The 71,492-nt window shown below is 41.2% G+C and overlaps 5 protein-coding genes and 1 pseudogene across 18 annotated transcripts in view; 3 read left to right on the forward strand and 3 right to left on the reverse strand.

Moving 5' to 3' along the window:
- Positions 1-6,540: 6,540 nt before the first annotated feature.
- LOC111967340 (casein kinase I) lies at positions 6,541-29,519 on the reverse strand. Of its 13 annotated transcripts, none has more exons than XR_011480297.1 (12): positions 28,794-29,519; positions 28,255-28,361; positions 20,001-20,127; positions 19,685-19,783; positions 17,338-17,421; positions 14,796-14,935; positions 13,775-13,862; positions 12,756-12,830; positions 12,120-12,226; positions 11,645-11,757; positions 10,934-11,011; positions 6,541-7,099 (listed from the first exon to the last, which is right to left on the reverse strand). XR_011480297.1 is itself a non-coding variant. In XM_070444721.1 (11 exons), exons 1-11 carry the CDS (start codon positions 28,914-28,916, stop codon positions 7,092-7,094), a joined length of 1,098 nt encoding a protein of 365 aa, XP_070300822.1. In that variant the 5' UTR covers positions 28,917-29,519; the 3' UTR covers positions 6,541-7,091. The 13 variants fall into 13 exon arrangements, 5 of the variants coding, with proteins under 5 accessions (XP_070300822.1, XP_023848052.1, XP_070300823.1 ...); XR_011480295.1 differs by having other exon boundaries at positions 6,591-7,099; positions 11,609-11,757; positions 13,784-13,862; XR_011480293.1 differs by having other exon boundaries at positions 6,591-7,099; positions 10,934-11,032; positions 11,609-11,757; positions 13,784-13,862.
- A 15,514-nt stretch (positions 29,520-45,033) lies between these two features.
- LOC111967341 (serine protease inhibitor Kazal-type 1) lies at positions 45,034-49,271 on the forward strand. The gene is made up of 4 exons (XM_023992290.2): positions 45,034-45,158; positions 45,991-46,031; positions 46,148-46,257; positions 48,985-49,271. Exons 1-4 carry the CDS (start codon positions 45,050-45,052, stop codon positions 49,034-49,036), a joined length of 312 nt encoding a protein of 103 aa, XP_023848058.1. The 5' UTR covers positions 45,034-45,049; the 3' UTR covers positions 49,037-49,271.
- A 650-nt stretch (positions 49,272-49,921) lies between these two features.
- LOC111967342 (nucleotide exchange factor SIL1) lies at positions 49,922-55,585 on the reverse strand. The gene is made up of 9 exons (XM_023992291.2): positions 55,310-55,585; positions 55,035-55,173; positions 54,337-54,445; positions 54,079-54,196; positions 53,739-53,921; positions 51,664-51,785; positions 51,450-51,546; positions 51,075-51,239; positions 49,922-50,984 (listed from the first exon to the last, which is right to left on the reverse strand). The coding sequence occupies exons 1-9, from the start codon at positions 55,412-55,414 to the stop codon at positions 50,622-50,624; spliced, it is 1,401 nt and encodes a 466-aa protein (XP_023848059.1). The 5' UTR covers positions 55,415-55,585; the 3' UTR covers positions 49,922-50,621.
- Positions 55,586-58,065: 2,480 nt separating this feature from the next.
- Positions 58,066-63,311, reverse strand: LOC111967343 (protein Spindly-like; annotated as a pseudogene).
- Positions 63,312-66,095: 2,784 nt separating this feature from the next.
- LOC111967345 (heterogeneous nuclear ribonucleoprotein A0) lies at positions 66,096-69,189 on the forward strand. Of its 2 annotated transcripts, none has more exons than XM_023992293.2 (2): positions 66,096-68,510; positions 68,836-69,189. In XM_023992293.2, the coding sequence occupies exon 1, from the start codon at positions 66,166-66,168 to the stop codon at positions 67,096-67,098; it is 933 nt and encodes a 310-aa protein (XP_023848061.1). In that variant the 5' UTR covers positions 66,096-66,165; the 3' UTR covers positions 67,099-68,510; positions 68,836-69,189. The 2 variants fall into 2 exon arrangements, with proteins under 2 accessions (XP_023848061.1, XP_070300824.1); XM_070444723.1 differs by having other exon boundaries at positions 66,096-67,274.
- A 1,116-nt stretch (positions 69,190-70,305) lies between these two features.
- LOC111967346 (heterogeneous nuclear ribonucleoprotein A0) overlaps positions 70,306-71,492 on the forward strand; it is a 1,545-nt gene continuing 358 nt past the window's right edge. Inside the window, exon 1 of the mRNA XM_023992294.2 lies at positions 70,306-71,492. This exon is cut by the window's right edge and continues 358 nt beyond it. Within this exon, the coding sequence (XP_023848062.1) occupies positions 70,385-71,287 (903 nt within the window). The 5' untranslated portion in view covers positions 70,306-70,384 and the 3' untranslated portion in view covers positions 71,288-71,492.

The following is a 71,492-nucleotide window of genomic DNA, read 5'->3' on the forward strand; positions in this document are numbered from 1 at the left end:
CCTCCAATCAGCCGCTGAGATACAATGCGGACTTGATAAAACCGGACACACTCTTTTCACGCCACTTCGATACAAAGTGATTTTCGTGGCAGGTTAGGAGAGCATTTTCGCTAACCCTTTTCCCAACATTAACCTCAATCTCCTAACCTTCTACGTTAATTATCCTAACCTGTTGTGTTTTCCTAACCTGCTACCAAAAAGTCACTTCGGTATGGAAGTGGCGTGAAAAGAGTGTTAGCCTTGTTAAAAGGTTACATTTTGTCCTAAAGACATCCCCCTCCCATGTGGAATGCTGAAATCATGTTCTGAAATATGCACTGCAGACACAAATCCTTGGTGATCTGTTCCATATTATGTCTTCACTGTTCATGTATTTGCAGAAGATGATGATGTACAAGATGTGGCTAAACAACATTACAAAGACAAATAAATGACTAGGATTAGGATAACAACATAGTTATCTTCAATTAAAATGTCTGTGAAATTAGATGTGTGGTGGTGCTGCTACTCAATTTTAATCTGGCAAGAGAGAGCTGAGCAGCAGAGCTTTTAACAATCCTTCAGCCCTTCCCCCACACCACACCAGCAGCCTAGGCTCAGTCTACTGTACAATAGCAACCAGGTCATGTCAATAGGGGATAAGTTGAGCCAAAGGGATAAGTTGAGCCACCCTTGTTTCTAAGAAACCATACACAAAATGAATCAATTGAACAAGGAAGGCTCTAAAAATTKTCAAAGACTCCAGCCACCCAAGTCATAGACTGTTCTCTATGGTACCGCACACAAGCGGCACCGATGTACCAAGTCTGGAACCAACAGGACCCTGAACAGCTTCTACCCCCAAGCCATAAGCCATATTTATTCCTTGTGTTATTATTTTTCTATTATTTCAAGAAATGTCTCTCTGCATTGTTGTGAGGGGCCTGTAAGTAAGCATTAACACTCAGTGAAGGCTCATCAGAGGACGAAGAGGAGGACCATCCTCAGTGAATTTCAAAATATAAAAAATTGGGAAACATTAAAAAAGTTATCATTTTTAGATAAAACTTTCTAAATATATTMATGTCACCAAATAATTGATTAAAACACTGTTTTGTAATGAAGGTCTACAGTAGCCTCCACGGCACTCTGTAGGGTAGCACCATGGTGTAGCCGGAGGACAGCTAATTTCTGTCCTCCTCTGGGTACATTGACTTCAATACAAAACCTAGGAGGCTAGTGGTTCTCACCCCCTTCCATAGACTTACACAGTAATTATGGCAACTTCTGGAGGACGTCCTACAACCTATCAGAGCTCTTGCAGCATGAACTGACATGTTGTCCACCCAATCAAAGGATCAGAGAATGAATCTAGTACTGAAAGTTTAAACTACAGCTAGCTAGCATTGCAGGGCATAAAATGTGGTGAGTAGTTGACTCAAAGAGATAGAAAAACAACAGTTGTACAGTATTGAACAAATTAATTTCTTTAAAAATTAAGGAGAAGCAAGAGAGAGAGAGAGAGAAGCTACATTTTGTATTTCTTTCACTTTCACTTACTTAGCTGGCGAATGCAGCTAGCTAGTTTAGCCTACTCAAACACCCAGCTCAAATAGATATATGCTATGTTACCTAGCTGGCTATGGCTATCCAACACTGGAACTCTTCCAAGTCAAGGTAAGCTTTTGGTTTTATTAATTTATTGCCACCGGGACCTGCCGGTATAACTGCTAAACTGCTTGCTAATTGTACACTGTACTGCATGATTGTAGCGGGTTTACTAACGCGTTAGTTCTAGTAGATGTTGTTGACTTGGCATTAGCTAATATGGTAACAATGACGTAGGCTGTGTGTAGCAGTTATGATATGAAGGTTTGGCTTGGAAAGTTTTTTTCGCCTGGTAACTGACAGCTGATTTGTTGTGCACTGAAGTCCACAAGCGAAGGGAAGAGATGAGAGGAGGAGAAGGTGTAGATGCGAGAAGGAATTATGCAACGATCCGGTTGTTATGAAAGTGAACTGTGTTTGCGTGTGATCACGGGTGTATTCATTCCGCCAATTCTGTTGAAAAATATTTCTTAAACAGAACGAAACTGGGATCAACATACCTGAATTTGTCCCATAGAAACTATCGTTTGGAACTGTTGGACTAATGATTACATCCTAGATCAGCTAGATGCAGGCAATATTGTGCAAGGCGGTATTGAAAGTGTCAATGTCTGTCACCTTGATTACTCAAATGTTTCTCAACCTGTTGTAAACTTTCATTCATAGGTTAGTTTGTAGCAACCTCATGATGGGTATAGTAACGTTTGAGTACCTATCGATGTTACATTGAACAGGGTGAACGGAATATTGAATGACAGTCATCCAATATGCTGTAATAGAAATAAGGCCATGCTCGTAAAAAAAATGTGCGTCCTCCCTCATCATTAACACCATTATATGATTATTTCCAGGGATACACATCATCCTGAAATATATGTAGATACAGTTAAAGTCGGAAGTTTACATACACTTAGGTTGGAGTCATTAAAACTCCTTTTTCAACCACTCCACAAATTTATTTTCCAACAATTGTTTACAGACAGATTATTTCACTTATAAGTCACTGTATCACAATTCCAGTGGGTCAGAAGTTTACATACACTAAGTTGACTGTGCCTTTAAACAGCTTGGAAAATTCCAGAAAATKATGTCATGGCTTTAGAAGCTTCTGATAGGCTAATTGACATAATTTGAGAGTCAATTGGAGGTGTACCTGTGGATGTATTTCAAGGCCTACCTTCAAACTCTTTGCTTGACATCATGGGTAATCAAAAGAAATCAGCCAAGACCTCAGAAAAAAAAATGCAAATGGGTCTTCCAAATGGATAATGACCCCAAGCATACTTCCAAAGTTGTGACAAAATGGCTTAAGGACAGCAAAGTCAAGGTATTGGAGTGGCCATCACAAAGCCCTGACCTCAAACCTATAGAAAATTTGTGGGCAGAACTGAAAAAGTGTGTGCGAACAAGGAGGCCTACAAACCTGACTCAGTTACACCAGCTCTGTCAGGAGGAATGGGCCAACATTCACCCAACTTATTGTGGGAAGCTTGTGGAAGGCTATCTGAAATGTTTGACCCAAGTTAAACAATTTAAAGGCAATGCTACCAAATACTAATTGAGTGTATGTAAACTTCTGACCCACTGGGAATGTGATGAAAGAAATAAAAGCTGAAATAAATCACTCAATACTATCATTCTGACATTTCACATTCTTAAAATAAAATGGTGATCCTAACTGACCTAAGACAGGGAATTTTTACTAGGATTAAAAGTCAGGAATTGTGAAAACTGAGTTTAAATGTATTGGGCTAAGGTGTATGTAAACTTACGACTTCAACTGTTTTGTTAGAAATAATATTATATTTCACTTGACAGAGTGATGCTGAATGTAAAAAAGGACACAACTTATCCCACTCTTCCCTACAGCTTTTGTGTTTGATTGATTTCAAAAGTAGTTATTTGCATTTTAGCTAACCCTAACTCTTTTCCTAACCTTAACCTAATTCTCCTAACCTGCTATGTTAATTCTCCTAACCTGCTGCGTCTGTATCCCTTCTAGACAAAACCCAGCAACCAGGCTTCACCACCTCATACAATGGACCCTTCCCTCTCTAGCACCTCCCAGCATTATACAACAGTTCTCTAATTCCACTTTCTAGTGCCCACATGCAGCTGAAATTCTTTGTTTTGTGGGTAGTGCCTGCCTGGTTTTTAGAGGGAGCAAAGGTATAACGGAGGACAAGGCCAGAGAGAGAGAGCTATGGTTTAGTTAGTATGGCATAGGTATTACATTACACCGCAGTAGCAGCTCTAGCAGGCAGTCATGTCTATAAGGGATACAGATTTTTTTTATTTTAGAAAACCTTAACCTAATTCTCCTAGTCTGCTACGAAWATACAATTTTAACATAAACTGTATCCCATCTAGACAAAACCCTATCAGGGAGAGGGAAAGGGGGGAGCCAGATCAGCATGTGATACCTACCAAACACTCGATCTGCTTATATCACGTCGAGGCCATTCCTCTGCTTCGGAGCCTTTTATGAAGAGGCGGCACTRGGGTAGTTATTTAAACCCTCTATTACTGAGATGGTGAATTAATCTTGATCCTGAATGGGATTGGTTAATTAGCTTAAAAAATAAAAAACCTCTTATGAATACTCCCCGTTTTCAAAATACTATCCTTTCCAAGACACTGGGGTGCTGCTGTGGGTCAATAATGGTTAAATTGAACAGTTTGAAATGGCGGACGACATGTTACCTTTAAAACGTTAACAATGACAAATTGTGAGATTCAAGTTTGACCTACTCTTTTTATTTACCTAGCTCACATACTAGCCTTATTTTTTTACTCTCTCCAGACAGGGTCATCCCTTTGGCCCCTTTTGTCAGGCCAGAGGGCTGTCTGGGGCCTCTCTTTCTCTGCAAACAGCTGCTTTCCGCATGTGTTGACCTCACAATGGATAAAATGACAAACAGGCCTCATTCACCCTGCCGCAACCCTTGTGCTGTTGTGTCTTCCTAGCCTGGAGAATGACGTCTCACAGACCTCTTTCTCTCTTGGTCTAAAAACCCTCCCATCCCCCACTCCATCCAGCATTTCTCTAAGCAGTCTGGTGTCTAGTGTGTCATGGTWGACAAATCCTTGGCCACACAAGGCCCCTTCTAGGACTCTCAGACTTGCCAAAGGCAGTTAGGTATTTGCACAAAACCAGAAAACACACTGGGGGATATATTGCCAGTGTGCTACTGAGGGATACAGCATCTTAGTGCACTTCACTTTTGCTACATTTCCTACCAGCTTTGGAAGTGGCCATGCAGGATTGACAATGCACTATGACTACAATGACAGATCTTACAGAACAATGCAAACACCCCAATAATGTTAGGGGGAGGTTTAGTCTAATACAGATGTCMATTTTTACTTGAAATACTCCCATTTCCATGATGTGGGGGGGAGGGAAATACCTTCTGTTGCATAGCACTTTGCTCCTAAACCTATTGTGTAGTTCTCGCATTTCTTCTCAGTTGTCCCACTAACCCTTGACACTTACTCCCATTGTCCCACAAGTGCATAATGAGGCATATGAGTCTCATACAGAAGACTTACTGCTAGGCCAGATTCTTCTTTGCTTTGGGCAGTTTTATTTAGAGTTGATGAGGTGTAGATAATTAAACGATTTTCCACGACAGCCATTTGAAGCCATTTTAATATTTACAGATATAAATCCTGGAAGATTTTTTTCAAAACACCACCACAAGCACCTACAACTACCCACCAACCCAACAACATCATTTACCAGGAACTGCTTTTTCTAGATTACAGCAATACCTTTTTAGACCATTTCCACAAATGTGTCCCTTTGTCTAGAGCAATCTGAGTCTGATATCTTTGAACAAAAGTCTTTCCTTATCTATCCCCAATCCTGCCGATGTCTCCAGTTTCCAAATGCTTACAATACTAAGGTTGTGTGGTAGTCAACAGGTAAATGTGTAAAGACAAGCAAATGGAAAGCAAAAAATGCTTATTTTTTCTTCTTCAACAGCCATTATCATCCAGGCATAAGGCAGAAGTCCGTGTGTTCTTCAAATTACAGACTGGGACAGWGGTGCTGACAAGTCATTTGAATTTATTCTGACATGCTAAAAGGGAATAAATTACACTTTTATAGAACGTCCAGCTGTAAAATAGCTAATGCTGGGTCAGGGGGTATAATGTGTGGGGGACGGGACAAACAGCCCCTGGTGTGCATCTGTTGTGACTACAGGCTGACTGAAATCCAAATGGTTCTTGCCTTACAAGACTCAAAGTATATAAAAAAAGAAACCCTCCAACACTTTCTTCGCAATAAAAAAAAAATGAAAATTAGGAAACGGTTGCTACTCTAAGCAGCAGCAATATGTAGTTGCAGAGAGAAAGACCCAGAGTATTTTACAACAGGATCTGCTTCCCCTTAGAAAGTAACAAAAACACCCTTTCCCCAAAGGTATCAATTCAATACAGGGAAAGACAACTATAAAACTGAAAAAAAACGTTCTGATAAAAAAGTGTGTATATATATATATAAATTATAACAGGAAGGGCGGGTGGAGTGAGCACGTTTGTCTGTCTCAAAAACGGAACATTGAGGCCATCCATAATAGCAATCACATGAAACAAAAACATTTTCAAAATAAATTCATTGATGTATAATTTTTTCTGAGCAATTTACAAACAGGTTTAGTCAAGTGGTGCCTAATTTATAATGAATATGCTTTTGTGGAGTTCATATTTTTTATTCGTTGTTTGAGACTTCAGAAGTACAATATTAATACAGCGTTCTAAAGAGAAACCTAGTGTTTTCATCTTCACATTAGAAGCTCTTCTAGCACATATCTGCAGGCAGAATCTTAATTACCTTTTTTATGAAAACAAAATAAATCCAATGTTTGCTTAGTAAATACCCAGGATTCATTCATAACAAAGGAAACAGTTTCAGATTACATCTTTCATTTTGCTTGAGGATGAGGGAAAAAAGTTGAATAAGGAAGAGAAAATGGTTGTTTCAAATGTTCAATCTGACTGACGTGTGTCTGGGTCATCATGCCACACTCGGTGACAGAGGGAATGGGGGCAAAGCTGCTCTGACAGGCAGCCATGAGGTGAGGGAGGCACCCAAACAGCAGCTCTCAGAGGGAGAAAGTATCAAGGGGAAAGTATTGGCAGGTGCACAAACATCCGCAGTGAGCCAACCATTTCTTAGTTTTCCGTTTTGAAGAAACAAAAAATCTTCAGGGGCAGGACAATAGAGAAGGCTACAGCTTCGGAAAATTCCATACCAAGCCTGCTTTCGGTGTGGATATAGTATATACATAACAATATATAGATATATGCAGAGCATGTTATCTATATAGAGCGATTACATATATAGTATATGGAAGGAAAGTTCTTTTAACAGGAAAAAAGGGTTGCCCACAATGCCTGGCAGGTTCTGGTGAATTTGATCCTGGATGCCGGGGTGTGATTGGAAGGCAAATCCTGCTACGGCCACTCTGCTCTGCTTCCTTTCATTGTCTTACTGCTCAGAAGCCTGCAAGACAAACGAAGAGACAGAGAGAGGCCATAGGTTACACATCAAAGTAGAACAGGTTATCAAACAGGGTTGAGTGACTGCTATAAACAAGGCCAACTAAGTCACTGCAGTTTTCCATCCCTGTAACATAAAAAGTGCCCAGTCACCAGTCCCACTCTGCAGCAAAGCTGGGACCTGCTGCTGCAGAGTGCCTGAGATGGGGGAATCAAACATTTATGGAGCCTTTACTCTGAGCCTCCTGTAATGAAAATATTAACCACCGCTTCAGCTTAAAAGGTTCACAACTAGCACAGGAGACAACAGCAGCTGTGTAGTGTACCGGGGAGTGGGTATAGATGTTCACAACTAGCACAGGAGAACACAGCAGCTGTGTAGTGTACCGGGGAGTGGGTATAGATGTTCACAACTAGCACAGGAGACAACAGCAGCTGTGTAGTGTACCAGGGAGTGGGTATAGATGTTCACAACTAGCACAGGAGACAACAGCAGCTGTGTAGTGTACCAGGGAGTGGGTATATATTTCACAACTAGCAACAGGAGACAACAGCAGCTGTGTAGTGTACCAGGGAGTGGGTATATATGTTCACAACTAGCACAGGAGACAACAGCAGCTGTGTAGTGTACCAGGGAGTGGGTATAGATGTTCACAACTAGCACGGGAGACAACAGCAGCTGTGTAGTGTACCAGGGAGTGGGTACAGACAGAAAGACACTAGTGGAACGGTCATGAAGGAAACAATGCAGCTTATCAATAAACCTATTTGAAAGGGCAACGTTACACAGAGATCAAACAAAAACACCTTTAAAAAGACAAATAGGGATGTGGCCTGCTAATGTGAGCCACACTTCCTTCATACTTGTCTGCAGTGGAAGGTAACCTTTACAGACAGCCATTAACCAAAGACATGCAGCAATTGGCCTTTAGAGAGGCGTCAATCCACAGGACAGAAACATGGGCACAACAATCCTAAAAGATGTGAGGATTCCTTCATCTTTCTTATGGGCTCCTACAATCTTGTCTTCCTCAAGCAAGCCTTCACACATTGATGATGCATGCCGAGCCTCATCCAGTGGGTTTAAATGAGTGCAGTGCAAGTCGGGACATGATCTCAACAGATCTGAGTGATTTGAGAAGCATTTTTGACAAGCTCTCACGAGCCACCTTCCGCTACAGCTGTACCCTCCAATGTGGTTTGACTCAAAGGAAAGGTAGTTTTGCTGCAGGGATGACATGGGAGGGTGTCTACAGAGAGTCAGAGGATTAATGCACCATGCAAATAAGCAAAAGTAATGGGTCTTAATTACACATGAAATGGTCTGCAGCTTTCGCTCAATGTGAATCGTTGGTTCAATTCAAAACCTAACACGGATCTGCGGATGTTCCTGGCGTTTTAAGTGTCTGGAGRGGCCACCTGATGCAAAAGACAAGTCTCACTCTCAGGGGTGAAAGGGCAGCGCAATCCTCCATATGCAAACCATTAACAGATCAAACCTCTTCTAATATAGCAAATAGCCTTTAGGAGACGTCACAGCAACATGGCAATGATATTTAGGCCTTACAGACACTAAAGACCAAGCGATCATCAAAATGTTTTGAGAGTATAGCTGGGTTAACGGAGTTTGCTTTGAGCGTTGGCTACTTGTGTTTGCCTGATTATGTCAACGTGGCTTGCTCTAAACAAATATCATATAATACAAGGCCATTGGGCAAAACATGAGGGCTGAAATGCAAACTCACATTAACAACGTTTCCATTGTTACAAGGCTAAGTGTGGCCAAGTCAAACTGGTATCCAAGAAACCAGCAAGTTCTTTCAAGCTTCAATAAGCCAGAGCTCGGCTATTTAAATTTCTGGCTGTGGGTACTCAGCACCTTCACTGGCAGTGTTATCTTAAATGGACAGCTAGCAGGAGAGAACACTAACCACCAGACCAAGAAATAACATGTCCTTTTCTATACATCTTCAAAACAAAAACACGGGGGGGGGAAATCTGGGGGTCCATTTACAAAGGTAATTTTTTGATCAGTTCCAGAGGAAAAACTTCGATCTCTCCACCCCTGCATGAAAGGCACATAAAGCAGAGCTCAACTGTGCTGCAGGCTACTGTGTGCATGGAGTCCACATACTAAAACAGACACCGTGTACACAATGGATTAGACCAATACCACGTCATCAGCAAAATCATATTTATAACTAGCCCCTCCTCACAGCACTTGTTCAGTGCCATCATGTGGGATGTTCCTTGAAAGAGGGGGGAGAGGGGCATAGAGAGTCCTCGTGCTTTGATTTCCTATTCATATTTAATGGATTTCAAAGCTCTTCTTGGCAGTGAAGACACAGCACTGGTATAAGTCGGGCCAACAGAGGGGCCAAAAATGATTTGCCTGACGTCACCGAGAGAAAACATCTAATCCAACAAAAAACTGTAACCCGCAGTAAATATAAGTCACAGGAAGCCCTGTTCGAAACACGGTTTAACCAACAATACGTCACACAAACAAAATGGTAGAGGAGCATAAAATGTAATGTGCTAATAAGTCAGAGGGGCTGGCGTGCTGGGGAAGAGCAGGACCGATACACTGAGCCCTCTCAGGGGTGCCATCCAGGTCACGTCACCCATTTACATGGGCATTCTTCCTCCCCAATCAACCTGCATTCAAACCAAAAACATTTTGGTCTAATAAATACTTAATCCGATTGTGTACTGAGAATTTAATTCAGCCCTGCCTAAGATTTTGGAAGCAGGCACATATGGACTAATACACGTGGGAGGGAGGGCTTCATTTGAGTCCTCCATGCACTGAGGGCACAAACACATGGTGTGTGTGGAGCAGTGAGTTCTGGGCCAATGTGACAGCCATGGTTTAAAGGGCAACTGCACTTCCTGATTTGGCCTCATTTTAGATTTGGTTCATTAAGAAATGCTAGCGGCCATAACTGAATTCAAACGTGAGTTAGTTTCATGTGGGTGTTCGCAGGTGAGAAGAGTTTGCCAATTTATTTAGCCAATTAGATTCAGCCTGTTGGTGTGCGACCATGGCAAATTTGGTTAAACTTTGGATAGCCCATCTCTGGGGATAGTTAGGGACAGTCAATAAATTATACAATGCAAAATGGGACAATATTTTTTATGTTGCACATCTTTTAGTTCTCATTAAATGCTTTCAATAATTGTATATGAATTTCTGCAATTTAGTTGGTTTAAAGTTTTTAAGTCATTGAAATTTGGAGTTCATCAACTTAAAAAAAATATTATCCCATTAACATTGTGTAATTTACTGATGGTCCTTAACTAACCCCATCGGGATATCGAATGTCATATTAAATTAACCATGTGCATTATGATCGGGTCGTGTGCAGCTGCGCTCTGAATTGATGATTACTTGGGTGCTGGCAGCTGTGGGTAGGATTAAAATAAACCCAACCCACGGAAAATGTTAAGGTACCCTTCATTATTTAACATACAATTATTTCCTATCATCTCTCAAATCTCAATTTTGGACAAGACTAAGACCAAAATTATCCTATTTACACTTTGTAGTGAATTTTGACACTATAATCAATGTTTGACTCATATCGATGCCACATACGCCATTTTGAAAACGATAAGTTGCATCTTAGGCGAAGTCGCTGTTTAATATGGGGTGGGGACAAATAAAACACCACCACTATGGTGGTTTTAAGTAAAAGGGTGCGAGGCATTAACTTGGTGTAAGCGTTCCTTTTACTACCAATACAGGTCAAGTGGAAGGCTGCTCTGCAATTTCATGCCAGAGATTACACACCTAAATGGGCTATTGCCTAATCCCTGTGGAAATCCTAGTCATCACCTGATGAAAACYGCTTCAGGTTTTTTGAAAAATTGGGTTGACTCTTCTGCCATCAACCCTGGGCACCCGGGATACCCTCTACGAGAGGGAGGGGAGAGACTGGAATTAAAAGAGGTCATTCAAGAGTCACATCACATGAGCACTAAAATTCACATGAACACAGGCAGCCATTTATTACCATGAACAATGGTCTCATACATGTGTGTGCAGTGTGTGGTTAGAATCTCACTCCCACTGTATCTGAGAGCATTACAATAAAGATTAACAAGTGTTAGATCCAGGAACAATGATTGCGAGAAATCAAGAGTCAATCGTACATAATTTAGAGAAGGGGTTAATTCAAGAGGGAAATCAATTTTAACATCCACAGAAGATAATAAAGCCACAACCCTTTGTCCCAGAGAAGAATAAAAGACATTGGGGTACAAAGTTAGTAGTCAAATTTCCCAAGGACGTCTTTGCATCTGCAAGACAGACCAATTGAATTTCTCTTTATCTTTCAGGGGCCTCCTCGAACTAACACTGTTGTGTTGTTTGTGGTCTCAATAATCCGCTGGGAGAGAATGTTCCAAATCCAGTTTTTTTTTTCAAGCACTTTGAAGGGGGAACGAAAATAAAAGCAATTGGCGTCTCCATTTTTGCACTTGAAACGTCGCTTGGCTTTTTGCTACTAACCTTTCATGTTACTCTTGGGTTTGTCAGTTTGCTTGCCTGAGGGAGTTTGTGCCGGTTGCCCCTGTCCCCCTGAGGACGCAGCCTGCTGGGCTGCTTTCTGCTTCAGCATCGTCCAGTCAAACGTGTAGTCGTACTGGTGGTTCAAAGTCCTGGACAAACAGACACTTTCAGACATGCAGTCACACTGAGCTCACCTATATTCATCAACTTTTTACTGCTGCCAAAGGACAACTTGTTTTCAGCCTAAACATACATAAAAGCAGAAAGAGACTACATGAAAAACACAGGCCTAAAGAGGTTGCTCCTTTCACTGTTGTTTCATAAAGTACACTTCACTATTAACGTCTAGTACACCTTAAGGACTCCATATGCTTTACATGCAATGCAACCAAGTAATTTTTTCTGCCTCGTGGGTCTTGACAGTGAGAGAAACATGTGATTTGGTGCACGCGCATTTCAGCTCCCTTGGGGACAGAGAGGTTCATGTTAAAGGTTGAGAAATGACAAGCACCTGAAGAGAATGCGGAACAGCTGACGCAGGTACATGTAGTCAGGCGCCTCCTCGAACCGCAGCCCACGACAGTAGTTCAGGTACATGGCGAACTCTGCTGGGAAACCCTGGAAACAACCACAGGAAAGTAGGAAGGTTATCTATCGATCCATGCCCAACTGTCTGGCTTACGGTCATGTATACATTATTTACCATGACAGTCAGTGCCTAATAAACTACTCAGATGCGTTCTGGTAAGGCAAGTTACCGAAAGAAAAGAGCGGGCATGTTGCCCAAGTTAGTCCACAGCCTAATGCAAGGCATCAGGTTTAGCAGCACACTCTCTCAGCCAGCTACTTAAGTCTTTTAATGAGCAATGGCCATCATGCTTTCAGGTCCAAGGTGATGGATGCATAACAGCCACTATTTAAAGACTGGATTAGATTAGCGACACCAGCCAACATCTCTACTCTCATACGCTACGAGACAGCCTTTAGAACTCCTTCAAACAGGCTCGTACTTCACTGGCTGATGTGACTACTCAAGGACTTCCATAGTAAGCATCTACCTTTCTGACCCGGAGACCCCAAATAAAAATAGGACCAACTCAGTCCGCGGGTGGGCGTGCCAGGTTGATTCTTCTATGGTTTCACTCACCTTACACAACACCTCGACTGGAGTGGACATCTTCTTCTCGCTAATCTTCTCGTACTTCTGTTTCTTTGTGGCAGCCTGTGGAACATGTGGGCGAGAAATGAAAATGTTGTGCACCACAGTTTAACACTACCCTTTGCAATTTCTCATCACACACAAGTTTGTCACTGCCGGTGAGGTCAGTGGTCCATACAGAATGTAATGTATTAGTTTGGCCTGATGTGACTTACAGCACTGTGAAAGAGCCACCTAAAGGAAATATTCAGGAAAATGTTGGGACATTTGAGGAAGTTTTGTATTTTTCTCAGTAATACAAATGTGTACATAGTGTTTTGTGACCTAGCCTATCTTGATAGGCCGGGCAACTGGGGCTGTATGTATATGAAGAATGGCTTGGTTCTGTAGGTATGTACCTAACACCTTGCTGAGGACTTGAGTTTCTATCACTGTAGGCTGCCGTTCCATGTAATTACATTAACACACAGCACAGATCTCTCGTGTTCCCTATTTAACCCTTGTAGCGTCAGAAAAGGGGAAGGTGCATTATGCTGCAAATGCAAGTCTTGGTGACTTTACAAAAGCATAAAACTGAGTACACTCGAGGCACCCCATATCTCTGGAGGATTTATTAATTTTAAAAAAGGTATCTAGCTAAACCTTAGGGAAGTAGCTGACCTCAACACTACAACTTGAATGGAAAGTTAGGGGTCATCTACAAGACTAGCTAACATCCTGCATTGTACAAGGCATATTATGTAATGTTAAACAATTTAATTCCTGAAGTTGTCAGAGAATACAACTATAAAATAAAACATGCAAATGTGAATAAGTCATAAAAATTGTAAATAATCTGAAATCAAGTTATGGAGACAGCTGACAATCAGTTTATTTTATTGGGGGGGGGGGAATCTAGTAGCAGAATCATGGAGGAAAAGCTGTGGCGAGTGAGCAAGTTGGTTTCAATGTGAGTAGGTGAAATATGAACCACTTATATAGTGGACTGGGAGCCCTAGAGTACCTGCCTGGCCTACCTTTAGACCCTGCCAGGGCAGGCTGGTTCTGTTGAAGTACATCAGGACGTAGCCTAGCGACTCCATGTCATCTCGGCGACTGGAAACAAACAAGCAGAGACATTTGGCATTCAGCACGTAAAAAAGGTAACATCACAGTTGGTTCAAGAGCAACACATTTGACATTAATCTCAAGGCCCTTTGTAATTGTAATGGCTAAGCTGTACACTAACTTTCAGACCAGTGACATAGCATTTAACTGGTAAAGTGCAAGCAGGCACTGTCATTGAATAATTCACTTGAATTAGAGGGTGGGATGTCTATCCTGTTACGGTGTTTCAACAGAAGGCAATCCTTTCCCACATATTTTGTTTTTGGAGCACGGGTCAGTAGAGAAGCCACATACGGTGTTTTTTTATATCCCAACTGAATGCTTCAAATGACATGAAAACCAGCATTCATAAAAAGCCTGTTTAGACGGGAACAAAAGGATTTCTAGCCACGTTGAATTCTATCTTATTACGAAAGTCAATGCTCACAATGTATCAAAGGTTAAGAAAATTACTGCATGCTTACGTTGCTGTAATATGCAATACAAATAAAAACATGTAGTCTTGGACTTCCATGCCTACTGTACAGCTCAATGCAGAGTTTTGGTATATAAGGGAAGCATGACTGGCTAAATCACACAGCCCTGTTTGTCAAAATTAGGATTCTGGGTCAGCCAAGCTTGTTGGAGGCTAGATTCTAACGCGACCAATGAGTGCAGCTTGGTCATCATGAGGGCAAGTCCTTAGAGAGCCAGCTTGCAGCCCCAGCAGGAACACACAGTCTGAACATCAAAAGCTCCTTCATGCCACTCAAAAATGATCCCAATAAAGTGCAGAAAAGACACATTAACCTATATATTAAGCCCTAGGAATCCTATCACTCCGGCTGAAAGCGTGCAAACAATAAGGAGTGAGAAGAGAATATCCAGCGAAGGCTGAAATAGATTCCAGATGACTGTAGTTACTGGGTGGTGATCTCTTACCTCTGCTCGATGCCCAGGTGCGCGTTGATGCTGGCATAGCGTGCTGTGCCGGTGAGATTCTTGTCTTCTCGGTAGGGTATGTGCTGTCGTGTCCTGTTGTCCCGGTATTTTTTGGCCAGACCAAAGTCGATGAGGAACAACTGAAAGGATGGGGGAAAGAAAAAACATTGACATTTTAGAAATATCCTGATTCACAGGGAACGATTGGCAAAATGGAGGCTGCCACTGTGCGAGATCATGGGTCTATTCTTCCAATTTCCTGCTCTGCTCCGTGTACCATTTTACTAGCGAGGCAGCCATCCTCAAGGCCCCTGCTTATTATCTATGAAAACTGTGCTGGCAGGATCAGGGAACACCCAGGGGTCAGAGTCAGATGGAATCTCTGCAGCAAACTCACGAAGGTTTTCATTCACTAATAGCTCGCCTGCTAACAGCTCTCCATGGTTGTTGAATTCCCCGGCCATCAGTCTTGTCTCAGATCGGAATGATCTCATTTGTTGACTGCCTGCCATACTTCTCCACTCTACTGCCCACACACAACTGCAGGTCGCAGTCCCTGAGAGAGTGCCTCACCCAACAGAAGTTTTTCACTGAGGCAGCAGTGACCGACTGGCGGATCCACTCAGCCGTGCCTATGCTTGCTTGGCTCAGCTGGGGATTCAAACCTTATTTCCTCCCGTCTACGCCTATCGGAACGTTCTATTGTGACGCTTTGATCTGAAAAGTCAGGTCGGGAGGAAAGGCAGGTTCACACGCAACCATCCACTTGCCGTAAACTAAGGGAGTAACACTCCATTTTCCTCAGTATTCATTAACTTGCAACTTTGTCCTCTACCTTGATATACCTTCAGCTGGTGTTCAATAGCAACAACATTGCAGGCAGAATGAAATATTTCAGAGTCTATAAATACACAACGTAGCAAGGCCAGTGGCCACCCTAAATAGCATTTTCCAGTGTTCACAGAACAAAAGCAGGGGCTGGAGGAGCTTTCATTAAACCTGCAGAGCTGAAATATAAAATCAAGGAAGTGTTAGGTTGAAGTAAGCTGCTATCTGGTAAGACATTTGAACATTCACTGACTTCACCTAGGTCTAAATCCTTAAGAACTACATAAATGGTAAGTATGAGTTTTTTTTAATTTTTATGTGAAAATAAGCCAACCATTACAGCACTTGCATGAGCAATGCGTACAGTCGAAGGATTGCTGAAACTTAGCTTCATCATTTGAACCATCAGTAGAAATGTAACCTATTTGAGAATGTGGTCCAAATACACAATCAATCCAATGTGTGGAGGACAATTTCACAAAAAAAGACCTGTTCTGATGAAAAGCATCCCATGTTCTTCTCCATCTGCTAATATTCAAGGTCATTGTGAATGGGGGGTCAGTTACCTTGTAAAAGATACTTCAACATCAGAACTGTATCTGACAAGCCAATGACTTTCAAAATAGGCTACATGTTGGTTTCAACTCTAACATGCCGAGTCACTCCATTTCTTAAAATTTTGGTTCTTAGTTCAATCTTCAACAACATACCATTACCTGAACATTCACAACCGTCTCAAAAGCAACCATAGACTTCACAGGCCCACCCTAACCAACGAAACTGTGAAACAAAGCACCTAGATACTTTTAAAAGTCAAAGTATGTTTCATCAGAAGATTTTCAGACTGAGGGTTCTGGTTGCAAAGCCATACTAGTAATTAACCTTCAAGGAGTCTAGTTCTCTTCCCCTTCTGAAAAACAGGAACTGAAAAATGTTGAACTCTAGGTCTGCTAATCTGCGAGCAAACATAAGTTAACCACACCCGTCTGCCTTGCTGGTCCCCGATCTGGCTTTTCAGGTCCTACATTTTCCAAACATTACTTTTTTTCAGCTCATCGTGGGTCGGCAGGTTGCCTAGTGGTTAGAGCGTTGGGCCAGTAACCGAAAGGTGGCTGGATCAGAATCTGCCCCTGAACAAGGCAGTTAACCCACTGTAATGCTACATGCAGGTCACCAAGTAGCTACAGTACTGCTGAGCCGACAAAATATCTGTAGGAATTTAAGAAAATTGCCCTCAACTCAATGTTGGCTCATTTTGGCTAACACACATGTTCCTGTGTTGACATATCCTGAAACCCCAAAAGAGATAATCATTTGTGAAACCAAAATAAATATAAATCATCTGTTTAACTGGCAAGTAAATCTCAAGAAACAGCACCAAGGAAATGGAAAAGAAACCAAAATATAAAATTAGCCTGGTGGGCACCGTGACGACTTCAAATGAGGAGCACGTCCTCCTCAAAAAATCCGATAGCATATTCCACTACTAGTCACCATATGTCCTTCATCCACCTAAACACAGATCCCTGCAATCTGGAGTAGGTGTTCATCTCTAGATTTGTTTAGCATGTGTGTCTGGTTTAATGCCAATATGGTGTTCACCAAATTAATGAAATAAAAAAGTAGTACTCCTTCTAAATGGGTAAAATAAACTCCAAAAGAAAAAAGCAAACAGAATTTGGGGGAGTATTAAGAGGCGGTTGTAGTTTCAGACCTGGTTTAATCCTGAGAAAGATGGGTCCTGAGAAGAACTAACAGCCAAGCTTCTTTTCCTCTTCCCCACTGGAGATTCCAAACACTGAACAAATAGAGGGTGCAGTGCATCAAACAGGATTGCTGACAATCCCACAAGGCCAGCGCAGACAGGCAACACCAAGGCTCAGAAAAAGAACGGGAGGAGAGGGAGGAGAAGGGGAAGAGAAAGCCCAAGGCCATCCTTCATCCACCAGCAAAGCATGAGCTAAAATCAGAGAGGAGTCTGTGGTAGGACTTCCTAGGAGTTAGCCTGGGCTTAGATGCAAGTCAGTATTTAGGCTAGGTAGATGGGGGCGGGAGGGAGATGTCCTGCAGGATATGCAGTCCACACTGCAATACCAATTTCAGTCGTAGAGGCAGAATTGAAGACAAAATAACGGCCCAATCCCGATGTTATTCATGTAAAAAAAAACTAGTATTTCCAAGCCTGTTTTGCATTTTTGACTTTGCATTGGCTTTTTGATATTCCAGCATTTAATGCTAGCAGTGGCCACAGTATAATTGCTTTGTACCATAATCATCCTACAAATTTGGACCAACAGTCTGCCTGAGTGCAGAACACAATACGCAGTTGACTGACTGGCACAACTAGGGTTAAAAGAGAATTCAAATAATGAAGGCCATTCCCTAACATGGGTACTAATTTAGCAATAACGCATGAAAAAGCTTTGAAAAATGCAGCCACCCAACCCACCACCTCCTTGAGATCTCACAGGAAGCAATGGGTCCCCCAATTTTTTTTATTTTATTTATCCTGAAACGGGTTATAAACAGTAGACACCTTCAGTAAGGAAGAGGGTAGAATACTTTGGCAGACTTTGGAAAAGCCCAATCTGGCAATTAGCAGCTCTACAGCGCCAAACAGAGGAAAAGCGTGCAGTACAAGAAAGAAGCATGAACTAATCTGCATGTAGCCGTCAATACATAGAGTAGATTTAGTACAGCTGCGAGAAACGCGTAACAGGACAGCCTTTGTGATAGAGGCTCTTGATTAGAGGATTTCTATAGAGCAGCCCTGGACAAAGCAACAAAACAAGCGGAGTATCACTCTCCAAACCATAGAGAAGAAGCTAGTGTTGGTGCAGTGTTCACATGCAATCTATTAAGACGGGGGATTAAGGTTAAGGTTTAACAATTGCTCTTTGGCAGAGATATATTTTCACCAATGAAGCCATGTCCAAATTAAGACTATTTCAGAAACACACTTCCTGAATTAAAGGCAACCACCCTATTGGGCACAAGCTAAGGGGTATATAAGCACCATTGTAAAACAGCAGATAGGAAGCAGAATGCAAAGTGAGTTCAGGTGAAGAGAAAGGCAGTTGATTTAAACATGAGGATAGAGTGGGGATCGCAAAAGCTACTGCTATGCCAGTCTTCCCATCTATTGAGTTCAGTGTCAGAACTTGCAATCCAAAAGGATTGTATGCGCACCCTTTATAATGTTGTTCAATTTCAGTAAATAAACAAAGTGAAAATTTCATGTGTATGAAAAAAATAAAATACGCTTTAGGCTGGCATTCACACAGACACACAATGGTAAACACTTATTCCAGACAGCACTGCCAAAAATTGTAATACAGGCTTCAATGCTTGAATACCCAAAAGGTACCGTTTCATTTTGATTAGACTAGTCTGATGAGTTTATATCACGTAATACTAACGATAGCCACAGCTGGTGTGGATAGGTCCGTGTTAAAACACACATCATGCTTTAACTTTGCCAAATGTTGCCTGTCTGCAAGGGCTCAAAATAGTGAGTTATTTAAAAACAAAATACAAATCAGGCAACTTGAGATACAGTTTGTATATGAAAAAAGAATCAAAAACGCCTTAACATTATTTTCTGCAAAGGGGAAAGAATGAATGGGATTACACATCATGCAGAAACCTTTTTGTAGTCCTGTCTAAGATCTCAAACAGATCCACACCTATGATGCTGTCTAAGAGGGCCTGTATTACCTGATTGTAAAAGTACCCAAATGTGACTAACAAAACAATTCCATCCACATAACAAGTGTACTAAACCAATCACAAACAATTACCCTTGAAAATGTCCATTACCAGGACATGAAGCCTATTCAAATATATATATATTTTTTTTAAATCACATTGACCTCACTGAGGATTAGATAGTCAATATTCCCACAAAAAAATACATGAAACCAGCAAAAGAAGATGGTTCTATTAACAATACGGGCTACTTGTATCACTTCACACAATGGTGTATAAAATAAAAGTGAAACGAGGTAAGAGATTCACTCCACTTACTGCATCTCAGGAGGGGGAAACTGCTGAAAGCTTACCTTGTTACAGTGACGGCCAATACCCATTAAAAAGTTGTCTGGCTTGATATCTCTGTGAATGAAGTTCTTTGTGTGCACATACTCGATTCTGCTGATCATCTGTGGGGGAAACGCCTGTCAATCAGCTAACACAGAACTTCAAAATAGACTGGTCTTCTAAGTCCATTTTCAAACGTTTCATAAGAATGAGAAATGTACAAGTAATATTCTCCCTTTGGCAAATACAGAATTAATGTTTTTTTGTTGTTGTAACCAGACAAAGTTAAGCAAAGGGCCAAAGTGGAAGATAAAGAGCATTGATTAAATGGAGTTTTACCTGGTCTGCGAGCATTAGTACAGTTTTCATTGTGAACCTGCGCGAGCAGAAGTTGAAGAGGTCTTCCAGACTAGGTCCCAGCAGGTCCATCACTAGGACATTGTAGTCCTTTTCTTGGCCATACCACCTGCAAGACAGCACCAGCCATGCATCAATATTCATAACCATAAAATGTTATTTCAGTGTTGTCTTAAGTAAAACTTTACATAGCAATTGCATAGTAATTTATTAGGCCTATGTAAAATAACCGGTAATGCAACAGTTATGTGTGGTCAAATCTCATATTTCAATACCAGAGGCAAAAATGTATGTGGAGGTTGAACTTTAGTCTTTAGGCCAAAACCTGTTTGTATGGAGGTCATAATAACACCATCCCAAACCCTAAGACTCCAGTGAGTTATTAAGGGAGGCCTCATCTATCATTAACAGAGATGCTTCTTTTTTTGGGGGGCTGGCCTGACAATAGTTAAAGCAGGGCTCTTCAACCCTGTTCCTGGAGAGCTACCATCCTGTAGGTTCACTCCAACCACAATCTAGCGCACCTGATTCTAATAATTAACTGGTTGATAAGTCAAATCAGGTTAGTTACAACTGGGGTTGGAGCAAAAAACCTACATGAGGGTAGCTCTCTAGGAACAGGGTTCGAAAGCCCAGAGTTAGAGTCGGTCTAATCCTCACAGCTCTGACATTCGAGGTCAAAGAGACTCCCAACACTTCTCCAGTACACTGCCAGGCCAGCAGTCGCCAGGCAACCATCTTGTCCAAGATTCCACTAAACAAAGAGGTATTGTGTGGGAATGATGTACTGCAAGAGTCCACACAGCCATTTTGCTACTCTGACAGATCTTGTTTGCGGAATTAGCTACGGGTGTGGTTAGTCAATAACACTTTCACAAGACCGTCCATGGTGGCAGCAAAGAAATTGCACTTTGAATAAAGTAAACCGTTCCAAACTCTGCATTTCTACGAGCTTACACACCCCCAGGACACACACTCCCAAGCACAAGCGTAACAGCCAACATGTGGCAGCCAAAAAGTATGGTGCTAGAATTTGGTAGGTCTATGCAAAGCTCTCGAATGTATGGTCGATAGGCTGATGGTCGGCCGAGATTTTTAGTCTAGCAGTGACAAATATATATTTGAAAAATTGTATGGCACACGAGACACCTGTCTGATTCAGGTGTGTCTGAGTGGACTAATCCATTGCAGAGGCAGTGGGTATAGCACACCAGTAGTACATTTACAGTTACTTATCATAAATTATAAACCACAGTGTTTGTTTGGTTACGGTAATTTCTGTTAATGCATTCAACACATTATTATTACAGTCTCACCGTTGTCATTGTATGAGTGGACACATTGTTTGCAAAGCGCACAACCTAGGCTACACTTGTGAGAAAAAGTTTGGGTTTATTATTTCATTCAATTTACGAGTTGTCAATTTATTAAATTGTCTTTTGTTTGGCGCGTTCCTGTCAATCTTGTAAGGACACGCACGTGATTACGCATAGAAGTAGACCTAGGCTACCTGGCCTACGTGCAAATGTAGGTCTATAAATGTTCCCATTTGGCGATCTGATACCATTTCTGATTGAAAAGCTCCAGTGATGGTGAGTTAAGAGTTATTTTTTCTTTGCCTCAAACAGCAAGTAAACAGTCTGTATTTACATCCACTGAGAAACATCATAGTTCCCTAACATAGCCTATTGAAAAATCTTTCCAGCTCTCCCCTTTTACATAACCACTCAGCATGAAAGGGGGGGAAAAAACATGTCATGCTTTGATCCAGGGGAAACGTCATAAAATAGACCAACCTGATTACTTCTTATGCCTTGCGCAAATAGCCGACAGCTGTGTGTCTGTCTGGAGCTCACTGGCACGGGAAACTGAGGTCCCAGAATATTTTATACAATGTTGTAAGTTTGCTAGCACTAGCTTCTGGCTGGACTAAGTTAATAGTTGATACAATGTTTCTAGTTCCTTGAAAATATTTGTTTTCTTCTGTTTAGGCTACACTGATTCATTATTAAATCACAGTGCCTAAAGCATCTGAAAAGCTCAGTAGCCTACATACAGTTGATTTTATTCAAACCGGGTGTCTATATATGGAAAAATACACCTTTGAAAAATTTGGGCAATTGAACAGGTGACTCTCGGTTGACACTGCGATAGACAATTCAGATGCAGAACAATTTAAACCTGCCAATCTTTAGAATGCAAAACAAGAAAGAAAAAAACAATATGCTAATGAAGCAAGTGGCGTGACATCTTGAAGATAGTATCCTCCTACATTTGAGAATGTCAAATAGAGGGTTGACAGTCAAAAAATAGCTTGTGAATACAAAGATAATCCTGGCAGATCTGGGTAAACTCAATTCTTTACTCAAACCTCACCATAGAAATATAATTGTACAGACAATGTACAGTTGCGGCCAAATATATTGGCACTCTTGCACTTTTCTTAAATAGTTCCATAGTTCTAAAATAAGCTGAAATAAAAAATAAAAAAACTGGAGAAATATGGGCATAATATATCAGTGTAAACCCCGGCTGCTTTAGAGACAATCCAAAATGTAACTACAAAGGAAACTAAATTAAGGAAAGAAACAAGTCATTAACCGATAGGCCTAGCATTTTTTAAGGTGGAATTTTAAAAAGAGCAGAGTTTCATAATCTCAATGGACCCAAGAGAAAATGCATAAGCACAAGACTTCCCTTTGTTGATTATGCCGCGTTCACGTCATGTCGGAAACAAGGGACCTCCGACTTAAAATGAACTTAAGTTATTTGCGTAGGGCTTCCTATTAGTTGATTGTGGGAAGGCTTGTTCAGCAGGTTCTTCTGGCTTTGACAAAGTTCCATGAGTTCTTTCACTCTCAGCTAGTTCCTACAGTAACCTTACCAAACATCCTAAAACAACTCAATTCAAAAGCACTATATAGCTCCTGACACTACCAACTGAGCCTCAAAGCCTGCACTGCACATTAATGTACAATTCACACTCATGTACCAATAATTCTGAAATGGCCTTGAGCCCTTTGAGGTGCCCAAGAGAAGAAGTCACCTGCCTGGGTAACACCCAGTATCTGCTGGAGGTACCAGCTGATAAACAGCTTTCAGTTGTGCAAATTAGAAATCACCAACCCCCTACTTACCTACCAACAGCCAATGGCTTGGCATATCCATGACTAGAGTTACCCAACACAAAACGGGTCTTATCTGTACACGGTACGTAGCTAAGTAACAGAATGCAGYTCTAGAGATTAGGTTACCAGTAAGCCACCATGCCTTGGTCAACAAGCATCAACTTAGTTTGAATATACCAACACACAGTTGGCTACGTTTCAAGTGGACTTCATCTGTTGATGGTCTTCTTTACTAAAGAGGAAGTTGGGCTATCTGGGGCTGCAGGCAGCCTAGTGGTTAAGAGCATTGTGTCCTTGAGCAAGGCACTTAAACCTAATTGCTCCTGTAAGTCAGTCTGGATAAGAGCATCTGCTAAATTACAACAAAAAAATAAAAATGTTTGCACAAGCTCCCTACGCAGGTAATAATGGAATTATTTTAAATCTTAATAACTTGGCTCTACAACCCTTCAGTCAGTTAAGTAGTGCCATTTTTCCAGAATATTTGCACTTAAGTTTATAACCACTGGCTCTAGTCTAATATCCCTTTCATACACAGACCAAAATACCACTAATATACCACGCCTGCATTTTTATACCAGCCTTTTCAAACATCTGAAAGCGGTAAAAAAATCATGGAAAAATAAGCCACCTAAAGACCTAGTCATGATTCCTGCAATTTCACAGACCCTGTAACCAAAATACAAGTACTGATCTGTGTGAATGGTTCTCTGCTTTTTAGCAGGTCAATTCATAAATTGTGTTTAACACCTCCCTAATTAAAAATTGTTTAACACGTCCCTAATTTTAAATGCAAACAGCCGCATGGTTAACCAACACCCCCACTTTGCCAGTTACACCACGATATGTATAAAAGGGGTAGGTATACCTGCAAATATGCTAAACAATGGGCTGTTTGAAAGGGGGTCATAAACATGGCCTTGTATTGTTTACATGTAACATCACATATTCTGTCTGAAATGGGTATAAGTAGGTCTAATTAAAATGTGATGAAAATAGGAGAGGGGGAAAAGCATTGGAGAACTTTCCAGATTGAAACTTCCAACTCTCGTTGTGGAAAGAAAATGTCAGGTGAGTTGCATAACAGAAATGTCCCTAGACAGGTGCACCAGCCACATGCTGATGTACCTGAACACAAACAATTGGCTATGAGAGTACAGAACCTGGAGAGAATAGCAGATAAAATAGTGTGGCAGCCCCAACATTTCTAGTCTAAATTGTTCTAGTTGGGTAGTGCATATTATTCAACAATGTATACATACAATGTATACATACATAGACCCCTTTGACTTTTTCCCACATTGTGTTACGTTAGAGCCTTATTCAAAAATGTATTTCATATCCCCCCACCCTCAAGCTACACACAATACTCTATAGACAAAGGGAAAACGGGCTTAGAAATTTTTGCACATTTGTTAAAAATAAAAACCATAAATCACATAACTATTCAGAACCTTTTTACTCAGTACTTTGTTGAAGCAATTTTGGCAGCAATTACAGCTTCAAGTCTTCTTGGGTATGACGCTACAAGCTTGGCACACCTGTATTTGGGGAGTTACTCCCATTCCTCTCTGCAGATCTTCTCAAGCTCTGTCAGGTTGGATGGAGAGCGTTGCTGCACATTAGGCCACTCAAGAAAATTCAGAGACTTGTCCCAAAGCCTGCTTTGTGCTTAGGGTCATTGTTCTCTTGGAAGATGAGCCATCGCCCCAAGTTGGAGGTCCTGAGCGCTCTGGAGCAGGATTTCATCAAGGATCTCCCTATACTGGGCCTCCCGGGTGGCGCAGTGGTCTAAGGCACTGCATCTAAGGCACTGCAACGCAGTGCGAGCTGTGCCACCAGAGACTCGGTTCGAGCCCAGAAACAATTGGTCTAGCGTCGTCCGGGTAGGGAGGGTTTGGCCGGCAGGGATATCCTTGTCTCATCACGCACTAGCAACTCCTGTGGCGGGCCGGGCGCAGTGCACGCTAGATGTACGGTGTTAACTCTGACATATTGGTGCGGCTGGCTGGGTTGGGATGGATGCGCGCTGTGTTAAGAAGCAGTGCGGCTTGGTTGGGTTTCGGAGGACGCATGGCTCTCGACCTTCCCCTCCCGACCTTCCCGAGTCCGTGCGGGAGTTGTCCTGGTGTCCTTTAGTAGTGGTTTCTTTGCAGCAATTTGACCATGAAGACCTGATTCATAGTCTCCTCTGAACAGTTGATGTTGAGATGTGTCTGTTACTCTGTGAAGCATTTATTTGGGCTACAATTTCTGAGGCTGGAAACTCTAATGATCTTATACTCTGCAGCAGAAGTAACTTTGGGTCTTCCATTCCTGTGGCGGTCCTCCGTTCACCCACAGCGCGTCTCACAAAGACACAGTAGTTGGAACCAAAAATCTCCAATTTGGACATCTGCTGCAGTGGATGAGTTGATTAGAGTTAACTGCACCTTAGATTGCAGCCCAAATAAATGCTTCACAGAGTTTCAAGTAACAGACACATCTCAACATCAACTGTTCAGAGGAGACTATGAATCAGGCCTTCATGGTCAAATTGCTGCAAAGAAACCACTACCAAAGGACACCAATAAGAAGAGACTTGTTCAGGCCAAGAAACACAAGAAATGGACATTAGACTGGYGGAAAATTGTCCTTTGGTCTAGAGTCCAAATTGGAGATTTCTGGTTCCAACTGCCGTGTCTTTGTGAGACGCGCTGTGGGTGAACGGATGATCKCCACATGCTTATTTCCCACCGGAAAGCATGGAGGTGGTGGTGTGATGGTGCTTTGCTGGTGACACTGATTTATTTCAAATTCAAGGAACACTTGACCAGCATAGCTACCACAGCATTCTGCAGTGAAACACCATCCCATCTGGTTTGGGCTTAGTGAGACTATCATTTGTTTTTCAACAGGACAATGACCCAACACACCTACAGGTTGTGTAAGGGCTATTCTACCAAGGAGAGTGATGGAGTGCTACATCAGACGATCTGGCCTCCACAATCCCCCGACCTCAACCAAATTGAGATGGTTTGGGATGAGTCGGACCGCAGAGTGAAGGAAAAGCAGCCAACAAGTGCTCAGCATATGTGGGAACTCCTTCAAGAMGGTGGGAAAAGCATTCCAGATGGAGCTGGTTGAGAGAATGCCAAGAGTGTGCAAAGTATACCCCCCTACCTTGTCACCACACAACTGATTGGCTCAAACATATTAAAATATTGCACAAATTAACATTTAAGGCACACCTGTTAATTGAAATGCATTCCAGGTGACTATCCCATGAAGCTGGTTGAGAGAATGCCAAGAGTGTGCAAAGCTGTCAAGGCAAAGGGTGGCTATTTGAAGAATCTCAAATATAACATAAATTTATTTAACACTTTTTTGATTACTACATGATTCCATTTGTGTTATTTCATAGTTGTGATGTCTTCACTATTATTCTACAATGTAGAAAAGAGTAAAAATAAGGAAAAATCCTTGAATGAGGTTCTAAATCTTTTGACCAGTAGTGTATATCTGTAAATTAACCAATGAAATAAAGCCACACCCCAGCCATGATTACAGACACCTGTGTGTCCTTTGAAACTATATAAACTGGTGACCCGCAGTGTTTGTCATTTTACCCTGATGAAGACAAGCTTGTCTGTTGAAACGTTGGTAATTAAATTAAAAAATGTTTTACCTTTATTTAACCAAGTAAAACCCATTGAGGTTAGAAACATATTTTACGAGGGCGACCTGGCAAAAAAGCAAAAGGGAAATAGCAGCGTGTACATAAATTACAGAAAAATACAAAATATTCTCATAAGACAAAGTGTCACAAGTTGCAGATACAATTGAAGATTAGAAACAACTGCGTCTATCACAAACCGTGTTGCCTGTTTTTAGACTGTTCGACAAGGGCACTAAATCTCTCAACTTAAATATATTTTGAAGCATGTTCCAGGATGAAGGAGCATTATTGCATCCGAGCTCCTAGTGTGCGTCTCTCCTTTTCTTTTTCAAGTGTTCTACCCTAGCCAGCACCGCGCCTAAACAGGTGTGCGTTTCTTTCGCCTCCACACAATCTTATATAGCCACATACATATTGCACATTTCCCTACATTCAGTACTCTATTGAATATAGGAGAAATGTGCAATATGTATTATGTGGCTATTTGAGAAGTGCACAATGTGTACGTTGGGTAAGGTTTAATGAATGTATTATGCTGAATGTGTAATGTACAGTGTCTATTTTGTAAACAGTAGTACTGTGTCCAATAATTTTTTACCTTGGGGACATTAAAATTGATCCTATCATCTTTGATGGCTTTCGTATCCTTATGTCCCTTTTCCAAGTCAAATGCAAAGTGGTGTATCTTGTCACAACACCATAAAATAATTGTGTATCACTGATAATATCGATAAATTATAAGTCAACTGGGTAATTATGACCCTAACTCGGTTGTTTTAAACGTGCACAGCCAGTTTACAGCCTGCCTGCCTCGATTATTAAATTCACCAATGTGTCAGTGAACTAACCCATTACCCAAGTCCTACTCTACATATTGCCCTATAACTCATGAAATCTAAAATAAACGAATTGTAGGTGTTTAACGAGAGAGAGATATGGTCCTACTTCATCGTTGAAGTCACCTTGAGACAAAAGCAATAGGCCCAGATAGCTAGTTGTTTTCGCTAGTGCTGAGCCGCCATTTTCTAACAGGGAAGGAAGACATGTTGGAACAAACAATAAAAGAGGAGCGGCCATTTCCAGCACACCGATTTTTTTTCGCGGCCTGGTGATTTTTTTGCATGTTAAAACTAGAACAGTGTACACATTGGTGAAAATCTACATGGCTCATGAAGGATTGGTCATTGGAATAATATTAACGTTAAAAGGGAATGTATGTGGAACGTTTTCATAAGCAAAGATCAAGGAAAATCATGAAGCCATGGCGATTAAAGCTAACAAAAGCTAACGTTAACTAGCTTAACTTACCAACTACAACTGGCATATGGAAGTAAACCAGACATGTTTGCATGAGTAATGTAACTGTACAAATATTGTACAATTAGCTATGACTTTTCTCCACATACATCTCCGATATTAAACTGTCCAAAATAATGAAAATGTATATTACCTTATGTGTGGGATTCCAACTCCTCCTTGTAATATTTTGTACAGCTTGCTTTCATATAACAACTGTGGGTGTCTGGCTTTCTGAGATTCCAATTTTACAGCTACCTCCTGGAAAACAAAATGATCAGTAAGTTAGCTAACGTAGTCGTCCACCTAGTTAGTAACACTTTAGACTAGTCACGTTAGCAAGGCAGTGTTTAGTTATTAACGTTAACTAGGTGCTTTAGTTTAAGATGCATCAATTCAATTGTAATTTACTAGGTACAACAAATGTGTTATTTCTAAGTTACGAACGTTAAGTAGTTCGTTGCACGTTTTAGTGTGGGCAATATCGACAAGTATCTTAGATGACAGTTAGCTAGCTAGGCTAACGTTAGCTGGGTATTCATTGAGCATCGTTGGCCAACATTTCAGCTAACTTAGCTAGCTAACGTTAGGAAGGCTAACTAAGAAATCTGCTGTTCAATCTTGTAGTCGGCTTGGCTGTTGGTTAACAGCGAACAATTAGTTACCCACTACTTTAATGGTTATTAACGTTACCTCTCCATTTGTGATGTTGATCGCCAGGTATATATCACCAAATGATCCAGATCCAATTTTTCTGACAAGTTTGTATTTTCCACCGACAATGAATTCGGCTTTTGAGCCGCTGCTGCTTGCCATATCCTCAAAATCACGAGCAACCCCAATCAGTTTAAAATAGTTTTCTCTGGGACTGCTCCGTCGGTTCCCCTACTTGGCCAGCTCGTTATTAGAACATATCGTGAACATACAATCCTGGTTGGTCGTGTGCTATGTACTTGAAACAATGTAATGTTAACGAACTAGGACAGACTTCGTTTATTCTCATGCGTTATTCACTAGCTATCTAGTAAAAAAAAAAACATACAAAATAAACCCAACACATATCACGAAAAAGGCCAAACAATTATTCTGAAAACACTTCTACTGTGCCGTGTTTGTCCGTCGCCCAGTGCCTCGTCGCTAGCGTCGAGCTATCGAAATGACACCAGTGGTACTGCGAAGCACCGTTCGATAATCTGTTTGTACCACCTCCGCGAGGGGCAATATTGTTCTTGTTTGTCAAATTTTCGATGAAAGTTACAGCTTTTATGTGATTCTCCTTTGTTCGTATTATATTTTACGGAAACCTAGGGTCGCTGCTTTCCTTCAAAGCGCAACCCACTCACTCCGCCATTTTCTTGTCACTACTCCACAAAAATCCACCGTCCGTCTCGAGGTGATTACCTAGCTAGCTTAGCTTCAGAACAAGGCGCAGGCGGGCGCGAGGAACACTGGGGGGCGCGAGCGCAGAGGACGCCTTGTGACGTTTTGAATTTGCGCTTACGAAAGAGAGCCTTGCCTAGTAAGTGCGCGTGAGAAAAATAAAGAAACAGTTTAGCATATTACAACGTTCAATGTATGCATTGTAATTAGTGTGCAAGATGTCGAGTACTTTCCACTGATGTTTTCAGATCAAAAGCCGCACTCTACCTTTTCATCTAACGTTCGGGACACATTTAAAATCTAAGCGAATGTTATGCCATGGATCATATAGCCAAAGCCTATGCGTTGGGACTTGACATTAGAGAACCCATTTTTAACAAATATCGGTTTAATTTTGGTGACAGTTGTTTCTACATAGGCTACTATACTGACAGCGTCATTGTATTAAGTGTCACCAGTGTTACAACGGTTCACTGGTGCCATCTATTGCCTCACTGACTCACAGATCTTTTTAGCTGACGCATTCCATCTCTTACAACGCCTGGATAGGTATTTTACATATCAGCTAATCACATAAATTATAGCAATCTGGTGCCATGGAGGAAGTTAAACAAGGAACAGTCATTTGTGTTGGTAATATTATTTCTAGTCAAGAGCACATCTAGAAAACAATAAGGTCTTTAAAGAAGTGGAACCTATGGAAGTTGTCCCTCCCCCCAAAAAAACAAATCTGACTAGGAGTTATGCAATAGTAAATCATAATTATGAGATAGTAAGTCATTATTATGAGATATAAAGTAATTGTGAGATAGCAAGTCATTATGAGAAAGTAAGTCATAATTATTAGATATGTAAGTCATAATAATGGATTACTAAGTCATAATTATGAGATACTAAGTTATTATTGTGAGAAAGTAAGTCATAATAATGAGATACTAAGTCCTAATTATGAAATACTAAGTCATTATTATGCGATATAAAGTCATAATTATGAGATAGTAAGTCATATTTATGAGCTAGTGATAATAATGAGATAGTAAGTCATAATTATGAGATTGTAAATCATATTGAGAAATAAAGTCATAATTACGAGATAGTAAGTTATAATAATGAGATTGTAAGTCATTATTATGAGATTTAAAGTCATAATTATGAGATAGTAAGTTATAATAATGAGATTGTAAGTCATTATTATGAGATTTAAAGCCATAATTACGAGATAGTAAGTCATAATAATGAGATTGTAAGTCATTATTATGAGATTTAAAGTCATAATTACGAGATAGTAAGTCATATTTATGATATAGTGATAATAATGAGATACTAAGTCATAATTATTAGATATGTAAGTCATAATAATTAAATACCATGTCATAATTATGAGATAGTAAGTCATATGAGATAATGATAATAATGATATTGTAAGTCATAATTATAAGATCGTAAGTCATTATTATGAGATAGTAAGTGGTAATAATGCGATACTAAGTCATTATAGTTATGTGATAGTAAGTACAATCAATCAAATCAAATTTGTCACATGCTTCGTAAACAACAGGTGTAGACTAACCGTGAAATGCTTACTTATGGACCTTTCCCTACCATGCAGAGAGAAAAAAAGAGAAACAATAGAAAAATAGACGAATAATAACAATGAATAAATACACAATGAGTAACAATAACTTGGCTATATACACGTGGTACCAGTGCCGAGTCGATGTGCAGGGGTACGAGGTAATTAAGGTACTGTAGATATGTACAATGCCTTCAGAAAGTAGGTCCTATTCACACCACTTTACTTTTTTCACATTTTCTTGTGTTACAGCCTGAATTTCAAATTGATTAAATTGAGATTATGCGTCACTGGCCTACACACAATACCCCATAATGTCAAAATGGAATTATGTTTAAAAATATATATACAAATTGATAAAAAATGAAAAGCTGAAATGTTTTGAGTCAATAAGTATTAAACCCCTTTGTTATGGCAAGCCTAAATAAGTTTAGGAGTAAAAATGTGCTTAACAAGTCACATAATAAGTTGCTTGGACTCTGTGTGCAATAATAGTTTAACATGACTACCTCATCTCTGTACCCCACACATCTGTAAGGTCCCTCAGTCAAGCAGTGAATTTCAAACATTAATTTAACCACAAAGACCAGAGAGGTTTTCCAATGTCTCGCAAAGAAGAGCACCTATTGATAGGAGCACCCCTCATAGCCTGGTTCCTCTCTAGGTTTCTTCCTAGGTTCTAGCCTTTCTAGGGAGTTTTTCCTAGCCCCCGTGCTTCTACACCTGCATTGCTTGCTGTTTGGGGTTTTAGGCTAGGTTTCTCTACAGCACTTTGTGACATCAGCTGATGTAAGAAGGGCTTTATAAATAAATGTTGTTGATTGATTGATTGATTGATGGGTAAAAATAAAAAAGCAGACATTGAATATCCATTTGATATATCATGGTGAAGTTCATGGTATCATGGTGAAGTTATTAATTACACTTTGGATGGTGTAGCAATACACCCATTCACTACAAAGATACAGGTGTCCTTCCTAACTCAGTCACCGGAGAGGAAGAAAACCGCACAGGGATTTCACCATGAGGCCAATGGTGACTTTAAAACAGTTCCAGTTTAATGGCTGTAATAGGAGAAAACTGAGGACGCATCAACAACATTGTAGTTACTCCACAATACTAACCTAAATGACAGAGTGAAAAGAAGGAAGCCTGTATAGAAAAAAAATATTCAAAAAAATGCATCCTGTTTGCAACAAGGCATTAAAGTAAAACTGAATACAAAGTATCATGTTTGGGGAAAATCCAAGACAACACATCACTGAGTACCACACTTCATATTTTCAAGCATGGTGGTGGCTGCATCATGTTATGGGTGTAACGATCTTCGTCTGGAGAAAGAGAGGACCAAAGCGCAGCGTGGTAAGTGTTCATGATGAATCTTTAATAGAACAAACTGAACACTGAAATACAAAACTATAAATTGAACGAACGAAAACCGAAACAGTTCCGTGTGGAACACACAGACACGGAAGACAACCACCCACAAAACACAACAGAAAACAGGCTCCCTAAATATGGTTCCCAATCAKARACAAYGACTAACACCTGCCTCTGATTGAGAACCATATCAGGCCAAACGAAAAACCCAACATAGAAACACAAACATAGATAACCCACCCAACTCACGCCCTGACCATACTAAAACAAAGAAATAACAAAATAACTAAGGTCTGAACGTAACAATGGGTATGCTTATCATTGGCGAGGATAGGAAATGGAATAGAGCTAAGTACAGGCAAAACCCTAGAGGAAAACCTGGTTGAGTCTGCTTTTCAACAGACACTGGGGGACAAAGTCACCTTTCAGCAGAACAATAACCTAAAAGGCCAAATGTACACTGGAGTGGCTTACAGTATCAAGACAACGTTGAAAGTTCCTGAGTGACCAAGTTACAGTTTTGACATAAATTGGCTTGAAATCTATAGCAAGACTTGGAAATTGCTGTGATCAACAACCAACTTGACAAAGCTTGAAGAATAAAAAATAAATAATCATGTGCAAATATTGTACAATCCTGGTGTGCAAAGCTCTTACAGATTTACCCAGAAAGACTCACAGCTGTAATCGCTGCCAAAGGTGATTCTCACATGTATTCACGTAGTAGTGTAAATATTTCATTAAATTAGATATTTCTCTATCTAATTTAATTATGTATTTACACTCCTGGTATTATGGGGTATTGTGTGTAGATGGGTGAGACAAAAAATGTATTTAATCCAATGAGCATAAACATATCTATTTGCATAAGGAATTGGCAACTCTTTCTCATTCTGAGAAATAATCATCTTCCTATCCAGGCAGGCCACTTGATTTCAACATCTAAACAAAGTGAACAGGCTGTTGTTCAAACATTTGGAGATAGACAGGAAGGTGTATTCATAACAGTTCGACTGTTCTACCGTGTTAGCAAGCAAATAGATCCACGTTGGCTAGACTTTAAATATAAAGACTAGCTGGCTACTCACTAGCAGTGGACTTGTGCTTGAGAGACCTGTGTTCATTTTCTATAATGCCTGCTACCAGAAGTTGGTCATTATTAGTGGATGTGCATTGTGCATGGTTCTGGTTAGATTTGTAACAAAAACTGAATTTTCATAGACAGACTTGAAAGCCAGATCAATGATTATTGCAAACAAATTAGGTTAAACTATTTTGATTAAATAATTTAATTATTAGTGGGTCTTATGGTTGAAGGCTTATGTTTAGCCTAGGTATAATTTTATAAGCCCTGAATTCATTAGATTATTCCTGACTGTTTGAAATGCAGTGTATTGACCTTCAATTGTGCAACAAAGCTTGTTTAGAGAAAAATATTTTAAAAATCAAGATATATATTGTGAATCGCCATAAGTTAGATATGATTTTTAGGCCACAGTGCCCAGCCATACTTGGGTGGCTGGAGTCTTTGACAATTTTTAGGCCCTTCCTCTGACACCGCCTGGTATAGAGATCCTGGATGGTAGGGAGCTCAGCCCCAGTGATGCAATGGGCCGTACGTACTACCCCCTGTAGCGCCTTGCGGTCGGATGCCAAGCAGTTCCCATACCAAGCAGTGATGCAGCCAGTCAAGATGCTCTCAGTGGTGCAGCTGTAAAACTTTTTGAGGATCTGAGGGCTCATGCCAAATCTTTTCAGCCTCCTGAGGGGAAAGAGGCGTTGTCGTGTCCTCTTCATGACTGTGTTGGTGTGTGTGGACCTTGATAATTCCTTAGTGATATGGACACAGAGAACCTTAAAGCACTCGACATGCTCCACTACAGCCCTGTCAATGTGGATGGGGCCGTGCTCAGCCATTCTGTAGTCTACGATCAGCTCCTTTGTCTTGGAGTGCAATAGAGATTGCGTCATCTGTGGATCTGTTAAGGCGGTATGCAAATTGGAGTGGGTCCAGGGTGTCTGAGATTATGGAGTTGATGTGAGCCATGACCAGCCTTTCAAAGCATTTCATGGCTACAGATGTGAGTGCTACGGGGCAATAGTTATTTAAACAGGCTACCTTGATGTTCTTAGGCACAGGGACTATGGTGGTCTGCTTAAAACATGTAGGTACTACAGACTGGGTCAAGGAGAGGATGAAAATGTCAGTGAAGACACTTGCCAGTTGGTCAGTGTATGCTCTGAGTACACGTCCTGGTAATCAGTTTGGCTTTGTGGGCTTATGAATGTTAACCTGTTTACAGGTCTTACTCACATCGGCTACGGAGAGCGTGATCACACAGTCGTCTGGAACAGCTGGTGCTCTCATGCATGGTTCGGTGTTGCTAGCCTCGTAGCAGCATAGAAGGTATTTAGCTTCACTGGTAGACTCGCATTCCTGGACAGCTCTCCGGCTGAGTTTCCCTTTATAATCCGTGATAGTTTGCAAGCACTGTATTTGTATTTTATAGAGATCCCCATTAGTTCCTGCTAAGGCAGCAACTACTCTTCCTGCGGTCCAAACACATTAAGACACTTATATTACACATAAAACAAAAGATAAAACAGTACATCATATAACACTGTCACACCACCACATATCTACAACACAAAATGTATGTGTGAGTATGCGTGTATCTGTGCCTGTGTGTGTATCTCTTCACAGTCCTTGCTGTTCCATAAGGTGTATTTTTTAATCTGTTTTTGAAATCTGATTCTACTGCTTGCATCAGTTACTTGGTTGTGGAATAGAGTTCCATGTAGTCATGCTTCTATCTAGCACTGTGTGCCTCCCGTAGTCTGTTCTGGACTTGGTGATTGTGAACAGACCTCTGGTGGCATGTCTGTGGGGTATGTATGGGTGTCCGAGCTGTGTGCAAGTAGTTTAAACAGACAGCTTGGCGCATTCAGCTTGTCAACAACTCTTACAAAAACAAGTAGTGATGAAGTCAATCTCTCCTCCACTTTGAGCCATGAGAGATTGACATGCAAATCATTAATGTTAGCTCTCCATGTACATTTAAGGACAAGCCGCGCTGCCCTGTTCTGAGCCAATTGCAATTTTCCTGAGTTCCTCTTTTTGGCATCTGACCTCACGACTGAACAGTAATCCAGGTGCAACAAAACTAGGGCCTGTAGGGCCTGCCTTGTTAATAGTGTTGTTAAGAAAGCAGAGCAGTGCTTTATTAGGGACAGACTTCTCCCCATCTTAGCTACTGTTGTATCAATATGTTTTGACCATGACAGTATATAATCCAGGGTTACTCCAAGCAGTTTAGTCATCTCAATTTGCTCAATTTCCACATGATTTATTACAAGATGTATTTGAGGTTTAGGGTTTAGTGAGTGTTTTGTTCCAAATACAATGCTTTAAGTTTTAGAAATATTTAGGGCTAACTTATTCCTTGCCACCCACTCTGAAACTAACTCTAGCTCTTTGTTGAGTGCCACCACAATCATTTTATCATAGATTTCTCTCAGCCAATCGTCAGTCATTTGTGTAAGTTCTGTGCTTGTTGAGGGTCCTTCCCTATAAGCATGCTGAAAGTCCAGGGCGAACTCCTGGGCGCTCCTCGTCCCCTGTGTAACGGCTTTCTTCGCCCTCCTCTAACGAGGAGTAAGAAATGTCGGACCAATGCGCAGCGTGGTATGTGTCCATAATGTATTTTAATGAGACAAACGAACACAGAAACAAAACAATAAACGATACGTCAAATACAAACCGAAACAGTTCCGTGTGGGACAAACACTGACACGGAAAATAACCACCCACGAAACCCAGGTGGAAAAAGGCTACGTAAGTATGATTCTCAATCAGAGACAACTAACGACACCTGCCTCTGATTGAGAATCATACCAGGCCAAACGAAAAAAACAACATAGAAAAACCAACATAGATAACCCACCCAACTCACGCCCTGACCACACTAAAACAAAGAAATAACAAAAGAACTAGGGTCAGAACGTGACACCCTGCCTCAGGTGGAAGAGACGTTCACCCGCCGCTCTACCCTCGGGCGGCTGGTCGAAGACTGCCCGAAAGCGGCGGGTGAACTCCTCGAAGTGGTTCAGCGCCGCATCTCCTTCTACCCACACAGCGTTAGCCCACTCCAGGGCTTTCCCCGAGAGGCACGAAACGAGGGCGGACACCCTCTCACGTCCCGAAGGAGCCGGGTGGACGGTCCCCAGATACAGGTCCAGCTGGAGCAGGAACCCCTGGCAGCGTGCCGCCGTCCCATCAAACTCCCTGGGAAAGGCGAGACGAATCCCACTGCGACCGGGTGCAGGGGAGGCGAGTAGTGGAGACCCCTGTTGTGCTGGTGGAGGCGCTGGAGGGACTCCCTGTCTCTCCCAGTGGTCCATAGTCTGGACGACGCGGTCCATGACAGCTCCGAGATGGTGAAGCATCGCCGCGTGCTCCCGGAYGTGCTTCTCTACCCCCACAAAGGGGGCACCCGCTCCTGCTGACTACATTGATGGGTGTGGAATTCTGTAACGGGGTGAGTGACTGGTTTCCGGGAAGTCAGGCGCAGGACAGCAAAGATGGGTGATAACAGGAGAACTTTAATATACACCCTGGCCCAAAGGCACAGGCGAGGCAGCACAAAGCACAACCACGGTAACATGAACCGAGTAAACAAACAAACAACCCTAGGGTTGAAAAAAACCTAGCGCAAGCACCGTTGTAGCGTACACAAGAACACACAAAGTAACAATCCGACACACAGAATAGGGGAACACAAGGGAATAACATTAGTCTGATGAGGGAATGTGAACCAGAACAAACCAGAACATGCGGCAGCAACCCAGCAAACCGCCCAACTCGACGGTCCACACTCCACCAGACAAAATAGCCCCCACCATACGTGCTGAAACCAAGGGTGATGCGGGAAAACAAGACAAAACAAATGGAAATGAAAGGTGGAGCGGTGATGGCTAGAACCAGTGACGTCGACCGACCCGAACGCGCGCCCGAACAAGGAGAGGGACCGACTTCGGCGTAAGTCGTGACATTAGCACTAAATATTTCTAAAACTTAAAGCATTGTATTTGTAAGAAACACTCACTAAACCCTAAACCTCAACTAAATCATGTAAAAAATATTGTGTAAATTGAGCAAGTTGAGATGACTAAACTGCTTGGAGTAACCCTAATGTTTATACTGTCATGGTCAAAACATATTGATGCAGTAGTAGCTAAGATGGGGAGAAGTATGTCTATAATAAAGCAATGCTCTGCTTTTATAACAACACTATCAACAAGGCAGGTCCTACAGCCCTAGTTTTGTCGCACCTTGACTACTGTTCAGTTGTGTGGTCAGGTGCTACAAAAAATAACTTAGGAAAATTGCAATTGGCTCAGAACATGGCAGCACAGCTGGCCCTTGATGTACACAGAGAGCTAATATTAATAATATGCATGTCAATCTCTCCTGGGTGAAAGTGGAGGAGAAATTGACTTCATCACTACTTTTATTATGAGAGGTATTGACATGTTGAATGCACCGACCTGTCTGTCTAAACTACTTGCACACAGCTCGGACACCCATGCATACCCCACAAGACATCCCACAAGAGGTCTCTTCACAGTCCCCAAGTCCAGAACAGACTATGGGAGGCACACAGTACTACATAGAGCATGACTACATGGAACTCTATTCCACATCAAGTAACTGACACAAGCAGGTAAATTAGATTCAAAAACAGATTAAAAAACACCTTATGGAACAGCGGGGACTGTGAAGCAACACAAACATTGGCACAGACTCATGCATACACACACACAAACACAAACACACACACACGATAACAGACGCACTATACATACACATGGATTTAGTACTGTACTGTAGATACAGTATGTTCTAGTGGTGGAGTAGGGGCCTGAGGGCACATAGTGTGTTGTGAAATATGTGAATGTATTGTAATGTTTTTAAAATTGTATAAACTGCCTTAATTCTGCTGGACCACAGCAGCTAATAGTAATCCATAATAAATACAAATACAAATACACACACACCCTCCCTTGAGCTTTACCAACTCTGCCGTTCTGTGCTGCCGATGTAAAGAAAAACCAGCTAGATTTATATTTACCATGTTCTTGTTCAGCCACAACTCGAAACATAGGATATTATAGTTCATCAGATCAGGTTGATAGGATAGTCTTGAATGGAGCTCATACAGATATGTAAGTCATAATAATGAGATAGTAAGACATATATTATGAGATACAGTATATAAGTCATAATTATGAGAGTAGTAATGACTGCTCCTCCCCTCCCTAAAATGGGTTCAGTGTGAGGTGTATGAAGGTGGCATGTGCTCCAGAGAGAACAAGTAAGTATAAACACATGGGTTATTTACCTTGTGTAAATAGGGTTTCTGAGAGAGTATTATTCTTTTTATACCTATCCTACTATGTGCTTGTAATGTAAGTATAAAGCACAAGGGTGAGGTTATTTACCTGCAGTAAATAAAGCTTGGAGAGAATTATTCCCTATATAATATAGATGATTGATGCTGTCTTTTAGGCTATTTCAATCACTAGCAAACACTGGCAAAGTGAGGCCAGACCACACAGAAAGGTTAGGCAATATGTCAATAAGAAAAACATTCCCCAGAAGTCTGAGAAAATAAGATGATGAAGCAGGTGCTAGATGCACCTAGAATCAATGAAACGACCTCCAAACCTACCCAGTTCGGTGAGGTAACTTTACGTGACCATGTTCTAGAAACATTTTCCCTATCACCAAAGGGACCACTGATGCACAAATGTGCCACTGACGCACATATCTATCTTATGTTTTGACTGTGGCTAGAAATTCGGTAGGGTGATTAAAAAAATTAAAACATATTTTGGGATAGAGACACATCATGAGCGGTCCTTTAACCGATACATTTATTCTGATCAACCATGCTTAAATAAACAGTAAACAAATAACTTATAGACATCATCATTCGTTAAAAAACATAAAATCATTAGATAAATCTTGTAATTTAATAAGAGAAAGAGTGTAGACTCAGTATTACGCTCATTAATCCTTGAGGTTTCTGTTAAGCATTTTACATTCAATCATGCTCTTTTGAATTGAAGGTGCCACATTCCATTTATTTTTCACAGGCTCAACTGTAAGCATGTCCTGGTCAAGCATGGAGGAGTGTTTGAGGCATAACAAGAAGACACAGTCGATAACGTGGCACACAACCATTGGTTGATGCATGCAATGTCTGAGCAGGGGAATGAGACTGGGGCTGCAGTCCAAACATGTCATTTTTAACCCCTCAGCCCTTGCACTAGCCGGATGCAGTTTGATTGCCATCTTAAGTGGAGGTCCATTTCACTAACGTTACCCCCTCGGCTCTCGATTCAGCTTGAGGTAGCGAGTGAAGAACCATGATCACTTGTGGGGTTGATATGACCCACAATTCAATGCAAACTGTACTCATACTCCGGTGGCTGAAGTATATGACGGCTGCATTTTCGGCATGTCAGACAAAATTATGAAGCTAGCTTAACCCTTGTGTTGTCTTAAGAGGTTAATTAAGGGTAAAAAATGACCCACCACTATGTTTAACAGCAGAGAATCTGCTGAATCTTGTCCTGATCCACCTGAGGCTGCAGCTGGGGCAGGCAAGAGGAGGAGATGCCAATTCTGCCCCCCAAAGAAGGACTGTAAAACAAATACTGTGTGCTGCACATGTGAGAAATACATCTGCAAAGCCCATGCATACACACTTGCACACTGTCCTACATGTGCTAATTAGAGTTGATTGATTTATGTTCTTCACGTTTTAGTTTTGTATCTATTATCTTATTTTATTCTTATTATTGTTGTTGTTTATACACCTTGTGGGTGGGGGCAATGGTTCAAAGAATGGGAGAAAACTAGTATTTTGTAGTTGAATTCCTCATTGTACAGTATATAAGAATATATCACTATGTTGCCAAAAAGTTCAAGACTGTTATTGTTTCCCTTCAATAAAATACATTCAAAACTACTTTCTGCACATTTCTGTTACTTTCGTAGGCTATACAAGTGCTATCGCTTTCTAGAAAAATTATGTTTATACCTCTACAGTAGCTTTAGCAATAATAATAATACACCTCTACCTTAGTAAAGTAAACAATTATAACAGGTGTGTTGTAATAAAAACGAGGGGTGTCCACTGATTAAATGCAGTCTTTCTGCATTGTGCAGAGGGGAAACCCAGATATTCACAACGTTTGTGATGAATGACAGGTTGTTTCTTCATGCAAAATAGATTTGGGGTTTAAAATTCAATTAAGCTGCTTTATTTTAGAGGTTTAGTGAAGGCGGGTCATTTTTGACCGTTAGGACAAGGGGAGTATACAGAATGAAAAACTACACAAGGGTTAATAAAAAATATATAAAGATGATATTGATTTTAGCATTGGCAAATTGGCTTAGTCTGGTAGTGAGGAACCTATAAAACCTAGCTAGCTTCAAATTTATTAGAATAAATGACCAAACTATAAAACTAGCTAGCCAACTATGGGTGAATGTAGCTAGCTAGCTACCTGAAAGGAGTGCTAGCTAGCTATGTACATTCATAGCTTTAGGTTGGTTGTTTTTAATCAAGATTTCCACCAAGGCCTTTGTTTCTCCGATCACACACATTTAAGGTACACTCGGAGTCGGATGTGATGTTGTAAAACATCATTCAAGGGCTGAGGGTTTTGGGCCGAGGGCTGTCAACTTTGAATTTGGACTGTAGCCATGGCCTTGCTAYCCCCCTTACTATATCAATAGGCAGCCATTTTGACTGCAACATTCTAACAGTCCAATAAATACACAAAATAAACTCAGCAACAAAAATGTTTTATCTCACTGTCAACTGCCTTTATTTTCAGCAAATTTAACATGTGTAAATATTTGTATGAACATAACAAGATTCAACAAGTGAGACATAAACTGAAGAAGTTCCACAGACATGTGACTAACAGAAATGGAATAATGTGCCCCTGAACAAAAGGCGGGGCCAAAATCAAAGTAACAGTCAAATTAAAAAAAATCTAAAATGTTAATTGTTTTTGTAAAAAAAAAATCCTTCACATTTTCAAACAGTCCATTTATATTTTCCAACGGGGCTATACATTTGGGTGAGTTTGTTTTCTCGCCTGAGTAGCCTCGTTTCACTGCCAAAAATAAAATTGAACCGTCTAGTGTTCGGCAAAATAACAACACAATGTCAAATACAGGTAGTCTAGTCAAATAATTAACATCCAATCACATTAACCGTTACGTCTTGCGGGAATTCCACCTACGGTCCGTATGTAGTCAAACGTAGCTGCTGCTCATGTTGGTATCTGTACGGATGGCGCAAAAGCCATGACAGGGAGACATAGTGGAGTGGTAACGCACGTACAAGCAGTTGCTCCCAACACCACTTGGGTACACTGCAGCATCCACCGAGAGACTCTTGCTGCCAAGGCAATGCCTGACAGCTTGAAAGACGTGTTGGACACTACAGTGAAAATGGTTAACTTTGTTAAAGCAAGGCCCCTGAACTCTCGTATATTTTCTGCACTATGAAATGATATGGGCAGCGACCATGTAACACTTTGACAACAAGGGGCAAAGTATTGACACGTTTTTTTGAATTGAGAGACGAGCTTCAAGTTTTCTTTACTGACCATAATTTTCACTTGTCTGACCTATTCGCTTGCATGATGATGAGTTTCTTACACGACTGGCCTATCTGGGGGATGTTTTTTCTCACCTGAATGATCTGAATTTAGGATTACAGGGACTCTCCGCAACTATATTCAATATGCGGGACAAAGTTGAGGMTATGATTCAGAAGTTGGAGCTCTTCTCTGACTGCATTAACAAGGACAACAAACATGTCTTTCCATCATTGTATGATTTTTTTGTGTGCAAATGAACTCAATGTCACGCCCTGACCTTAGAGAGCCTTTTTATGTCTCTATTTGGTTTGGTCAGGGTGTGATTTGGGGTGGGCATTCTATGTTCTTTATTTCTATGATTTGTGATTCTATGTTTTGGCAGGGTATGGTTCKCAATCAGAGACAGCTGTCTATTGTTGTCTCTGATTGGGAATCATACTTAGGCAGCCTGTTTTGCCACTTTATGTTGTGGGATGTTGTTTTTGTTAGCTCTGTGTAGCCTTTAAGACGTTACGTTCGTTGTTGTTTTGTTTGGTGTTAGGGTTTTTTAATAAAGAAGAATGAACATGTACCACACTGCACCTTGGTCTCCTTCCGATGAGCATTACACTCAAGCTTACGGACAATATCATATGTGATTTAGCGAAGCACCTGAGTAAGTTGGGTGCGCAATTACACAGGTACTTTCCCGAAACAGATGACACAAAAAAATGGATTCGTTATCCCTTTCATGCCCTGCCTCCAGTCCACTTACCGATATCTGAACAAGAGAGCCTCATCGAAATTGCAACAAGCGGTTCTGTGAAAATTTTATTTAATCAAAAGCCACTGCCAGATTTCTGGATAGTGCTGCGCTCAGAGTATCCTGCTTTGGCAAATTGCGCTGTTAAGACACTGATGCCCTTTGCAACCACGTACCTATGTGAGAGTGGATTCTCAGCCCTCACTAGCATGAAACTAAATACAGGCACAGACTGTGTGGAAAATTATTTAACACTGAGACTCTCCAATACAACTCAACACTGCAGAGTTATGTTCATTCTTTCAAGCACACCCTTCTCATTAACCTGTGGTGAGTTATTCACCATTTTTTTAAGAACAAATAAGGTTTTATATGTAAGATGGTTAAATAAAGAGCAGAATTATTGATTATTATTATTATTTGTGCCCTGGTACTATAAGAGCACTTTGTCACTTCCCACGAGCCAGGTTGTGACAATAACTCACACTCATTCTTATGTTCAATAAATGTATCGTATAGTGTGTGTGTGGAAGGCTTACATTGATGGCAAAAAACAACATTTGAGAGTACGCTGACCCTAGTGCTAGATGGGGTACGCAGCTGGAGGTTGAATGTTTGAAGGGGTATGGGACTATAAATGTTTGGGAACCACTGCTGTAGATGATCTATTGCTGCATGCTCACTGTGTTGAACATAAAGGACCAGTGGTTATTCTTGGAAAAAAGTGATATTTTGAAATAGAGTTCATATCTTCAATTTTGAGAGTTATTCGGCAAAGGTAAATGTGTTGGAAACCTCAGAATCTGCTCTTTCTGATACTATATAGAAATCAGAACATCTTACCTGTACCTGTAGGATTTGAAAAAGTAACTTTTTGGTGGTTCTGAAAGTAATTACATGTCCTCCTAAAACTGCTTATAACACTAATGTTGTGATCTCTAAATTCTAACATAGGTGTGTCAAAAATACTTATTTAGTTCAAGCCAAGGACGGAGGGTTGCATGACTTTAAAAATGGCAGAGATACATGTATTGCAAACAAAACGGAAGAAGTTGAGCCTCACACTTCAACACTCTTAGTTGATGCGTAAACTGATCCACTATGCTGTTTACTTTCTGCGTCTACGTCATATCGCTGAGTCTACCTTTAATTGAAACAATAACAAAGTGGTCACCTGCCTCTGTTTTAGTAAAAAGCAGAGGGACGGGCCTAGAGAATGGTATCAATTTCAAATTCATAGACGGGGCTATGGATGCAAGGACTGACCATCCATGAAATCAAAATGATAGTTTTATCCATGTTTAACGCCTGCCCTCAAAGTCATCTGAAAATGGAGGAAAAAAGATTCAACTCAGACAGAGCTTGCAGCATATGACCTGCTGTAAAGATGCCTTAGAAATTAGTAGCCTAGCTACATACTACTCTGATACTTCCATTCATTCTAAAATATACCGGATTATCTTCTTGAGCAATTATTCAATTGAGAATGCACAAGGTGTACTGTGTGACTTGGTTATCTTTCTGAGTAATTTGTGGATGCACGTTTTCATTTAGAGACTACAAATTACATTGACAAAGACAAAGGATGACTGATATCCTGCATTGTTACGGTCTCAAAGCACAATTGACCTCTTTAGAAACCAAGTTCAACTTTTTCCAGTCATTCCACTCATTTTCTACCAATGAACAGTCACTCACTTTGGGAGCTGTGTAGTGAAACTGGGGTTTGCCTGAAAAATAATGGTTTGTCTCTTTTTTATTCCTATACAGACACAATAGAAAAATACTTATTTAGAAATAAGTACATCTTATTCTGACAATGTGAATTGAAAAAGGGAAGATATGTACTGTGTTTGTTTTGTTGCAGAGATTTAATAAATAAGTATTGAGCAAATGAAAGCAGAACATGTACACAAGAACATAAAACTGCAGTACTTATTGTTAGTTTTATCTTGTGGGCCCACGATCCAGATCTGTGTTAGTTATGATGACCATGCTGAATGAGGAAGCAACAGAATACATTGGAACACATCACCATTGGCCCCTGCTAGCCAACACACTGCTATGTGACAAAAACTCAGTGGCAATAACAAACAAACCAGCTGGGAGGAGAGATGGAGAGGTGGGAGGAGTGGTATTTAACTGACAGGTCAAGTCCCAAAAGCACCATATAAAAAGGCAGGCTAGATGGCAAAGGAAACACAAACCTACAGACTCACAACTCCAAGCCATACCTTCACAGAGACTATGAAGATGACAATACTGCTCTGTGCTATCGTGCTCCTCTCTCTCTCTGGTGAGTACTATTGCCATAACCAAAAGCACTTATGAGCTGTTTTGACATACATGTAAAAATATTGCTTGATATTTTAACATTGAACATTTCACCTTATTCTGTACTTAGATCAATGAGGTTTTGGGAATAATCAGACAACTCTTCACTGTGAGCGATGCTAGTTGAATTGGTTACACGCTTTCAGATTTAAGAATGAAGAGTAGCCTATAAGGAAGTGGTGACAGCTTAGGTTATCTACGTTTAGGATACCTACGTTTAGGATAGACTACCCAGTTGTAAGAGCCCACACAAATGGAACGTCAGAGTTGCACCAAGAAAGGAATGTCAGGTGATATCATTTTGTCTACCAAGGCACTTCTATGAAGCTGACTCTGAGAGAGCTCATCGTGTGGGGAGCCATGATCCTATTAAATTCCTATGAATAATTATTGTAATTCCTAATTATATGCATGTCCCCCAGTGTCACAGGACACTGGTGAGAGAATATGGACAACAGTCTTAGACCCCATGCCATTAATACCAAGATAAAAGTTATTTCCAAGATAGATACCTTGACATTGGTGTTACTGGTATGTATCTCACTGGCTGTGTCATCATAGAGCTAAAGATAACACATTGAGTAAATTCAACAAGGGACAGTCATTTCATCTGGAAAACAATAAGGTATTTAAAGAAGTGGAATGTGATCTTGTTTCAAAGGCCAATAATAAAAGAAGGCATACTTTTCAGACAGTTGCTGAGCAACATTCCACCAACCTTTTCCCCCACACTGAATATTGTGAATCACATCAAGGAAAAAGTGAATACCCTTTTCTTTTCATGTTTTGTACAGTTTTTGCCATGGATGAAGAAAGACGCCCACAGCCCAGAGAGGTGAGATTAGGAAATAGTTATTCTATGGAAACAAGGACATTACAATACTTTTTATGAGGATGTGTATGTCAAAATAACTATAATAGTAAGGACTGCTCTTCCCCTGCCTAAAACAGCCTCAGTGTGAGGTGTATGAAGGCGGCATGTGCTCCAGAGAGTTTGATCCTGTGTGTGGGAGCGATGGCAACACATACACCACCGAGTGTGTGCTGTGTCGTGAGAACAAGTAAGTATAAAACACATGGGTTATTTACCTTGTGTAAATAGAGTATTATTCCTATTATACCTATCCTACTATGTGCTGTAATGTAAGTATAAAGCACAAGGGTGAGGTTATTTAACTGCCGTAAATAAAGTTTCAGAGAAAATTATTCCCTATATAATATAGATGATTGATGCTGTCTTTTAGGCCATTTCAATCACTAGCAAACACTGGCAAAGTGAGGCCAGACCACACAGAAAAGTTAGGCAATATGTCAATAAGAAAAACATTCCCCAGAAGTCTGAGAAAATAAGATGATGAAGCAGGTGCTAGATGCACCTAGAATCAATGATACGGACCTCCAAACCTTACCCCAGTTTCGGTGAGGTAACTTTACGTGACCATGTTCTAGAAACAGTTGCATCATCAGGAAAGGGAAGTTCCACTGACGCACAAATCTTACCTATTGACTGTGGCTAAAAATTTAGCAGGGTTTGTTAAAGATTAAAACATTTTTCAGTTAAAGGCAGATCATGCTTTATACCCGATACATTTATTCATATCAACCACGCTTAAATAAACAGTAAACAAATAACTTAGACATTATTAGTTAAGACATTTCAAATAGAAATCAAACAGGATGTTCTTCAAAAATAGATGGGAGGGGTTGAGGGTAGCGGAAGGATAGGAGTAATAACAAACAAAAGATAACTATTGTAAAATAGATTGTGTCTGTAAAATGTATTTAGTATGTTTAAGCTGGAAGTAGAAGCCGAAGTGTTGTTCATAAGTTTACTCCAATTAGGGGAGGGATGGTGGAAAATAATAATATACAGTTGAAGTCGGAAGTTTACATACACTTAGGTTGGAGTCATTAAAACTCGTTTTTCAACCACTACACAAATTTCTTGTTAACAAACTATAGTTTTGGCAAGTCGGTTAGGACATCTACTTTGTGCATGACACAAGTCATTTTTCCAACAATTGTTTACAGACAGGTTATTTCACTTATAATTCACTGTATCACAATTCCAGTGGGTCAGAAGTTTAAATACACTAAGTTGACTGTGCCTTTAAACAGCTTGGAAAATTCCTGAAAATGATGTTATGGCTTTAGAAGCTTCTGTTAGGCTAATTGACATAATTTGAGTCAATTGGAGGTGTACCTGTGGATGTATTTCAAGGCCTACCTTCAACCTCAGTGCCTCTTCGCTTGACATCATGGGAAAATCAAAAGAAATCAGCCAAGACTTCAGAAAAAAATTGTAGACCTCCACAAGTCTGGTTCATCCTTGGGAGCAATTTCCAAACGCCTTAAGGTACCACGTTCATCTGTACAAACAATAGTACAATAGCAAGTATAAACAACATAGGACCACGCAGCCGTCATACCGCTCAGGAAGGAGACGCGTTCTGTCTCCTAGAGTTGAACGTACTTTGGTGCGAAAAGTGCAAATCAATCCCAGAACAACAGCAAAGGACCTTGTGAAGATGCTGGAGGAAACGGGTACAAAAGTATCTATATCAACAGCAAAACGAGTCCTATATCGACATAACCTGAAAGGCCGCTCAGCAAGAAAGAAGCCACTGCTCCAAAACCACCATAAAAAAAGCCAGACTATGGTTTGCAACTGCAAATGGGGACGAAGATCATACTTTTTGGAGAAATGTCCTCTGGTCTGATGAAACAAAAATAGAACTGTTTGGCCATAATGACCATCATTATGTTTGGAGGAAAAAGGGGGATGCTTGCAAGCCGAAGAACACCATCCCAACCGTGAAGCACGGGGGTGGCAGCATCATGTTGTGGTGGTGCTTTGCTGCAGGAGGGACTGGTGCACTTCACAAAATAGATGGCTTCATGAGGAACAAACATTATGTGGATATATTGAAGCAACATCAGTCATGAAGTTAAAGCTTGGTTGGAAATGGGTCTTCCAAATGGACAATGACCCCAAGCATACTTCCAAAGTTGTGGCAAAATGGCTTAAGGACAACAAAGTCAAGGTATTGGAGTGGCCATCAAAAGCCCTGACCTCAATCGTATAGAAAATTTGAGGGCAGAACTAAAAAGCCTGTGTGAGCAAGGAGGCCTATAAACCTGATCCAGTTACACCAGCTCTGTCAGGAGGAATGGGCCAAAATTCACCCAACTTATTGTGGGAAAGCTTGTGGAAGGCTACCCAAAACATTTGACCCAAGTTAAACAATTTAAAGGCAATGCTACCAAATACTAATTGAGTGTAWGTAAACTTCTGACCCACTGGGAATGTGATGAAAGAAATATAAGCTGAAATAAATCACTCTCGACTATTATCTTGACATTTCACATTATTAAAATAAAGTGGTGATCCTAACTGACCTAAAACAGGTAATTTTTTACTTGGATTAAATGTTGGGAATTGTGAAAAACTGAGTTTAAATGTATTTGGCTAAGGTGTTTGTCAACTTCTGACTTCAACTATATATATGTGTGTGTATGGAGGATTGGAAATGATACAGACAATTACATTGATGGAAGCTACAATCTGCAATATAAAGCTGATCTGCACCCCCAAAAAGTTTAAAATAAAAGACATCTGACATTATTAGAATAAAGTGTGTATTTGAGAGAAGTAGACTCAATATTATACTCAACAATCCTTGAGGTTTCTGTTCAGCATTTTACATTCAATCATGCCCTTTTGAATTGAAGGTGCCATATTTGAACCTTCCATTTTAAGTTGTTAACAGAAGCCCTCTTTTTCACAGGCTTAAACACAAGCAAGTCCTGGTCAAGCATGGAGGAGTGTGTGAGGCATAACAAGAAGTCTCTCTGGACACCTGTCCTGCCGGAATGATCCAGAGGAGTAGTATCACTGGACATCAGCTTTCGAAATCTGTAGACTAATAAAATTATGAAGCATGAAAATGTAGTCTCTTCTCTTATGAAAGCTAATAGAATATTATGGAAGTATATTGAACAAAAATATGGGACCACCACTTTACATGTTGCATTTATGTTTCATAAGCTGAAATAAAAGATCCCAGAAATGTTCCATACACACTCAAAGCGTATTTCTCTCCAATTTTGCACACACATTTGTTTACATTCCTGTTAGTGAGCATTTCTCCTTTGCCAAAATAATCCATCCACTTTACAGGTGAGGCATGTCAAGAAGCTGATTAAACAGCATCATTACACAGGTGCACTTTGTGCTAGGGACAATAAAAGGGCACTCTAAAATCTGCAGTTGTCACACAACACAATGCCACAGATGTCTCAAGTTGAGGGAGCGTGCAGTTGGCATGCTGGCTGCAGGAATGTCCACCAGAGCTGTTGCCAGAGAATTTAATGTTAATTTAAGCCATCTCCAACTTCATTTTAGAGAATTTGGCCACACAACCGCAGACCACGTGTAACCAGGATCTCCACATCCGTCTTCTTCACCTGCAGGATCGTCTGAGACCAGCCACTCAGAAGCCACTCAGACAAAGTATTTCTGTCTATAATAAATCCCTTTTGTGTTGAAAAACTAATTCTGATTGGCTGGGCCTGGCTCCCCAGTGGGTTAGCCTGGCTCCCAAATGGGTGGGCCTATGCCCTCTCAAGGCTGCGTCCCTGCCCAGTCATGTGAAATCCCTAGATTAGGGCCCAATTTATTTTCTTAAATTGACTGATTTCCTTTTATGAACTGTAACTCAGTAAAATCATTAATTGTTGCRTTTATATTTTTGTTCAATATAGTTCTGATTTCATTATTGTTAGCAGCAGGATAAATAGGGGGTGCTTATAATTGTCCTGTTTCACACATGTACAAGTACGTAACTTATAAAAGTGTGTGGTGTGAAATTGAAATGTTTTTGTTGCATATCCCACTCCCCCTGAGACACCTGCAGAGAGTAGGGTCACGGCCTGGGATCAGCCAACCCTGTAGAAATTAGGGTTAAGTGCCTTGCTCAAGGGCAGATCGACAGCTTTTTCACCTAGTCGGCTCGGGGATTCGAACTAGCAACCTTTCGGTTACTAACCCAATGCTCTACCCGCCACCCAAAGGCGCACCAGTCTCACATTAGTGGGCAATCCAACAAGAAGATCGATAGAGCACACTGAATAAGAAACATGTCATATAAGGGAAAATAATGTAATTTAGCCCAGCTAAATGTATTCCTCAGGGAGGACTGGAGAGCCTTATTTATAGACAAGCCAAAGCATGAGGCATCACAGATGCAGAAAAAAAAAGCTGTAAGGAAGGCTAAGCCCTCTGAGGCAGCAACTGAAAAAGGCAACCTTCTGATTTGCAGATGTGTGATCATATTACACAGTCTCAAATTAAAAATGTTACATTACAGAACTGCAGACTTGTTTTTATTGTCCTTTGATGGGGTTTTTCCACCCAGCCCTATGCTCACTTCAGTTTCAGCAGCACTGTCTCCAACAGAACCAGGATCTCCCCAAAGTACCCATCCTCGTCTCCGAGGGCCTGCTCTGAGAGCACCAGTTCCTGGTACTGCTCCTGTAGGGTGCGGAGGGAGGAAGACAGGGTGTAGTCCTGCCGATACTGAGTCTGGCAGTGAGGCATCATGGCCAGGATAGTTCTCAGGGCCTTCTCCTTCCAGTCGTGCTCTGGGGAGGCCAACAGTTCAGGCACCAGGCTGCACCAGCCCTGCTCTGCCAACAGTGGCATGAGGGAGACCTGTGCGTACTGCTGCAAACGCTCGTTGTAAGAAGCATCTGGAATGGGGTCCAGTCCAGTCTGAGAGATCAGCTCCTAGAATAGAGAATGTGCCATTCACATCATTTGATTTCATATGACTAGACTTGCATTTATAGGCAAGGTTTTCATAAGAGCACCACTCACCTTCTCATTGATCATGTCATAGAGTATGGTTACAATCCTCACACGGAGAGCCCCGCCTTCGGAAGCTCGGAAAAGATCCCCCAACACCTGCAGCCCACCCAGCTTCAGGAAGTGGCTTTGGGCAAAGGGGAAGTGACGTAGCAAAGAGGCCACAGCAAACAACGCCTGTATACAGACAAACATTAGCATCAGTAATGTGCCAGGTAGAGAATTATGCAAAATAGTGTGCTAATTGTAAAACTTCACTGTAGACAGATGTGAGGAAACCTTACAGTTTTAAAATGGAAAGAGAGTCTCCTACTGGATAATTAACGGTGCTACAATTACAATCAGAGTACTAACGAATAGATTTGATTATGTGAGAACAAGACTTGCCTTCTTTTTAACAGACATGGGTCGTGGAGTGGCGAGTAACATTAACAGCTTCTGCAGGGTACCACTTTCAACTGCCTCCACCTGCACCACCGGGTTACTAGGAAGAACATAATCAATGACAATGTTACTGGCGCACACACAAATACAAACATGCTGTCTTTTGGCTGGTATTTACAATTAGACTGTTGGTATGGGTTAATAGAGACTGCTATACCTTGACAGAGCTGACCCCAAGACAAAAGCAGCACTCTCCTGAAGGCGATAGTCTGTGCTGTTCAAAGCATCAACCACAAGCTTCAATCCTCCCCTAGATGCCAAGTTCTGGGCATTGTCCACCTGACACAGATAACAAGGAAACGAATTATAATGTTATTTCTACAATCAAATTAAAACAAAAAAAACATGTAAAATCATTTTTGCATCTGTTATTGTCTCAACAATTTATACTCCCAAACCATTAGTATATTCAGACCCCTTCCCTTTCTCCACTGTTACATTATAGCCTTATTCCAAAAATGAATTAAATTATTTGTTTTCCTCAATCTACACACAACACTCCATAATGACAATGTGAAAACAGGTTAAGACATTTTCAAAAACATATTAAAAATAAAAAACAGAAATACCTTATTTACATAAGTATTCAGACCCATTGCTATGAGAGTTAAAATTGAGCTCAGGTGCATCCTGTTTCCACTGATCATCCTTGAGAGGTTTCTACAACTTGATTGGAGTCCACCTGTGGTAAATTCAATTGAACGGACATGATTTGGAAAGGCACATACCTGTCTAGATAAGGTCTCACAGTTGACAGTGCACGTCAGAGCAAAAACCAAGCCATGAGGTCGAAGGAATCGTCTGTAGAGCTCCGAGACAGGATTGTGTTGAAGCACAGATCTGGTGAAGGTTACCAAAACATTTCTGCAGCATTGAAKGTCCCCAAGAACACAGTGGCCTCCRTCATTCTTAAATGGAAACAGTTTTGAACCACCAAGACGCTTTCTAGAGCTGGCCGCCCGGCCAAACTTAGCAATCGGGAGAGAAGGGCCTTGGTCAGGGAGGTGACCAAGAACCCAATGATCACTCTGACAGAGCTCCTCTGTGGAGATTGGAGAACCTTCCAGAAGGACAACCATCTCTGCAGCACTCCGCCAATCAGGCCTTTATGGTAGAGTGGCCAGATAGAAGCCACTCCTCAGTGACAGCCCGCTTGGAGTTTGCCAAAAGGCATCTAAAGGACTCTCAGTCCAAGAGAAAGAAGATTCTCTGGTCTGATGAAATCAAGATGTAACTCTTTGGCCTGAATGCCAAGCATGACGTCTGGAAGAAACCTGGCACCATCTCTACAGTGAAGCATGGTGGTGGCAGCATCATGCTGTAGGGATGTTTTCAGTGGCAGGAACTGGGAGACTAGTCAGGATCGAGGGAAAGATGAACAGCGCAGAGTACATAGAGATCCTTGATGAAGTCCTGAGCGCTCTGGAGCAGGTTCTCAGACTAGGGTGAAGGTTCACCAAACAATAGGACAATGACCCTAAGCACACAGCCAAGACAATGCAGGAGTGGCTTTGGTACAGGTTTCTGAATGTTCTTGAGTGGCCCAGCCAGAGCCCGGACTTGAACCGGATCAAACATCTCTGGAGACCTGAAAATAGCTGTGCAGCGACGCTTCCCAGCCAACCTGACAGAGCTTGAGAGGCTCTGCAGAGAGGAATGGGAGAAACTCCCCAAATACAGGTGTGCCAAGCTAGTAGCTTCATACCCAAGAAGACTCGAAGCTGTAATCGCTGCCAAAGGTGCTTCAATGAGGTACTGAGTAAAGGGTCTGAATAATTATGTAAATGTTATAGTTCAATTTTTTAAAATACATTTTCTAAAATTTCAAAAACTTTAACYTTTGTCATTATGGGGTATTGTGTGTAGATTGAGGGGTGGTATTTGAGAATCTGATGTTCCCCAAGTTTGACCTCCCTCTGTCTTGTCTGGAGGTTGAGCCTTACGTGAGAGCCCCTTGGGACTGCCTGGCCTGAGTGATAACAATATTGTACAGTGAATACTTTTGATTCTGCCATACACATTAATACTCCATGCCGTTTCTTGTTTCTGTGTGTTGCACTTGCATTCAGTGGCATTATGGGGGAATTCAATCAATTTTAGAATAAGGTGGTAATGCAACAAATGTGGAAAAAGTAAAGGGGTCTGAAAACTTTCCGAAGCCACTGTATCTCGTTGCGTCCCACCTCATTAGTATCTCGTTGCCTCCCACCTCATTAGTATCTCGTTGCTCACCTGATGAACAAGGTACTCTAGGTCATGTAAAGCTTTTATCTTCTCCTCCACAGTGGTGTTTGAGCTGTTGAATTGGGACATCAGTCTGCTAATAACCTGGAAGTCTGACTCCATCAGCATGTCCAGTTTGGCCATGTCTCTTTTCAGCTCCTCCATGGGACGAAACTGGGCTCTGAGAGCCTCCTAAACACACAGGGAAACACAATAGAACCATAAGTAATAGTTTGCCAACCGAGAAGGAAATCAAAGACAGACGAATGCCTCGGTGATCCCATCTCTTTTCACAGCCGCGTGTCTCCGCCGTGAACAGAGACTACAGACACATCAAATCAGGCCAAACCTTCTCTTCTTTTTCTTTGTCACTAGTTTCGGGATCCACTCCTTCTTTTATATTTTTCAGAGCCTTCTTCAGCTCCTCAGCATTGAAGGATGGGCCTGGTGTGTTCTCCTTCCCCTGTCTGACTCAGAGAAAACACCTGTGGGTAGTCTGATGTAATCTCAAGCAAAGATAGTATGGCCCTCTACTGTATAATAGCTACATGGCAAAAATGTTCTACAGTGTTTCAAACTGACAGAAACATTTCAACAGGATCCTTACCTTTGTCCATCGATCTGGTATTTGAGAATCTGATGTTCCCCAAGTTTGACCTCCCTCTGTCTTGTCTGGAGGTTGAGCCTTACGTGAGAGCCCCTTGGGACTGCCTGGCCTGAGTGATAACAATATTGTACAGTGAATACTTTTGATTCTGCCAAACACATTAATACTCCATGCCGTTTCTTGTTTCTGTGTGTTGCACTTGCATTCAGTRGCATTTATGAATCACATGATTATTCATATTATTATTGACACCAAACGGAAGAACCAAGGACACGGATGGTTCATGATGTTGTGAGATTCTCTCTGGTGTTTACAGAACAGCTGGTGCTGTGAGATTAGGATATCAGGACCTGCTTAGACAAAGCAATTGTAACAGTAGAGTAAAGGATTGCAATATATTGGAAAATAAATGGCTGCAGTATTTCTGCTATACTGAGTACATGGTGCATGGAATACTAAGGCATAAATATATGAATGTGTGCATTCTTATTTTAAATGTATGTAGTTCTGTCCTTGTGCTGTACTTGTCTATTAAATGTTCTGTATTATGTCATGTTTTATGTTGTCTGGACCCCAGGAAGAGTAGCTGCTGCTTTAACAGTCGCTAAGGGGGATCCTAATAAAATACATGTATTACTACTGTGTGTACTTCATGAGACACCTGTGCATTAATACTTAAAAAACAAACAAACAATCACCTGGTTTGAGAGACTGCCACTGATCCGTGGGACGGAACACATCCAAATCCTCAGGATCGCTCTCTTCCTCCATGTGGTGCGCATCCTCATCATCCAGGCTGGTCTCAGTGCTCTCCACAACAGTCAGAGCAGAGGAAGACTACAGGGCCAGGGGATTGTATCAGACTCATGTAGGCTACAGACTCTCATCAAACTCTGGTAGGCTACACACAAACTGTTTAACAATATATTTATACAGTAGTATATCGAGTATAGGTATATCATTAACAACTCACTTTTTCGCTGAGAACATGGACGAATTGACAACTCAATACTAAGAGCATGAGTGCCATCTTCAGCCTGGTAGATTTACTTCCTTTTCTCAGGTATCCGGTCAACATACTGGCTGTAGTATAGCTAACACAACTAATATATTGATGGTGAAAATATCGATATCATAACACTATAGGGTGACAAATACAATTCATGTGAACTACGACGCATTGTACTATTTATTTACACGACCGCACCATTTCAGATTTAAGCATGGACGTGTAACGTTGATACTTGTCAGAAATTAGACCACTCCCACCGTATTTGTCATCACGACCGGGAGCCAATCGTATTTAAAAGAGTGTCACTCGTTTTCAAATCTATGCGATCGGATTGGCTAATTACGATCCCTGTATGATCTTTGTGACGTAATTACATGACATTTCATCAGTCTTTTTGGAAGTTTTATTTCATATTATTACATGAACTGACAACTGTACATATAGCCCATGTGCCATACCAAAAATTGGCCCATCTCGGGGTGGCAAAGATTTGATGGCATTAAATTGTTCCCCAAAAGCCCCTGATCAAATTGATATACAACCTCTAGAGGTTCTTCAAGAAATCGAATATTGCATAATGTGGCAACAGATCATTGTAACTGTAGGCCTACATAGAAAATCTCACACTAGTTTGTCAAAACAGTTATGGTACTGTAAACATGTATATGAATCTTACAACATATGAAAAAGTAACTATAGTGTTTTCTTCTCAGAAGACAGAGATAAGCAGGAGAAGAGACTAATACTCTTCCGTGTGTCGGTTATAGCGGGTTAACCCTGATCTATACTGGAGGTCCAGGGCTTGCTTGGTTACACGTGGTCTGCGGTTGTGAAGCCGGTGRACGTACTGACAAATTCTCTAAAACGACGTTGGAGGCGGCTTATGGTAAAGAAATTAACATTCAATTCTCTGGCAACAACTCTGGTGGACATTCCTGCAGTCAGCATGCCAATTGTACACTCCCTCAAAACTTCAGACATCTGTGGCATTGTGTTGTGTGACAAAACTTCAGATTTTAGAGTGCCCTTTTATTGTCCCTAGCACAAGGTGCACCTGTGTAATGATCATGCCRTTTAATCAGCTTCTTGACATGCCTCACCTGTAAAGTGGATGGATTATTTTGGCAAAGGAGAAATGCTCACTAAGTGATGTAAACAAATTTGTGCACAAAAACATGAAACATCGTACCACCACTTTACATGTTGCGTTTATATTTTTGTGCAATATAATTTAATCCTGGCTTAATATACTGTATGATGACTATACAACTAAAAACACTTACTCAATGGGTCTCCTTGTTGTGTGTGAAATTGTGTTAGTTATCATCTAAGTACTAAGTGATGATAGAGCACTTCCCAAAACTGCCCATAGACTAATTTAACAATAAATACAAAAAAATGCTGATTGACTGTGCTTTGATATCAGATAGGGGGTTAAAAAGCATCTCACCAAATATTTCATTTTAACACTTAAATGAGATTAAATCAGACTAAAATCCATATTTTGTGGTAATTCTTTAATATATTTACAAACTGTTAAAATATACACTGAGTGTACAAAACATTAGGAACACCTGCTCTTTCCATGACAGACTGACCAGGTGAAAGCTATGATCCCTTATTGATGTCACTTGTTAAATCCACTTCAATCAGTGTAGATGAAGGGGAGGAGACAGGTTAAAGAAGGATTTTTAAGCTTTGAGACATGGATTGTGTATGTGTGCCATTCAGAGAGTGCCTTCCTTCTCCATCTCCTTAGTCTTGATTTTACAGTCAGCTAAAAGAGACCTAAAGGCAATTGCAAACCATTCCGTTTGTATAAAGATGCTGTCAAATGCAAAGCCATACAGATGAGSTTTACAACCCTGTCGTCTTCATTTATAGTAAAAATATAAAACGATTTATTTACAAACAAATTTTCTAGGCCTACGTGGTACGCCATACAATAAACCCCATTAGATTGAAGGTAAACAGGCTAATTACAAAACCACTTGACAAAATTCAAGTACATGTGTTAATAAGAACAAAAAAATGCTAAAACAATGACAAATGTAATTTAAACTGTTCCCAAAGGCAGCAGGCTGTAAACCATTATTAGTACTTAAATGACATCATCTAATACAGTACATGCAACGGAAGAACAAGTTACACACTGACTCATGGTACACTGTATACAGTAAATTACAAGGGTTCTCCTAATAGCAATTCTAGCCTTAATCCAGGCAGTCAGCTTTGTAGGAAAAATGTCCCGAAAAGTGTAATACTTATAAAAAGGTATMTTAATACAATTTTTAGGTCAGGTGGCAGCATAATTGCCCCTACTGGAAGTCGAAGGCAAATCAGTGCAAATCAGTGAAGACTCTTTCCTGTGACAGCCCTCCCGAAAGGCAGGGGAAGGGTAGGCAGTGGTGGACGAGTGGTGAGAGCCCGAACAAAACCCAGGAAGAACACCGAGAAACCAAAGTTGACACAGCGGAGGAGAGACAAGGGTCTGCAGCACCATAGGGACACCGACATGGGGGGGTTGGGGATAGTGGTTGGGGGCTCCTCACAGATGCGGACACACTTGCTGTCTCCAGGCAAGGCAGGGTTAGGCTTGGGGCTGTTGGGGGGGCTGCAGAGGTGTAACGGTGGGCCTCTCCTTTACACAAGGGTGGGCCTCTGCTTCCGTTTCCTCTTTCATGTGCTTGGGGAGATCCATCTCCAGGACCATGGGCTCCTCTTTCTTCACCTCTGGGAGGTCACTAGGCATGTCTACAGGGAGTTTCTCGCACTTGCGCTTCTGAATAAGATATTTATTCCCCACTAAAAACACAACATCATTGAGTTAATACCTCTTACCTATTGTCTAAATGTTTGAAATATGTAAGTAATCACTGCACCTGTGTTCAAGTGAATGTCACTATATAGGCAAATTTACCATTGGGCTCATATTTCCACCTAAACTCTTCCACTTTGACTTGCAGCTTGATGTTGTCACTCTGGCTCTGTTTGAGGGCCCTCACTACACTGAAGAACTTTCTCTCCAGCTCCAGTGCTTTGACTCTCAGAGAGTGACTTAATTATTTGCATGAACAACTCATCCYCCAGTCGCTCTGCATCCTTCCTACACACACAAACATCACACATCACAACAATCAAACGCTGACGCAGGTATGACAGCTCCAATTTGTATACTGAACTTTAAATGCAGACCATTTATGGGTTAAACTGAAGGCCTTCATCCACTCAGCATGTAAATACTAACTGTACACTAAAACCAGAGATAACTCACAGAGTTCAAAAGTTGGATTTTCAGGTCAGTGTAGTAAGTCCTGTCCCCACTGTCCGTTTCCACTGGGGCTGAAGAGAGCTGTGCCTTCAATGTCATCTGCATAGACAAAGTAACCAACAATTGACATAACTACACAATCACTTCATACTGTGAATCTGTTGTCCTATCACATGTTGTAGTGTTATGGATTTGAATCGAAGTGACCACAAACAAGAGGATATCACCTCTACTTTCTCCGGGTGACGTAGTTTGATCTTGAAAGCTTGTATCTCACTGTTCTTCTCTGAGAGAATGGACTGTAGGCGCTCCAAGTGAGCAGGGCCTGCCCTGGAGCCTTGCAGCTGCATCATTGTGGCTATCTGAACCTGGAGGGAAAAAACAAGAGGAAAAAGCTAATAAATTCCAAATGCACCTCTGGTTCAGTCTCACATTGTCACTAGGAGTGATTGACTGGAAACACAAGGGAAAGTGTTTTGTATTGTACCTTCATACGATGAAGATGTTGTTCTGAGATCACATGCTGCTTCTGAAAGGATCGGTACTTTCATACTGATCAACTGTCTCTTAATCGCTGCTCGCTTGGCCTCAAGCTAAAAGAGAAATATAGCACCTACCTCTCCAAATAAAGAATTTCCCTTGCTGTTTGGATCTTGTGCCTGTTGCAACACCTGATCCAGTTGAATCTGGAGATCTCGTTGGCCTCCAGGGCTTTCTAAAGCAGGCAAATAGGAACAATAGTGTCATTAGCATGAATGACTATGAATCTAGTGTAACGCATGCATAATATATATATTTTTTCCCCCACCTTTATTTAACCAGGTAGGCTAGTTGAGAACAAGTTCTCATTTACAACTGCGACCTGGCCAAGATAAAGCAAAGCAGTGCGACAGAAACAACAACACAGAGTTACACATGGAATAAACAAGCGTACAGTCAATAACACAATAGAAAAAAAAGAAAGTCTATATACAGTGTGTGCAAATGGCATGAGGTGGTAAGGCAATAAATAGGCCATAGTAGCAAAGTAATTACAATTTAGCAGATTAACACTGGAGTGATAGATGAGCAGATGATGATGATCAGATGATGGTGTGTAAGTAGTGATACTGGTGTGCAAAAGAGCAGCAAAGTAAATAAAAACAATATGGGGATGAGGTAGGTAGATTGGGTGGGCAATTTACAGATGGACTATGTACAGCTGCAGCGATCGGTTAGCTGCTCAGATAGCTGATGTTTAAAGTTAGTGAGGAAAATGTAAGTCTCCAGCTTCAGCGATTTTTGCAATTCGTTCCAGKSACTGGCAGCAGAGAACGGGAAGGAAAGGCGGCCAAAGGAAGTGTTGGCTTTGGGGATGACCATTGAGATATACCTGCTGGAGCGCGTACTACGGGTGGGTGTTGTTATTGTGACCAATGAGCTGAGATAAGGCGGAGCTTTACCTAGCATAGACTTATAGATGACCTGGAGCCAGTGGGTCTGGCAACGAATATGTAGCGAGGGCCAGCCGACTAGAGCATACAGGTCGCAGTGGTGGATGGTATAAGGCGCTTTGGTAACAAAACGGATGGCACTGTGATAGACTACATCCAATTTGCTGAGTAGAGTATTGGAAGCTATTTTGTAGATGACATTGCCAAAGTCGAGGATCGGTAGGATAGTCAGTTTTACTAGGGTAAGTTTTGCGGCGTGAGTGAAGGAGACTTTGTTGCGAAATAGAAAGCCGATTCTAGATTTAATTTTGGATTGGAGATGTTTAATATGAGATTGGAAGGAGAGTTTACAGTCTAGCCAGACACCTAGGTATTTGTAGTTGTCCACGTATTCTAGGTCAGAACCGTCCAGAGTAGTGATGCTAGTCGGGCCAGCGGGTGCGGGCAGTGCACGGTTGAAAAGCATGCATTTGGTTTTGCTAGCGTTTAAGAGCAGTTGGAGGCCACAGAATGAGTGTTGTATGGCATTGAAGCTCGTTTGGAGGTTAGTTAACACAGTGTCCAAAGAAGGGCCAGATGTATACAGAATGGTGTCGTCTGCATAGAGATGGATCAGGGAATCACCCGCAGCAAGAGCGGCATCGTTGATATATACAGAGAAAAGAGTTGTTCCGAGAATTGAACCCTGTGGTACCCCCATAGAGACTGCCAGAGGTCCGGACAACAGGCCCTCCGATTTTACACACTGAACTCTGTCTGCAAAGTAGTTGGTGAACCAGGCGAGGCAGCCATTTGAGAAACCAAGGCTATTAAGTCTGCCGATAAGAATACGGTGATTGACAGAGTCGAAAGCCTTGGCCAGGTCGATGAAGACGGCTGCACAGTACTGTCTTTTATCGATGGCGGTTATGATGTCGTTTAGTACCTTGAGCCTTATCCTAAACTGCTAAAAGATTATTATTTTACTCCAAGGCGTTAAAGCAGGAGACAGCTTCTCTCTCATGCTCTTCCTTCTCAGTGATTCGCTCCAGTTAACATTGAAGGTTTGTGTTGGTCAGCTCCAGATGCTGGCCTTTGTACTGGGCCTCCTGAAGTGCCTGCTCCAAGGTGGCCTGAGTGGACAAAAAGAAAATGGCTACCTATACTGTACCACATGTAATCATTGTTTACCAAGATTTTAATCAGCTATGGATGAACAAATTATTTTTCTAGTTATCCTGAGTCTTTATGGGTCTTTACAGAGAGTGTAATATTAAATATTTTGTTCACCTTAGCATCCTCCAGCTCCATCCTCTCCTCCTGCAACTCCATCAACTCTGAGGACATGGTTTCATGGAGTCCGCTCTGTGACCAAACGCAGCTCCTCCATCTTGTTCCTCAGGGTCTGTCTGGAGCTCCAGTTTATGCTTCAGCTGCTTCTCAATGAGCTGCGCCTCATCCATTTCAGCTTTCATTTTCTCCACCTGCGGCCAAACACACACATCACATTCATTCACTACAATGACTGGGCACTACGTATTGTCAAGGAAAACGAATTGACTCAAAGACAACTTGTGATGTCCTTAGCAGAGATGATTTCAGTGTGCAGAATTCCACAACAAAGTAACTTTGCATTCATTCTTCCTCATCTAGATTCAGCATATCCCCCAAATACTGCAAATGGTGTACAGAGATGTACAGGTAACCCAAACCACATCACTGGCAGCCCAACCTTGTTCTTGCACTCATTGAGCTCCATAGCATGGTTTCTCTCCAGCATGGATTCCTGTTTCTCCCACTGCAGCCTCCGCTGGCTGTTGACCAAGTCGTAGTCGGAGCGCAGGCTGTCCAGCACACGGCTTTTCAGCTCCACTTCCCGCTGCAGAGAGTATTTCTCTTCCTTCAGGGCCTGAGAACCGACACACAAGAGACTATAGTCGTACCTCTAACATCAACCCACTCTATCTGTGTTCTCATCCTAACCCTGTTTAACATTCCTGTAATATCAGTAGTAACAAGATTCCTGTCATTCAATATCAGGATGATTACACCATTCATATTAGTAGTTTTTATGGAAAGCAGTTGTCTTATTTTGTAATGAGTTATACTGCTTCTGTCATTCATTCATCAACTGTCAAGACAGCTGCCTTTAATGATGTCAGTAATTGCCTAGTGTGAATGATCACCTCCACAGTGTTGGTAATCTCTATCCTCGGTTCATCCAACTTGTTCTGCAGATCCAGCTGCCCATCCAGCAGCTAAAGGCCATATTGGGTTGCTTTCTGCAGCGTACCTTCTGCTTCTTTCAACTTGTGTTGTAGTCGCTGGATCAAAATCATCTCCTGAAGTAGACATCATTCACAATTGAAGAAAAGCAAAAAGAGATAAACTTAACAGGAACACTTATTAAGGAAGGTGTGGGACATCCATTAAGTCAAGCAATGGCTCATATGGTGTTAGGTGGGATAGTTGTTCAATTATGTAACGCATGTGGGCTATTCTGTGATTACAATATCTGATTTAAATGAACAGAACAAACAAGGATGCCAAATAGATATTAGTCTAATGATGGACTAAAGACAAACCTGGATCTAAACCGTGTTGAGCGAACATTGGATAAATGTTGTAGCTAGTAGTAACTGCTCTATAACTTGGACTCAGTAACTGGGTCCTTTTTAGTAGGCACGAAACTGGATAAAACGATTGTATACATATGCTTTCTAGTGAACAATGCAGCATACAACTGATACACGTATTTGATCTAATGTTAGTTTTGTTTATCTGACAAGCTAGGCCTCATAGCTAGCTAGTAACACGATATCAAGCTTTTTTCCCCTCCTGATATTCAAGTTCACTAGCTCCGTTAGCTAAACTTGTAATCTCGTCCACAAGCCGGCTGTCTCTCTAGCAATCGAGCCTGGGGACGAGGTTAGCTAGCTAGCTTGCAAAGTTGCAAGCTAACTGTTGATTGCACAAAGACAGTTACCTTCCGAAAAGTTGTAAGTGATCATATTTGAAGAGGATAACTGTCAAACTGTTTAGTTTGCAGCCTAGCTTGTTAGCATACCTTTCCACATGCCGTCAAAAAGGGCACCGAACCACCACACCTCAAATATTATTAGGTTTTCCACCATTTACGAAACACGATTTGAATTCTGATCCAGCTCCAGCCACAAGCCAAATATCGCGACAGATAATGATACGTCTGTTGCTCTGCCTTTTTACAAGGATCAATACTTTATGTCAATAATGCACAACGTGTGTTTGAAAATGTTATGAGCATATAATGCAGTCCACCATGTTTATTGCTATGATTATATTATCCCATAATCTGATGTTATTCTCTCAGGTGTGTCAATGTGCCATTTTCTTGGCTTAAAAAAAAACATGTTTTACTTAATATGAACACTATTACAATACTTACATTGTCTTTCTAACATATTGTATTTTATTCTAGGCATTTGGATAAAGTCATTGAGCCAAACAGACATGGTAAACAATGTAGGCTATGCATATTGATGTGGTGCTTGAGATGGTTTGATCACCAGACACTTTACATGCATCTCTGGGTGTGACATAACCTTTGTGAAACATGTCCAGTGATACATCCCCTGTTGTGGTGGAAATTAAACGGAATATGCAGTCTCTCACCTCACACTGAAACCATGTCCAATCTTCCAAACTATTGCAATCCACTAAAGCTCAGACTATAGTGACTGCAGGACCAAACACTAAAACACTACAATTAAATCAAAGTAGCACACAAACCTCATATAAGAACAAAAGCTATGTTAACCCTGTGCCACTTTGTCAACTGGTTTTAGCTACATGTAATTACTCCAAAATAATTTCATAATCTCATCATGAAGGCTTACTATTATACTTATTTAGTAGGTTTAGCCGATCGGATATACTTTTATCTCATTTGTACTACCTCTTAGTGTTGCAGAGTTGCCAAATGTGTTCCACTAGAGGGAAGTATTACTACTCTTTGATATTCTGCTTGATCTTTATATTCTAACCATAAGCTGAAATAAATAGTTATTTCTTACCATCTAGCCTGGATCTAACTCATGTAGTCTTCAAATAATTGTTTGACAAGGAGATATTGCTGAATATGCTGAATATCGGCAGGTAGCCTAGTGGTTAGAGCATTGGGCCAGTAATCGAAAGGGTGCTGGATTGAATCCCTGAGCTGACAAGGTAAAAATATGTCATCCTACTCCTGAACAGGGCAGTTAACCCACTGTTCCCCAGTAGGCTGTCAATGTAAATAAGAATTTGTTCTTAACTGTTAAATAAAGGTTCAATTTAAAATATATATATATCAATATTTAACATCACATAGTTCCAGATTGTGCACTGTGTATAATATATAGAGCACTGAACAGTCTCTAACCCATCAGCTCATAAAACAGGAATATTCAGAGAGACAGAGTACTTAAATCAACCCGAGGAAGACGATGCACATGATGAAGGCTGCTCATCAGTGAAAAGAATAGTTTGAACACTGGTGGTACCAAAATCCTCGATTTCGCATCTCCAGAGAATAGGGGCCTCCCCATTCAAACACAAATGAGCAGCAGCATACCATGCCATTGTCTGAGGAGCTGACCACAGACGCTACCTCTGTTGTTGTGCAAATACATCCAATCAGTCTAACCATTTACATCAGGAACAGCATCATTTCAATTTTAGATTATGTAAAGGTTATATGCTATTAAATTATGACTTTTGTTTTATGCACTAGCTCCACAGTGCACCTTGAAAATAAATAGTTTGTTGCATTTGACTATTTTTCTTCATTTTTCTCAAATGCAGTTTAGATTATGTCAAAGTTAAAGGCTAATGTTTTTCACTAACTTCATAGGAAAAATATTAAGCTTAAATGTCTGTTATTGTTTTTTTCTCTCTCAAATGTTAAGTCTGAAGCAGACATCAAGGCACTCTAAACAGTCTTTCACCATACAATAGCTGGTTGGAAGCTGGCTTGGGGTATCATTTTACACTGCAATTTATATAAGCAATTTGAAGGGATACAAAGAAAACAAAAGTAATTTTTATTTGTCACATGGGCTGAATTCAACAGGTGTAGACATTACCGTGAAATGCTAATTTACAAGCCCTTAACCAACAATGCAGTTCAAGAAATAGAGTTAAGAAAATATTTACTAAATAAACTAAAGTAAAAGATAAAATACTAATAAAAAAGTAACACAACAAAATAACTATAACGAGGCTATATTACAGGGGGTACCGGTACCGAGTCAATGTGCAGGGGTACAGGTTAGTCAGGTAATTTATACATGTAGGTAGGGTTATACAAGGAGGGGAATTTGCGTAAAGTATGTGAATGGGCGGTCGAAATTCACTGCTTTGTGTGTCTACCTTCTTGACCTTTGTGCTGTTGACTGTGCCCAATAATGTTTGTACCATGTTGTTGTTGTTATGTTGTGTTGCTACCATGCTGTGTTGTCATGTGTTGCTGCCTTGCTATGTTGTTGTCTAGGTCTCTCTTTATGTAGTGTTGTGTTGTCTTTCTTGTTGTGATGTGTGTTTTGTCCTAAATTAATATTGTATTTATTTATTTTAATCCGAGGCCCCTGGCACCTGTCTCCGCAGGAGGCTTTTTGCCTTTTGGTTGGCTGTCATTGTAAATAAGAATTTGTTCTTAACTGACTTGCCTAGTTAAATAAAAAAATAAAAAATAAAACATCACAACAGAGTCAAGTTCTACAGATATAAGTAAGATACTAAATTATACAATTAAAATAAACTTTATTTCCAAAATTACTTTCCAACCCTCAAAAGAACAAAAGATGATCCGTTTATTCACAACGATCAACGGGTGACTAGGGGCTGCGTAAATTCGCTAATCCTCCCTGTATATGAATTACATTGAAAGGAGTACTTTGGAAATTGACGTGATCTACAGATCCGATAATCTGCGCAGCGTTTTGCTTCAACCTACGCCCCTGACAACTCCAATGTCAGGGGCGTAACGGTGATGTTGCTGTAGTCTGACGTCACTATAACTTTGTTATAAATACGGCCTGGACGCCATTTCCCTACCTCCAAGCTTTGCTGATACAGGTTTTCTGTCGAGCTAGCTACGCAGTATTTTCTGTCAAGAAATGGACGCCGCAAATCAACTTTGCAAACTTTTTGTCGGTGGATTGAACGTAGATACCGACGATGACGGGCTCCGCAAGCATTTTGAGCAGTATGGTCAACTGACCGACTGCGTTGTGGTTGTGAATAAGCAGCTACAGAGGTCCCGCTGTTTCGGCTTTGTTACCTACTCGAGCGGGGAGGAGGCCGATGCAGCAATGGCGGCTAGGCCACATGTCGTTGATGGCACCAACGTGGAGTTGAAAAGAGCGGTCGCTCGTGAAGATGCTGGAAAACCCGAGGCACTCGCCAAGGTCAAGAAAATATTCATCGGTGGACTGAAAGACGACATCGAAGATGAACATCTGAATGATTATTTTTCCCAGTTCGGCGAGATCGAGAAGGCCGAAGTAATCGCGGAGAAGGAAACCGGAAAGAAAAGGGGTTTCGGCTTTGTTCACTTCACAGATAACGACTCGGCCGACAAGGCAGTGGTTGTAAAGTTCCACACCATCAATGGGCACAAGGTGGAAGTGAAGAAAGCCCTCACCAAGCAGGAGATGCAAGCTGGTGGTGGCGGCAGGGGTGGAAGAGGGGGGAGAGGCATGAGAGGAGGACAAAATGGCTTCGGTGGCGGCAGAGGTGGTTACGACAGCTACGGGGGCGGTTTCGGTGGGGGCTATGGAGGCAATAGCGGCGGTTATGGCGGCGGCTACGGAAGTGGAGGCTATGGCGGGGGTTATGGAGGCGCAAGCTACGGAGGTGGCTACGGCGACCAGATGGGAGGTTATGGTGGCGGCAATGGCTATAGTGACTTTGGCAGTGGGTACAGCCAGCAGTCCTCCGGGTATGGGCCCATGAAAGGGGCCAGCAACTATGCCGGTAGGAGCCCCGCTCCATACGCCCCCAGAGGCGGTGCTGGTGGCTACAACAGAGGGGCTTATGGCGGCTACTAAACCCGTGGCTACGACAGACTATTTGCAAAGAAATGTCTTTTACACCCTCAACCGTCGGATCGGACGACCTCAAACCGAACTAAAAAAAATTCAGTCATCGGGCATCTGCCATAAAGTACTGGCAAAATGCCGACACTGTGAAACCTAATCATTAAGAAGACCTCAAAACCAAACAGGTAGGAAGATGACTTCCGACCCAGAACCTGATTAGCACGACCAGCTGTTGCTGTAGGAAAAGTTCGATTGCAAAACCCATTTATCATTTGTTCCAAGTTGAGGGCGTGTAGCTGTCGTTAGTTGGCTTGCTTTTTTTTTTTTAGTTTTGCGTACATTCGTTTTTGAGTTTAGTCAAGGATTGTTTTGTTTGATACTATATTTTCTCTTATCTACATTTTAAGCAATTAGTTCCGAATTTCCCTGGGATCTAATCTTTTTTTCAATGTTTGGGGAATGGGACGCATGTGCTATGGAGTTGTATTTATTAGCTATGACTCTGATGTAAATTTGTATTCTATCCACTACTAGCCTATAGGTTTTAGGTGACGCTTAGGTGGTGGGGCGGATCCAGTTTAAACGTTTCATTCTTGACAATGTTTTGTAAATCAACGAAGTACGTCACAGTAATTTCCCAACACACATAGCGTCCGCTATCAGCTTAATGTTCCTTTCATTTACTTCAGCAATATCTCATGTATATTGTATAATCTGTCTGAAGATCAAACTACAATTGTTAAGCATTGGTATGCATATGTATGTTCATTTTAAATAAAAAGTTAAACAAACTTAGTTATTTTACTCATTTTACCAGGATGTCTTAAATGAATAGTTCGGGTTTTTGACATAGCTTTATCCACTTCCCCAAAGTCAAATCAATGTATACCATTTGTAATCATCAGCGTCCAGTATGAGGGAAGTTAGTACTTTCGAGCGCCAATACTTCCTTCAAACTGCACGCAGGTGCATATAAATGGCATCTACAAGTTCATCTTCCTGGGGAAGTAATGGGCCTCGTCAAAATCCCGAACTATCCCTCTAAGTCTACTTCTGATTGGTTATATTATGTGACTTATTTTAATATATTTAATATTAGCTTCATGGCATTTCTTCCATTGCTCTTCCCAGCTAAGGGGGTGAAGAATGGATTGCAGTTAAGTTTGCCCATGACCAATGCATGGAGGCTTTGTTGGTTGGCAATAACATAAATTGTTCCATAAAGTTAACTGGCTTTTAACTTGTGGACCTGAGGGCTCTCATATTTATCTTTGATTCCTACATTTAGGTGTTCATACTGTTATCCAAGTACGTCAACATAGCAGTAGCAGTTTGACTTTATACAGGGACCCTGTTCTATACCTGGGGTCGATTGTCATAGGACTCTGAAATATCTCTTTAGGATCACATCAGCAAACTAGGTATGTAAATCAAACTGTCTTCACTATGTGTTGGTCAAGTATTAAAGATATGGATTTGAAATGGTACTCAACTGTACTGATTAGGATTAATTTATTGATAGTTTTTTGCATTTATCAGTAGTTGGTCTTTGGCCTTATGCATCTTTTAAGAGGGGATTTTACTGCACTTACTTGGTCCTAAATCTAAAATAATGGTCTGAGGAGACTAAGTGCACTTCCTACATTAATGCAAATATATGGAATGGCACATGGTGTTACCTCCTGACTTGGCTTGATGTATTTATCTGCACTGTCTCATTCTTTACCCCTTTCCTCTCTCCTCCAGGTAGCCATGGTGACCTGACTGCCAGGACACCAATCTGGCAAGGCCTTGGTTTCCTTCAGGACTGGGGGATTGCAGTTAAGGCTGTCCCACTACCATGGGTGGAACCCCTGGACATTCTGCCTAATGTGTGCATTAAAATCTTTATTGTATTTACCAGGTTTCAATGATTGCCAGTGGGTTTATTCTAGTCAATCTAGGAGGGTGATGTAATTGACTACTTCTGTTCTTACCCGTTGTAGGAAAGTTGGTCATAAATGTTAGATCATTGCATACTATGGAAAATGGACACCAATGATGGCCTTGGTGTGCTATGCTTTTAATTTGCTGCAATTGTAATAAAACTATTTTTTTAAAGATTTACATTGTTTTATTGGGACATGTGCAATGGGTTTGAAGGGGAATATTGTTGCATGGTAGTTTTTGCCTTTGGATTGCGCTCTATAACTCTTCAAATGTTCAAGTTACATTTACTGAACTTTGGACATGCAGCCCAATTCCATTAGTCCACTAATTTGCTCTTTTGGGCAGTCAGCTTAGTTTAATAGTTGTGCCAGGTACAGTGAATCTTAACCTCTGAACTCCAAAGATGCAGGTCAAAGTGAGTGCTCTGAATTGGGCTGCCTGTCTCCATGCAGTTATTGAACATTTACTTGTACTATAACTGGTAAATTAAATTTAGGCATGTTTTCAGATCTCAAAAGCCACTTAATGTTGAAATGGACCCATATTGCATGGCATCTGTAGTGTAATGCCTCAATCCTGACTGAATAGGTAAAATGGACACCATACGGTACATTTTTAGCAAAAGATAAATTTCTATATGCAAATTCAGCAGCATTGTGGCCTGCTGAGCACTGCCAGGATTATCTGCACATCCTGTAATGTATTCTTATCTTTCTTCACACTCACATTAAATCCGTGTGGCTCAGTTGGTAGAGCATGATGCTTCAAACAGCCAGGGTTTTGGGTTCAATTCCTACAGTGGACCAGTATGAAAAAGGTATGCTCTTACTGTAAGTTCTAGATAAGAGTGTCTGCTGAATGTATTCAAGTTGCCGATTTTTTTTTTTTTTACTCTTGAATGTTCAATGCCAGTCTTTTAATGGTTAGGGGGAACAAAGGAGTAACAGATGTAGTACGGAATGAAAGGTCGTCCACAAATGAGGAGCCAAAAATCATTGGCATCAATACTGCTTTGAATGCGCACAGCAGTGTCATGTGCTAGAACAGAACTGACATGAATGGACACTGAAATGACCAGAGTACTGATGTGAATAAAGACCTGGATTAGTGAACGCTAAGTAGATAATGGATATTCAGATCATTACATATGAAGAGATTGTATGAAACGAGAAGGATGCATTTACAAATTATGAGAACGGCAATTTGAATAAAATGAGGTGGGATTTGAGTGGAACAACCAATCAGAACTGTTGACGTATTTCCAAACCTACGCCAGACGTCATTGCGTCGCCGGTAGCTTCTTTTAAAGCGATGCGATTTTGTCAGGTTACATTTTATTTGCTGTAAAACAACTCTGCTAGTAATCATGACGAACCAACTTTGCAAACTGTTTGTCGGTGGCTTGAACGTCGAGACTACAGACGATGGCCTTCGTCAACATTTCGAGCAGTACGGCCAGTTAACCGACTGCGTAGTGGTCCAGAACCAGCAGCTACAAAGGTCTCGCTGTTTCGGCTTTGTAACCTACTCAAGTGCGGAGGAGGCCGACGCAGCCATGGCCGCCAGGCCACATGTCGTCGATGGTACCAACGTGGAGTTAAAAAGGGCCGTTGCACGGGAAGATGCTGGTAGGCCAGAGGCACTCGCCAAAGTAAAGAAAATATTTATTGGTGGGCTGAAAGACGACATTGAAGACGAACATTTGAATGATTATTTCTCTCAGTTTGGCGCAATTGAGAAGGCCGAAGTCATCAGCGACAAAGAGACTTTCAAAAAAAGGGGATTCGGCTTTGTCTACTTCGAAGATAATGACTCTGCCGACAAAGCGGTAGTGCTGAAGTTCCACACCATCAATGGACACAAAGTGGAGGTGAAGAAGGCCCTCACCAAACAAGAGATGCAGTCAGCCGGTGGTCGTGGTGGCCGGGGTGGGAGAGGAATGAGGGGGTCTCAAAATGGCTACGACGGCGGAAGAGGTGGCGGCTACGGCAGCTATGGCGGTGGCTATGGAGGAAACGATGGCGGCTACGGTGGAGGATACGGCAACGGAGGTGGTTACGGTAACCAAGGGGGATACGGAGGTGGTTATGGCGATCAAATGGGGGGCAGTTATGGTGGGAACGGTTACAATGACTTTGGCGGAGATTATGGTCAGCAGTCTTCCGGTTATGGTGCAATGAAGGGGGGTAGCTATTCAGGCAGGAGCGCTGCACCGTACTCCCGCGGAGGTGCCGGTGGCTATGGCAGGGGTGGATATGGTGGTTATTAGACACCGTTTACCTCTCAACCCCAATTTGAAATGTTCATAATTTCTGATTCAATGAACTGAATTTACACACGGGCCAGAGTGCCCTATTTCTTTGTTGCTCCAATTTAAAAGGACTCGCGCCCCTCACCCACCCTGATTTAACCCCTATTCTACTCCCTCCATCTGGACTACACCATTGTCCCTAGGCGGCGTTACTAAAGACATT

This window comes from Salvelinus sp. IW2-2015, linkage group LG8 (assembly GCF_002910315.2).
Source record: "Salvelinus sp. IW2-2015 linkage group LG8, ASM291031v2, whole genome shotgun sequence".
NCBI lineage: Eukaryota > Metazoa > Chordata > Actinopteri > Salmoniformes > Salmonidae > Salvelinus > Salvelinus sp. IW2-2015.

Coding starts and splice junctions, on each gene's coding strand:
- LOC111967340 (XM_023992284.2), bottom strand. CDS start 28,916: ATGGCAAGCAGCAGCGGCTCAAAAGCCGAATTCATTGTCGGTGGAAAA. Junction 14,936..17,337: donor CTTTCTCAGGATTAAACCAG/GTCTGAAACTAC, acceptor CCATCCTTTCAG/TTGTTCCTCATCGACTTTGG. Junction 13,863..14,795: donor CACCTGGGCATCGAGCAGAG/GTAAGAGATCAC, acceptor GTTTGTTTCCAG/TCGCCGAGATGACATGGAGT.
- LOC111967341 (XM_023992290.2), top strand. CDS start 45,050: ATGGCAAAGGAAACACAAACCTACAGACTCACAACTCCAAGCCATACC. Junction 46,032..46,147: donor GACGCCCACAGCCCAGAGAG/GTGAGATTAGGA, acceptor TGCCTAAAACAG/CCTCAGTGTGAGGTGTATGA. Junction 46,258..48,984: donor GTGCTGTGTCGTGAGAACAA/GTAAGTATAAAA, acceptor TCTTTTTCACAG/GCTTAAACACAAGCAAGTCC.
- LOC111967342 (XM_023992291.2), bottom strand. CDS start 55,414: ATGTTGACCGGATACCTGAGAAAAGGAAGTAAATCTACCAGGCTGAAG. Junction 55,174..55,309: donor TCCATGTTCTCAGCGAAAAA/GTGAGTTGTTAA, acceptor CTGGCCCTGTAG/TCTTCCTCTGCTCTGACTGT. Junction 51,786..53,738: donor TAGAGTACCTTGTTCATCAG/GTGAGCAACGAG, acceptor TATCTGTGTCAG/GTGGACAATGCCCAGAACTT.
- LOC111967345 (XM_023992293.2), top strand. CDS start 66,166: ATGGACGCCGCAAATCAACTTTGCAAACTTTTTGTCGGTGGATTGAAC.